Source organism: Quercus robur, chromosome 2 (assembly GCF_932294415.1).
Source record: "Quercus robur chromosome 2, dhQueRobu3.1, whole genome shotgun sequence".
NCBI classification, from domain to species: Eukaryota; Viridiplantae; Streptophyta; class Magnoliopsida; order Fagales; family Fagaceae; genus Quercus; species Quercus robur.
In genome coordinates this window covers 29,909,159-29,981,247 of record NC_065535.1, presented here as the reverse complement: position 1 = coordinate 29,981,247, position 72,089 = coordinate 29,909,159, and the positions used below count along the sequence as shown (strand labels likewise).

The window sequence follows — 72,089 nt, the reverse complement described above, 5'->3', positions numbered from 1 at the left end:
GCAAGTTTGCAAACAAAAAGACTTGATAAAAAACAACACGAGCCTAGACTCGTTCATGCCTGGTAATAAACTTGACATGAGATTGAAAAATAAACTCATATCTCACAAATAATTTAATTAATTGGGACTTGGGACCATTTGTTCAAACCAAATGAGTTTAATAACATGCTTATTAGGAGCTTGATAATGTATTTGTGTTGGATCTCGAGATTAAGAGCTTGATGTTGAACTCGAGCTTGACTTAATTCACTACTCAAGTCGAGCTAAGTTGAGCTAAAGCTTTTTGATTTTTTGATGAGTTCAAACATTATTTTAGGCTTTGAACATTTTATTTTTGATGTCAAACCGAGCTCGAGCATTTAGTACTTGACAAAATTTGGGAACCAATTAACCTTAAATTCCTAACAATTTCGTTAGTTGTCACGTTTCAAAACTATTTGGGAAACTAGCATCTCGAGTTTTTAGAACTCAAGATCAATGCAGAACTCAAGATACTAATACTCGACTTCGGGATTTTTTCGAAAATGACGTGGACAAATTTTCCACGTGGATGGAGCCTCTTTACCACGTAGAAATCGAGTTTATAATACTCGCTTTTAAACTCGAGTTATAGAAACTCGTTTTTTGACCGATTAAAATCAAGCTTTCAAACCTCACTCGTCACTCTTAAACTTTCAAAAACAAACTCACTCTCAGACACCCAAATCATTCACTCTCACACTCACTCTCAGACACCCAAATCAAACACTTTCATTGTCAAACACTCTCCTCCTTCAGACACCGAAACCCACCCAAATCACTCACTCTCACACTCAAACATTGAAATATTCTCACCCTCAAACACTCTCCTCCTTCAAACACTCTCCTCCTTCAGACACCGGCAGGCACATATTTAGACACCCAAACACTAGCGACGCTCACTCACTCTACCGGAGACGCTCCTCTCATCGACAGCCCAAAGATCCTCAGTCAAAATCCTCCTTTCAACATCCCACCAACGAAAGTTCAGATTTTTTTTCCATAGAGTTTAAGGTATGTTTTTTCATTTCTTTGTTAATGTTGGACCCAATTTCTTTGTTCTTCTGATGGATTTTATTTGGTTTGTACCCATTTTTGTTTAGCTGTTGTTAATTGGTGCGTTTGATTGATGAAAAAAATGCTGGAAAGAAATGATTTAGAGTTGGGTATTAGAGTTTCTGAGGGTATGGTATTGAGTTAGCTTTTTAATTTTCATATTCTTTATACTTTTTAATAAAGGTTTTAGTTGATGAAATATTGTAGGAAACAAAAAGAAAATTATTTAGATATTAGGTTCTTAGGGAGTAGACGTGATTATGTGTTAAGTGCTAAGTATTCAAATAGATTGGAATCATCTTTGAGCAAGACTACAAAGCTCTACTCTGCTAAAAAGGAAAGCTGGGATTTTTGAAGTGGGCTATGCTGAGGCAATGGGGTGCATGAACAGGGGTTTATGTGTGGTGGTCTGTATTGGGTTGGTGTTGATTTCACTGCCACATTTTGTGTTGGGCTCACTGACCCAACTGATGGTAAAGAGCAAAATCACATTTTTCTATTTATGTTTGTTCATAGTCCTTTTTTAGTTTGTTTGGTTCTCGGGAATGTGAAAAGGAAAGTTACTTGCAAAAAGTTATCTGCAAGTAAGCATAGAAGTAGTTTACCACGTGGGGATCGAGAGAACCTTAAGAAATCATTGTGGGAATTGCAAAACTGACTCGAGGATAGTAGTTAAGATGTGAAGGAACATAAAAAAAATCTATTCAAAGTTGAGTTTTATGTTCCTTGTAGAGAATTCTCTTCTCTGTGTTTGAATCTTGAATGTATAGAAGTAGTTTGTTGCCTGATAAGGCAGGTCTGCAGCTAGTGCTACTTGTTTTTGAATATTTGTTGCTTCATTGTGTTGTATGAATAAAATTTTTTAATATAAAAAAATGTTTGCATTGATTTGCTAAAATGCCTTTATGGTCCCTAATATAGTAAACATTACTATGAATTTCATGAGTTACAACTGCCCAACTGCCAAGCAGAATAAATTAGATGCTTGCAACACAAATCTTATTGTTTTGCATGGAAGAATCCGAGTAACTTGACTGAAAATAGAATTCAAAACAACTATCATAAAATGTAAGTCATACCTTATTCAATATATCAGACACAACTCAAGTAACTTGTAATCAAGGCACACAAGATTTCTCCTTACATAAAAGTTTAGTATTTAGCATGTTGAGTTCCCACATTAAGCTTAACCATTTTTCCTCTACATAAGAGTACATCTCTTCAAATTGATGTAATTAGCATCGATCATAAATGTTACTATATGTTTATATGATCTCACACTAGCACTCTTTGCAGTATGGATCCTTGGATTGGTGAGGAACTAGAGATCGTGCGCCTTAGTTCCATTGATGCCTTAGTGTTGACGCAACAACGAGATCATTGATCAACTGATATTTGGAATGATGAGGTCAAATATCTAGTTCTAACAGTCACTTTAATTTTTATGTTCTCTTTGACTTTTAGCAAGTTCTTTCAAAGTTGGATATCTAGTTCTAACAACCGCTTTAATTTTTATTGATTTTGCAGGACCCAAGGCCACTTGATTGTCGTGGTTACTCTAAGGAGATGGCAAAAATATTGATGCTGGACAATCGGGTGATAGATATATTATAAAGTTGGTGGGGCTAGAAGGATTGTATAGGGCCCTGTTCAGAGAAATAGATCATGGCCTAATATTGGCCCTAGTTGAGTGATGTCAATCACCTTACTGGATGTAAAGGTTATTTTAGGACTTCCTATAGACGGTGAGGTCTTGGTTGGGCCGACTGGTGGAGGGGGGGGGGTGGAGGATTATGTGTGAGGAGCTTGGTTTTCAAGTTTCGCAGAATGACAACAAAATTTTGGTGGGGCAAAGAATTCTCATCAGTTGGCTTCTTGAGCGCATTGCAGAGCTATTGCCTGACAATGCAACGGAAATTCAGATACATCAGTAAGCACGGTGCTATATTTTAGCACTACTAGGGGATACTATTTTCATGGACAAGTTGGGAGATATGGTGCATAAGATGTTCTTGGATTTCTTGCTGAACCTTTGTGATCCGCCACACTATAGTTGAGGTAGTGCTTGCCTGGCATGGTTGTACAGAGAGTTATGTCGGGCAAGCCATAAAAAGGCAAGACAGATTGGTGGGGCGATGCAATTGGTCCAGTATTGGGCATGGGCGAGGTTCCCATTCTTGTGCCCGAAGATAGAGCCCCCATTTGGATTTGATTATGGCCTAGCACCAAAAGCTCCACTTGTTAGATTATTGAATTACAATATAATTTTGTCAAGGTGAATAGATTGCATCATGCTAATCAATAATTTAATAGATGAAGATAATGGCATGAAAAATTGACAATAGCACAATATCTTTATTCAATTTGCAAAATTTTTTTAGGGGCTACTAGTTTTAGATTGAATTTTTTTTGGCTGGTGGGCTTTACAATGGATTCGATAATTTAATATATCTTCATCTCCCAATTTCTTATACTGAGCAACATCCCTCTAAGACCAGAGGTGATAGAACTATTAACATATCAATTTCCTAATATAAAACTAAAATAATTCTAGTTTAAGGAAAAAGAAAATTTTATTGTAGCTAAAAAACAAGTTATGTATATTTCTATGTTGTAAAGCAATTCACGCATCACATATTTATTTTCAACAAAATAAATATTGTTTAAAAATGCAAACAAATATCTTTTTTAAAAAAACTCCTGTAATGAGTCTTGCCAAAACAAAACAAAATAACATAATCCATTCCAAAACTAAGGTTGGCCAGAAAATCCCACATTTTTTTTTTTTTAAATTTTTAGGCCTAGACATCAGTGTTAATAAGACACATTTGCGCTCATGATCTGCGCAACCAAAGAACATCTCCTTATATGTTGGATTTTCTATTAAAAATATGTAGGCCTCAGTCTTTGATATTGGATCTAAGTCCAATATGCACAAAGCCGCGTGAACTTTTGCTCCATATGACTTTGAAAAGCACTTTATCATAACCTTAGTCGCCCTATCAATTGCCATTGATACATTATCAAATGATTGAGAAATTACATTCCCGAGTTCATCATCTTTTGCCAGTCATCTTTTCTTGCTTTTAGAAGACAATTGCATCTTGCGATGACACTCGAGAACGTACAACATTAATTTTTGGTGACCTCTGATCATCTTCGACTTCAAAGTTCTCCAAAGAAACTTCATTTTGGGATATCAAATTATCAATTCATCAATAGTGGTTGATGCAGTATACCTAGCACGTTTCTCCTTTGCAGTTTCAGCATGATCACCTTTTGCTCTATTTTTAGCCCAAAGTTATGCCATCTTAGAGTAGTTGGGCATAGGTGTTGTCATCCACTTCTTGGTTACAGGTTTAGATTGTTACAAACAAAGGAAAATGTTAATACAACAAATATATAATTATGTAATATAAAATTAAACTAACAAAAAATGGAAATTTATCGCTATGAGTGGCTCCCAAACTTTCGGTTCAGTTGTCCATATATTTAAAGAATCATTCCATCCAAAACCACTCAATTCATCTTTAAATATGTCATAGCATTCATGAAAATTCTTTTTCAGTGTCTTTTGTCGATTTTTTTACCTTATCCTTGTTAATCTCCATATGAAATTTTTCGACCAACTCTTTCACTATGTCATCATATGCCTTAGAGGTAAAAGTTCTATTAACTCTACCACCCATGATCACTTGGTGTAAACAAGCATCCACTAAAGCATCATCCATAACACTATTCCATTGTACTTCTTTGCTTGAGTCTCTACCATTCTTCGCTTGAGTCTCCACCATTCTTCTTTGATATCTTGCCCATGCTATAATTAATAGGACAAAAAATACATATAAAATAATGTGTAGATATTGATATTAATGATCAAGAGATAGAGAGCAATATCAAACTGAAAAGAGAAATTAACATAACATTTAGGTCTAAGTGATTTAAATATAACAGTCTTAAACAACATTATAACATTAAATCCAAAAGCTATCACATTTGGACATAATTTTGCCACATGGTTGATACTATAGAATCTCATAAAATATCTCATTGCCTAGCATCCTCATCATCTTCTCTTGGAGTGGGGGCCACAAGTCCACGATGAGAATGTAAAATCTCTTCAGCAATAAGACTTTCATCAGGACCAACATCCATTAAATAATTATTAAGTATATAACATGATAAAATGATTTCATTTTGTGTGTCAACACAATAAGTAGGCTTTGTAGTACTTTCTATGATAGAAAATCTCTTTTTCAGTACACCAAATGCTCTTTCAATGGCATTGCGTAGTGATGCATGTTGCAAATTAAACAATTTTTTAGCATTTTCAGGGGAACAAATAGAGTATTCTTTTAAATGGTAACGCACTCCCCTATAAGGTGCAATAAGACGATTTCTATTCATGTATCCCGCATCAATAAGATAATATTTACCTAATAAACAATAACAACCATTAATTATATACTACAAATTTTTTAATTATAAAGAATACACTCTAATACGTATTTGAATTAAATTTACCTTGTGAGATTTTCAAGTTATAGTTTCTAGTTAAAGCATTCTTTATTATTCTTGAATCTGAAGCAGCTCCTTCCTAACCTAGTAATACGTATGTGAATTTTAAATCAAATGAGCATGCCGCCAACACATTTTGTGTTGTGTAACCCTTCCTACCCCGATATCTTGGTGCATCCTCATTAGACACTTTGACACAAACATGTGTTCCATCAAGTACCCCAATACAATCCTAAGATTAACATTATCTCTAAAAAACATTTACCTTAAAATATATTTGTACTAAATTACTATCAAATATAAATTATATGCATGATATATTTACCTTAAAATATGGGTTGTGAAAGTTCAAAAACGTGTATAAACACCCTTGAACGTTTAGACCCCCAAATTATAACTTAACCAATTCAAGCATTATGTCAAACAACTAGTGTGCGGAAACTTAACATAAGCTATAATATGGAATTGGTAAAAACTATCTAAGCCAAATTAAAACACAATCCACAGCAGATAATAAAAAGGCAAAGATAGAGAGAAAGGAAGATGCAAACACAAAGACAACACGCGATGTGTTATCGAAGAGGAAACCGAAACCCTCGGCGTAAAACACTAAAACCTCTCCGCCGCCCTCCAAGCGGTAAACAATTCACTAGAAAATACAGTTGGGATACATGGACAGCAATAGACCCTCCAAGCCTAATCTACCCAGTGCACCTAAGCCCTCCAAGCTTCTTGCTCCAATGAGGTTGCGTCGAACCTTTTTCTTTTCTAGCTTCCCGGATTCCGCTACTAGACCGTAGCATCAACCAATGAAGATTGGTTCCTTCCTAACTGCTTCCCAGAAATCCAAATAGCTCTCTCATAATAATGATAATGATGAGAACCAGGTTTGGTATAATGCCTCTCAAGGATTTGACAATGGAGAGGAAGAGAGTTGAGGAATTTGAAGAGACTCTAATGTATAGATTGTGGGTGAATCAATCTTGTTTTTCTTTAGGGTTTCTCTCTCAAAATTCTCTCTGAAAGCTCTCTTACAATCGTGGGTAAAAAGGGTATTTATACTAGAGTGTGAGAGGAATGTGAAACGTCAGGTTTTACAAAACAGGGGTGGCTCGTAGCTTGACTTCGCGGCTTGACTAAGTCGCGAGATCTAGTCGCGAGATAACTGTATGGCCAGTTGTCCTGTTTTGTCCTGTAGTGCTCCAGCTTGCATGACTGTTCACATTCCAGCATGCTTGGCACGTGTGCTGCGTCTGGCGGCTTGTAGCCGCGAGTCACCCGCGAGGCCAAGCCGCGAGTCTCTGTTTTCTTGCACACTCTTGAGCAAACTTCACTCTATCTCACTCACTACCCTTACATCAAACATACCTAAATACAAGGTTACTAAATGCTGAATTACAAGCAAATTTGGCACGGAATAAAGCCAATTAGATGGTTGAATAAATTCAACCTTACAGGTTGAACCTACTACTTTGTAGTATTTCAAATGGCACTTGGGTTCTATCAGGTTGTCGAAGGAATTGATCCTCTAACATAATTATTGATCTTAACATGTTATGAAAATGGCGACTAATGGTCTCACCGGAACGACAAAAAAAGGACATTGTACAAGTCGTTACATTATGTGCTAGCATGTGAAGAAACTTGCCGATTTGCTCTTCAATCGTGGCAAGCTATGTGTCTTAAAGATCACCATCTCTCCGCAAAATGTCACACAAATTTTGAAAAGCTTGTGGACCCATGCGTACTACATCATAACATTTTTCACTATTCTTAAGTCGAGACATTATTTCATCACGAACTTTTTGTCTTTCTATGGTTGATTGTGTAGGAATGTGGGGAACACATCTTCTTTTTAGTCGTTGCCTTTGATGGATAATGTAACACAAATAACAGCATGCAGCATGAACCAAGGCTAGTTTCCACATAAAGTTTGAAAAAATTATGGTTTTAAGTACCTCATCATTCAAATCCATCTAAGTAAAAAAATAGTTATGTTATTAGTCCAACTTAGAAAATTATGGGCACATGTTCTAAAAAAATAGTTACATTATTAGTCTAACTAATTATGAATGTGTTACAACTGATCTAAAAATAAAACTGTTAAACTATAAACATTAATTTTGTTTGGGATTCAAAGTGTTAAATGATAACATTATCTCTCAAAGTACACGTACATTAATGTCTTTAAGAGATAAACTGTAACACTATCCCTTAAAGTACATTATCTGTTATAATACACGTACACTAGCAATTAGAAAAGTTAAACTATAACATTATCTCTCAAAGACTAATAACACATTCATAATTTTGTTGCACAGTAGACCCATAACTTAAACACATTTTATTAAAATATTTGGACTTAATTTTAAATTCAAAAACTAATAGTCTAATGATTTAATTTGTTGCACAATAAACCAATATGTTTGAGGTAAGCAGGTAGTTGGGTACACTAGCATTCATTAACACAAAAGACAATGATAAGAATTTTTTGATAATCTACAATGATAGGAATTAAAGCACACGTAATGGACTTAATTTAGTTTAGCATTATCATCTACCCAACTCTATCGTCTACCTATTTGATTGAAACTAATGAACTTAATTTAACCATGAACAAGTAATATTGATAAGGATCCTGCATGTTCTAGCATGTTCTCTATTGTCTACCCAAAGCTTTTATTGATATAAGCATGTTCCAGCATACCAAAATTAAATTAAAGCACATGTATTACACAAAATTATGAACCATGTTCCAGCATATCGAATACAAGGGAATGAAAGGAAAAAAACAAAAACACTACGTGTATCATTTAAAGGAAACAAATTGCACTATGTTGACCCGATGCTACTTGTGCATCAATGATAGGAATTAAGAACACATGCACAAGCAGAATACATATAGTTGAGTACGGTTAGTTAAGAAAAAAATCAATGAAAACAATTTAATTGAAACAATTGAAAAACTTTTTAATAGTAAATAAATCAATGAAATCAAAAAAATTGAAAAACTCACAATTGAGTATGTCTGGTTGAGATTAGCAACATCGTCAGAAAGAAGGAGCAGCAAACTGCACTATGCTGATCCAACGCTACTTGTGCATCAATGATAGGAATCAAGAACACATGCACAAGCAGAATACATATAGTTGAGTACAACTTGTTGAGAAAAAAATCAATGAAAGCAAAATAATTGAAATTTTTTTTAATAGTAAATAAATCAATGAAATCAAAACAATTGAAAAACTTATAGTTGGGTATGGCTGGTTGTGATTAGCAGCAGCGTGAGAAAGGAGCGGCAAAGAGAGAGCAAAAATATTGGCACGGCTGGTTGATAATAAAGAGGGCTAAGATTCATGGGGTAATTTAGGAATTTTCCCTCCTATTCCTCCCAATTTGGGGGAACAAAAATTTGAGATTTTGAGGGCTTAAGAGGGAATGAGTATTCCCTCTTAAACATTCTATTTCTTCCCACCTAAACTTGCAAACAAAGGAATTAACTTTCCATTTTCTCTATTACAAATCCCAAGCAAGAGGGGGGAAAGAATATTCTAAAAATATTATTCTCATTCTATTTAATTTAATTTCATTCCCTCGTTCCAAACGGAGCCTAGCTAGCCTGTAAATCACCTCCAAAATTTGGCTAGATTAATGCCTTCGATAGAATAACCTTGCACCTGCAAACAAACAGTCACCATTGCCTAACCCTTCACCTAAACGCCGTCGTTTCGTATTCCACTCCTTCACTCACACAGAAACAAAAAGTATAATCGGAATTCACAGAGCCAAAGCCTTTGCTTTCTTCTGGTTCTTCTAATCTCTGCAAAAACACTGCCCTATATATAAATCGGAAAGCCAATATAGGGAGGTGGTGAAGAAAATGACGGAGGTGGCGAGCTCAGTGGTGCACGAGGTCCTGGGCCAGAGGGCTCAGGACGTGGATGAACCTATCATCGACTACATCATCAATGTCCTCGCCGACGACGACTTCGACTTTGGCCTCGAAGGCGAGGGCGCTTTCGATGCCGTCGGCGAGCTTCTAGTCGCCGCCGGATGTGTCTCCGACTTCAACGAGTGTCGCTCGGTTAGTTCTCTCTCTCTTCCATTTTTGTGATGGATTTTCTCCTTTGCTATGTTTGGTTGCTCGGAAAGTTTGGGAAATGATGAGAATCTATAGGTTTATGATGATCGGATTTCGAATTATTTGCTCTTTTATGGTTGTTAGGATTTCGCACATTATAAGAAACTATTAGGTTTTATGATTTTATCGGATTTCACACATCGTTCGACTCATTTTTGCTTTTGGTCCGTTTGGTTGCTCAGAAAGTGTAGGAAAGAGCAAGGAAATTGGATATAGGGATATCGAATGTCTTTGTGTTTAATCTTTTGCTATTGGTTCGTTTGGTTGAGAAAGATAAAGAAATTATTGGTTTATGGATTTGCTCAGTAGAGTGTAATCTCTCTCTTTTGTGTCTGTTTGGTTGCTGTAGTAGAGAAGGAAGTGAAAAAAAATTGAATGGTGAAATGTTGGATAACTCATGATTTTTGCTATTAAGGGCCGTCTTTCGCTTTTGGCCAAGTTTAGTTGCTAGGAAATTGTAGGAAGATGAAATATTCTTTTGCTTGGTTTTGGGTCAGGGGTGGTGTAATTTTCTGAATACTATGTCCTTTTGCTTGGTTTCTCAGATGGAAATAGGGGGATTACTTTGATTATAATTGTATGGTTGTCCTTGCTGGGGGTCTTAACTTTACTTTTGAGCATGCTATTCAACACCTGATTCCACAGGCAATTTTGTCCCTATATTTTTTCCATGAAACTGAATTGTTGTTTTTAATTTGAATTTTTGGCTCTATATTTTTTTCGCTAAGTCAAAATTTTGTTGTTAAGTGCAGTTAAGATTATCCTTTTTTTGTTTTGTTTCTAGTATGGAATAATTGAATTTTCAGGATTCAGATTTCTAGGTTATTTTTTCATTGTTTATGATTTCTTAGCAGCTATATGAAAATAAAACTTATTGTTACAGTTGTTCTGTTGAGCCCATGAAGAAGTTTTATACTTTTCTTTGCCATTCGATATTTTGATTTAACTTTTGTGGAAGTTTTTGATAGGTTTGCAGCACACTGTGTGAAAAGTTTGGAAAGCATGGGCTGGTCAAAGATAAACCAATCATGCGAAGCCTTGCAACACCATTAAGAATGAATGATGGAATGGATGAGGAGGAAGCACCAAAGAAGAAACCTGAGCCAATAGAAGGTCCTGTTCTAACAGAACGTGACAAAGCGAAGATGGAAAGAAAAAAGAGGAAGGAAGAACGCCAAAGAGAGGTAAAAATTTAATATTAAGATACAATTATGCTGATCTAACTATTCTTGATGATCTTATTGGCAATGCCGGGTTTTGGTATTGTCTAGGCAGAGTTTTGGCCACATTGTTGTTTAGCCTTGTTGACACAAATTGGGTTATTAGTTTTGCACTTGTTCTAATTATTGTCTCCTTAATTATCCAGTCAGAATTCCAAATGCATTTAGCAGAAATGGAAGCAACCAGGGCAGGGATGCCTGTTGTTTGTGTAAATCATGATGGTGGTGGTGGACCGGCTGTCAAGGACATCCATATGGAGAACTTCAATATCTCTGTGGGTGGTCGTGATCTCATTGTGGATGGTACAGTCACACTGTCATTTGGAAGACACTATGGTGAGTTCTCTTTTGCTCCCTCACAACTCTTGCTGTCATTCTTAAGAGAAAAGAAGGAAACCAAAATAGAGTTATATATACATATATGCTAGTATCTTAGTTATTGCTAACTTATTTGTAATTATGTTAGCAAAGAAAAAACAAAACTTACGTCCCCAGATCTCACAATTTAAATTGATCCAAATGGGATGTGTAGTTGAACTCAGGAAAAATGATTGCAGCAGGAACTAGAACATGGGATAATGCTGGGAATTTGGTACAGGTGACTGTGAAGGATGGAATTAAAAGATTCATATTTTCATTGAATGGTAATGACCATTTCAAACGGATTAATCTGGTGTAAACCAGTTGCAGGAAATGTGGACTTAAGAAAGAGAAGGAGATAAGAGAGGGAAGGATATCTGTGTGTGGATAAACGAGACTTAAGAGAGAGCACCTGTAATTTTGGGAAATAAAAAAGATTTATGACATGGTTGCTGCTTTCTTTTTTAACCGTCAGATCTAATTAGATCCAATGCTGTAAAAAATGTGTAACTCTTAAGAGTTACTCCAATTTGTAACTTGAACCTATCTCATATTATATATATATATTCTCTCCCAGGTCACAACTGCAAGTTGATTCTGTCGGTTCTTTATAGTGGTATGGGGTACGGTCAGCCAATTGCCAATTTATTTTTCTGTGTTGGGGGTGGGGGCTGATAAAGTTAGTTCCAGCTTACCTTTGGTTACATGACAATTTTCTTCTGTATTGTTATTGCCAGTTAGTGCATTGCTAAGATCAGTTTACAGTCACTCTTGAAGAGTTGACATTTTCCTCTGAGATTATAAGATTGTTTTCAGTTTCTAAGATCTTGTCCATGGAAGATTAACACAGTTTCTCTTTGTTTTGAAGATTTGTTTAGGCCCTGTTTGATGGAAAACATTTGGGCTATTACCTTTTAAGTTGATATCTCCATATCAATTGTTGTGATGGTGTTTTAAGCATAGTTATTAGAATTGCGACTGGATTGTAGGATAGTACAATCCTACAATCCCTCTTTATCCAAATGATCCAAATTGCATGAGGATTGGCGGAGGAGTAGAATCGGAGGTCGGAGCAGGATCAGTGGGATTGCACTGATACTATCAATCCACACCTTTATGGGCTTCTTCTTTGGCTTCGGGCTAAATAAATTTTGGACTGTGTTGACTAGGTTATACTTACTCAGGTGATTTTAGCTCAAATACAACCCATTAAACATTTCTTAAACAAAAAAGAGTCATGGATGAGATCATCTTTAGCCGATCATGGGATCTCACTTCATTTTTCATCTTTGGTCTTCTGCCTCCACAGTGCAACTCCTCCAGTTTTAGTTGATTGAATTTTAGCTATGCTTTTCTTCTTCTTACATATTTCTAATTACAGCCAAAATTTTTTTGTTAATGGGTTTGGTCAAAATTCTTTAATTCAGAGTCGATTCTTTTGCGGGTTTGGGATAATTCAATGTTTATAGTCAAATGCATGTAGAATATGAGCTTATTTACATGTGGGTTTATGAGTTTTCTACTTTTCTAAAGTTTCTTTATGGTGACTGCACAAATTTTTAAAGTTTGAACTTTTATGTATTTGGCTCAATAATTTGTGCAATATTTTTTCTGGCTCCTTTAGGTCCTCATTTCATTTAGATGAATTAATATATAGGTGCTCACAAATTGGGTTATTCTGCTATTTTCCATTGATTGTTTGGTGTTTATTTTTCCCTCATATAAATCTATTTTAGTCCAATTTTTCTTATAAATTTGGTTTGGCATGTAGTTAATTTGAAATATGTTTTCCTTTGCTTATGTATTGGTAATTTGGCACTTTGTTGGTAACTAATGACCTTTTGGCTAATTTTATTTCCTAAAAAACTGTAGATAATTTAGTTAATAGAAATGTAGTCATATAAAGTATACTTTTGGACTTATCAAAAACAAAAGTATACTTTTCGATTATTATTATTATTTTTTTTTGGTTTTAAAAAAGTATATCAATTTATATCTACATTTCTATTAACTAATTTTTATAGTTGTAAAAAAAGTTAAAATTGTTCAATGTAGTCATATAAAGTGCCTATCAAAAAATGTAGTTATATATAGGCGGAAAGTGGTTATTGTGGATTGGTGTTGTATGTGTAAGTGGAACGGGGAGACTACTTATCACCTACTAATACATTGCCCAATAGCCCAAGAGTTATGGAATATGGTGTGCTCACTTTTTGGGGTATGTTGGGTCATGCCACGTGGTGTTGTGGATCTCTTAGCAAGTGGGTTAGTCAAGTTTCACAGACACAGAACTAAGGTGCTTTGGAGTATGATCCGTCATTGTCTTATGTGGGTCATTTGGAGGGTAAGGAATTTACACACCTTGAAGGGAGTGAAAAGTTGATTCATGAGTTGAAGCTTCTCTTCTTCCAAACTTTGTTTTACTGGGCAAATGCTTCGGGTGTTTTTACTTTTAACTCTCTGCCTGATATGCCTGATTTTTGTAATTTTTTTGTTATTTAATTTTTTCTGTTTTGCCTCTTAGCATACTGCCTGTGTGCTTTGTTTTTCCTTGTAATTTCTTTTAACAATTTTCAATGAAGTTTATTACTAATCAAAAAATAAAAAGTAGTTATATAAAGTATAAAAATACTCTATATTGAATTTGAAAATTTTTTATGGATAATTTAATGATTATTTAACATACATAATTAATACCAATTTTCTTTTACCTTTTTCTTTAATGAAAAATCGGGTCTTACGATCCTTGATCCGATCTGTAAAGCCACTCCACCAATTCTACATAGGATCCTGATTCTAACAACCTTAGTTTTAAGTTTTTTTCATTAACTTTTCTTCCTAATGTTGTTTTTGACACAATCATGCAAAGCACCTGCACCGATGCAAGCCATATCTATAATATCTGATTTATGGGTTGGACTCTAGTTTGCCTTATTCATGACCTTCTACCTTTAGTGAAGTTCACCAACAATTTTAGGATTAGAGTATTAAACCCAAATCATGTAAATTAGTGTTCCATTAGTGTGGTTTATGTTTATGATTTCTTTCCCATCTAATTTATCTTAACATTACAACCCTAATTCTGAAACTTATCATGATATGGATGCTTTAAAAGGATGAAAATATCATGATTCATGAGGCGGACATCTCGGAACATGTCCGAGGCATGTACCTTTATCAGAATCCATTTCAATATTTTGAGACAAATTTTACAAGAAAAAAAGAAAGGAAAAAGAAATTTAAGAGAAATTCAAAATTGTTCAGATTCAGTTATTGAAATAAGTAAAGAGAAATATACTTGTAAATAAATATTTGATGTGCTTACAACCTTTGGAAACTGTATTTGAAGTAATATATAGCTGTTGGATTGCAACTAGTTTCTTAACTCTGAGTTTGTCTGACATTTTTTTCTAGGTGTAATAATTATTAAGCTTTTAACACTTCAATTTGGATGCAGGCCTTGTTGGAAGAAATGGCACTGGGAAAACAACTTTCCTTAGATACATGGCTATGCACGCCATTGATGGTATCCCTGACAATTGTCAGATATTGCATGTTGAGCAAGAGGTGGCTGGTGATAATACAACTGCATTGCAGTGTGTTCTTAACACTGATATTGAGAGAACCCAGCTTTTGGAAGAAGAAGCTCAATTAATCGCCCAGCAGGTTGAATACATACTGTTTCAATTTCGAGACCAGCATTAGTTCTGATTTTTAGCTTTATAACTGCTGTTTCTTTGTTGCTCTGTTTGCATTGAGGTTTTTGTTCTCCTGTAGTGTACCTACTGACAATATTGTGGTTGTCTTGAAGAGAGAATTGGAGGTAGAGGATGCAACCAGAAAGAGCAATGGGGAACCGAATGGGGTTATGGACAAAGATGTTACGGCACAAAGGCTTGAGGAGATATACAAAAGGCTTGACGCAATTGATGCTTATTCTGCAGAGTCACGTGCAGCCACCATTCTTGCGGTCAGTTCACAAATCTTTTGCAATTATCATTGGCTTTATTTTTTTGGGGATGAGTGACACATTTATTGAATTAGAGGTGTATAGCCCAACTACACAGGATGTGTACAATAAGTACACCCACAATTAAACAATTAAGTTACATTGATCAATCAAATCTAATAATTAAGTTTGAAAAAAGAAAATAATCCTGTCACGTCCATGCAATTATCATTGACTTAAAAAAAAAATCCATATTGACCTAAGCTTGAACTAATAGCTGGGCATTTGGAGCTGGCTTCAGCCCTACCAGAATAGAAAAAAAAGACACAGTAGGGCATGTTTTGGACAAACAATATATATATATATATATATATATTTTTTTTTTTACTTAGCCCCTTCGCAGTGAAAGAGCAAATTAAAAAAGGATAATGATTCAACCTCAAACCCACTTAAATGTAGCAGATAACAGCAGGGCCCGAAAATTAATAATGCATATTCAAATCATAGGAGTTAGTAATTGACGATATGCAAGGTGAAAATTGAAACCAGGCGAGAACAGTAGGTTAAATATATGTATAGACAATGAAATTATGAAAAAGTAGTGGGATGTGGGGTGCATAGTTGCTGTATGTGCCTGGATGAGAGAGAGAGGAGTTGGATCAAGTCATTGTTGTTGAATTGTGGTGACCAGATGAATCACTTGAAATTCTTGACTTTCCATTAAAATCTTATGGTTGCCAGCATTTTCTGAATTAAAAAAAAGCCATGTCAGTATTTTCTAAATTAAAAAAATAAAAATAAAAATAATTTTTATTTTTCAATTTTAGTTTAATTAAAAATAAATAAAAGAACGAAAATAAAATATTATTTAGTTTTAAAGATTGAGAAAAAAATTTATAGCAACTTTCTCAAATATTGTTGAACTTTCTTGACAAACAAACACATCACAAAATATAAATATATCAATTTTTAGACACAGAGCAAATTCAGATCTCTCTCTCTTCAAAAGCAAGTTCAGATCTCTCTCTCTAACTCACCCTCGTTCTTTTCCTCTCTTGCTGGTGGTGGTGGTGGAGTCATCCCATGATGAGGAGAGGAATGAGTAGTGGCGGACGGATCGAGTTGTAGTCGACGGACTGGACCTCAGTCTGCATTGGAGGGAGCTGATTGGGTTGGAGGTTGGGGGAAGAGAGAGATCGTAGATTTGGGTTTGCTTACCCAAATGAAAATCTCAAAAGCTCTTTTTCTTAGATCAAAATCTCCCTCTCTCTTTCATCTTTCTAAACCTCTAAAGCTTTAAAGTCTCTCTCTCTCAGATCGTGGATCTGGGAAAATCTCTAAAGCTCTCTCTAGGATCAATGGTTGTGAAGTGGTGGTTGGTCCGGTGGTGGGTGGGGGTGGATCGTTGGAGGGGTTTGTTGTTGGTGTGGGTTGCAGTGGCTTTATGGACTGATCTGTGATAGTGGCGGTGACTGGTTGTCTGATCTGTTTATGTGGGTTTTAGATTGCAGGATTAGTTAGTTGGTTGGTCAGATCGGTGATCATTGGTTGGGTTTGTTGTTGGTTTGGGCTTCGAATTGCAAGGTATTTTCTGGGTTTCGGGTTGTTGTTGGGTTTATTTTAAATATCTGGGTTTATTTTATTTTATTTTATTTTTTATTATTTCATGTGGATTTGATTATTTTTCTGGGTTTAGGGGTTTGATTTGTTGGAGGTTTCGGTGGAGGATAGGGATTTTGAATGAATTTTTGCATGTTTATTTGCTAAGAAAATGTAATAAAAGAAAAGAAAATATTGATTATTTTAATTTTCTGGGCAATCTTCATGTTCTTTCCCGAAGAACATGAAGAACACGTTACTTTGTTCTTCCGAAAATAATGAAAAGAAAAAAAGAAAAAAAATTTAATTACTCTTTTTAACTAGATTGTATTTTATTTTATTTTTTGTTTGTTTTTATTTTATTTTTTTTACAATTAAAATTAAAATTTTTTTGCATTTATTTTTAATTAATTAATTTGCTGATGTGGCATTCTAAAATATTTTTTTAATGGCCACGTCAGCTCTATAATTAGCCACGTCAGCATTTAACATGCTAACAATGCACTCTGTCTGCCACGTCTGATTTTTCTGGGTTTGTTTTATTTTATTTTATTTTTTATTATTTCATGTGGATTTGATTATTTTTCTGGGTTTATGGGTTTGATTTGTTGGAGGTTTCGGTGGAGGATAGGGATTTTGAATGAATTTTTGCATGTTTATTTGCTAAGAAAATGTAATAAAAGAAAAGAAAATATTGATTATTTTAATTTTCTGGGCAATCTTCATGTTCTTTCCCGAAGAACATGAAGAACACGTTACTTTGTTCTTCCGAAAATAATGAAAAGAAAAAAAGAAAAAAAATTTAATTACTCTTTTTAATTAGATTGTATTTTATTTTATTTTTTGTTTGTTTTTATTTTATTTTTTTTACAATTAAAATTAAAATTGAGAAATTAAAATTTTTTTGCATTTATTTTTAATTAATTTATTTGCTGATGTGGCATTCTAAAATATTTTTTTAATGGCCACGTCAGCTCTATAATTAGCCACGTTAGCATTTAACATGCTAACAATGCACCTTGTCTGCCACGTCTGATTTTTCTGTTACTTGGTTGACGGTAGGGACCAAAATAGAATCGATTTTCTGAAGTCAGGGACTGACTTAAGAGCAAAATCAATTTAGGGACCAAATCAAGAATTGGCCCAAATTGTAGGGACCAAAAGTGCATTTTTGCCTTCTCCTATACAAACCTATAAAAATATATATATATATATATATATATATATATATATATATATATATTCTCCCAAACAAGCTGGTTACTCAAACTTCTGTTTCGGTATATTATCAAGACCATCAGCTCTTTTTGTCTGAGATACTATAATTTTTATATATACTATTTCAGGGCCTCAGTTTCTCTCCAGAGATGCAGCAGAAGGCTACAAAAGCTTTTTCTGGAGGATGGAGAATGCGAATTGCTCTTGCTCGTGCGCTGTTTATAGAGCCCGATTTGTTGCTACTAGATGAACCCACAGTGCGTTCTGTGTTATGTTTCTCTTTCACAATATTCATTCTGTTCTGTTGGATTTGGGGCATACTTATCAGTTAAATTTAATTATTTTTATTTCAGAACCATCTTGATCTTCATGCGGTTCTATGGCTGGAAACTTACCTTACGAAATGGCCAAAAACATTCATAGTTGTTTCTCATGCAAGAGAATTCTTGAACACGGTAGTACACCAGCACACCTTGTTTCTTCTCATATTAAGATATCTCTATAATTAGTTAATCTGTTTATTCTGTGTAACTTGTATCATACAATTGTTTGAGGTGTCTCATTTTAACATCACTATATTCCCAGGTAGTCACGGATGTTCTTCATCTACAAGCGCAAAAATTGACCGCTTACAAGGGGAATTATGATACATTTGAGAGGACACGGGAGGAACAGCTTAAGAACAAACAGAAAGCATTTGAGGCAAATGAACGCTCCAGATCTCATATGCAGGTATTTTCCTGACTGATGATATCTATATATGTATTTGTGCTTGTTAGGTTTTGTTTGTTGGTATGTATCTGTGATTGTGAAGTTTTAATGATGTCTATAATTATTATATCAAGTTCAAGTTATTCTTTTGTATCCATCTTACTATTTCCATGTGCCTCTTATTTGCTATGTGTTGATGAGAGCTAGCTTTGTACTTCTCAGGTAGTCAGTCTATGTTCATTGTTGAACAAACAGTTCTCTGTTACATTTGTGGTTTTTGTTTTATATAGCTCTCTATTCTGTTACTCTGTAAATGGACCTAATTATTAGTTCAAGGGACATTTACTTGTGTAAAAGATGCATCACCACCATATTACCATGTCATGGCCAGTTGGTTGCCAAATTACCCTTCTGACAGGCGTTCACCTTGATTTTTGGTTAAGTTGGAAAAATTTTCAGAATAAACTGCATCAAACTTTCCATTTATAGCCCATTGTTGCTCTCTCTCTCCCTCCTGCCTGTGTTTTCAAAATTAAAGTAGCCATTGTTTGACTTGAAAATTATTTTCTTTTCTGGCAGGCCTTTATTGACAAGTTCCGCTACAATGCAAAGAGGGCATCTCTTGTGCAGTCAAGAATTAAGGTACTTATTATCATTACTAGTATCCTGTCTCTCTTTAAATCAAATTCCGACTCCTTTTTTTCTTCTACTTTATTTTGTTGGGCCTGTTGCACATCACTCAAACGGTTTCAAAAGTTGTTTGTCATAATTTCCTTATGTTTCTTAGTCCATTCATCTTGGTTTTACGCTTTTGTGTCTTAAAGAATTTACATGTCTACGTTCTTTCTGTTGGATTCTTCAGGCATTGGATCGGATGGGTTATGTGGATGAAGTTGTCAATGACCCTGAGTAGGCACATCTGTCCTTTTATAGTTAATTTTCGCTGATGCATGTAGAATCAATCTTTATATGAGTTTGCTCTATATCTCTTTGTAGCTTTGTGTGCTTAAAACTTATTCAACATTTTTTGTCTGCAGCTACAAATTTGAGTTCCCAACTCCAGACGACAGACCTGGCCCTCCTATAATAAGCTTCAGGTTTGCTCAGCTCATGTCGCAAAGCATTGAATTTCTGTTTTAAGTGATAACTCTCTGGGTTGTGGATTGCCTACTATGTAATTATTGTCCACATTAAATCCTTTGATTCGATATTGTTGAAGTGTTTTTAATACAATTCCGTTATTTATAAAAAAAAAAAATCTTGTTAAAGTATTTTAAAGATTAACTTTAGATTATATAGAATGTTTATTGAATAACCTTCGGAGATTGCCACTTGGTTAGATAGAATTCTTGTCGAATTGTTTTGATGTTTCTTCAATGTTATTGCAGTGACGCATCATTTGGTTATCCTGGAGGGCCCTTACTGTTTAAGAATTTGAATTTTGGAATTGATTTAGACAGCCGCATTGCAAGTAAGCATGCTAATCCTAATGAATGCTTCTATTTCTTCTCTTGTACCTCATCTATTTATGTGTTTTATGGGTTATTTTAATGGTATTGTTATTATTATTATTTGTGGTGGAAGATGAAAATGCCATTCTGATGGTTCTCTCTCTCTCCTTTTGGTGACACCTTATCTTTTAGTACATGTAGACATTTTTGTCTGAGTGTGATATAATTATGATAAATTAGGGCCTTCAGTACAATGATAAGTGCATCATTTTTCTGCTATATTGTTAATTCACAGTCTATATTGGTTGTTTGACAAGTTACTCTCTTTGATTGGTTTTCCAATTTGTTATGCAGTGGTTGGCCCAAATGGTATTGGCAAATCAACTATACTCAAACTAATTTCAGGGGAACTACAACCAAGCATGGGGACTGTTTTCCGTTCTGCTAAGGTACCTTACGCTCTTTTTCTTTTATCACCAGTAGTAAATGCCAATCTTAAATTCTACCAACTTCAGGTTACAAATAACATATAACAGCATTACTCATCAAGTGATGGTAATAAAAAAAGGTCACAAATAGGATGTTTCCATGTATACATAATCCATGTTGCTTTATTAAAGTTTTATTTGATTTGATTTTTGTTATAAACAGTTGTGTTCTTCTCATCTTTATCACATTCTTTGTAAGGCATAGAATACCCTATATTCATTTCTGCAATTTCTTGCAAGATTGCAGTTAAGTTTATCTGCCTATATCTAATGGGGACTAATGCTTTGTTTACAGGTTCGAATTGCTGTTTTTAGTCAGCACCATGTGGATGGGCTTGACTTAACTTCAAATCCTCTTTTGTACATGATGCGCTGCTACCCAGTGAGTTCTCAGTAAGCTTTATTTTTTTTTTTGGGAGCACTTTAGTTGTTTCCCTATAGGGGGTGTCTGTGGATAATTTTTGGGTATGGGAAGATTTACATCCTGAATATTTCGTCTTATTTTATCTTATTGCATCCTTCCCTATGGGGGGTGTTTGAATTTTTGGGTATGGGATGGGTTACTTGGAAAATTGTGATATTAGATTTTAATGTCCATTGCAGGGGTCTCCAATCTAAGCAAACTATAGTAAATTGCTTTCTTGCTCTAGTCTCTATGAATTAAGCAAAAGACTTAAGGTTACAAAATGAATTGTATTATCCAAGGGCAAAATTTTCTTTTGTTAGTGTTATGCAATAGGCGTTAGGTTTAAATTTAGACTGTAGATTCTCTCCTTTTTTTTTTTGGTTTTTTTTTTTTGTGGGGGGGGGGGGAAGGGGTGGTGGGTGTACTGTAAGGTAAGTAGTTTGTGAGGTTCATTCCAGACTAAGCTCAAGATTGGGTTTGGGTGGGTCTCTGGTGGGTTTTGATCAACCCTTGATATGATTTAGAGTTCCTATAGAAATAATTTTTTTTTGTTTCTTGCTATTCAGAATATCCATGCTTGCAATCTTAAGATCAAATTTCTTATTTAAAGTTTTCTTCTTGCAGGGTGTGCCTGAACAGAAGCTCCGATCTCACTTGGGTTCTTTAGGTGTTACTGGAAATCTTGCACTTCAGCCAATGTACACGTTGTCTGGTATCTTTCCTTTTTCTATCTTTGTTTTTAAGATAGATACTATAGTAGTGATGGGACTTGATCTTCTAGATCCTAGATTTGACTTCGACCTCAAGTAGGTCTAACTACTGGTTGATTAAATTGAAGACCTGCAAAACAAGCATGTGAACTTAATGCTGATTTTGGACGTTGGTCACAGAGCTAATCTCAACAGTGTCCTTAACCATTATTCCCTAAATACTAACTTCTGTAATTGATCTGAATGAAATATTAGGTGGTCAGAAAAGCAGAGTTGCATTTGCTAAGATAACTTTTAAGAAACCACACATACTGTTGCTTGATGAGCCATCCAATCATCTGGTAAGTAAACGTCTCTTTCTTAACCTGATTTGTCTTTTCTATTCTTCAGAGAAATATGTCATTAACAAGGTATAATGAAATTGTGATGATCATACGTGTAAAACAGCATGAAAGCTTCGTTTTCCAGAAGTTGTTTTTCTTTGAGATAAGTGGAATTTTTTGGTACGTTTTTGTAAATGGGAAAGTTAATTTAGGAAGAAATCCCAAGGATTTTGCTGTAGGATAACGTTTCCTGCAAAAGGAGATTAATGCTTTAGTTAATGAAATTTGCAATTTTTCTGATCTGTTTTGTGAACTTTAGTGTTTTTTCTTCATGGTAAATAAGCTAGCTACTTATCTCTTGTTCATATATCATGCAAGTGATCAATTATTAAACATGCCCTAGGTCACATTTTAATGGTAGTATATCTCACTGAACAGCATATTATGCACATTTTCTTGACTTGAATTTCTATTGTAACAATTGAGGCCTCGTAAAGCAAATGCAGTTATTCTGGATTCCAACTTTTGAATCATACGAAAATTCCAACTGCTGACCAGGGATTTGTTTTTAAATGAACTGTAGGATTTGGATGCAGTGGAAGCACTAATTCAGGGTCTTGTTTTGTTTCAAGGAGGCATTCTCATGGTATTATACATCTGCCCTTCATGACTCCCATTTGCAACTTCTAAGTTATTTAGTAAGAAAATATGAATTTTGCATTTCTATCTTTCTTGTGGGTGTAAATTCTATGTTTGATTGCTTGCTTACAGGTTAGCCACGATGAGCACTTAATCTCTGGTAGTGTAGAGGAGCTATGGGCGGTATCGGAAGGAAAGGTGACACCATTCCATGGCACATTCCAGGATTACAAGAAGATGCTGCAGTCATAGAAGAAAAACTTGTCCAATTCAATCTTTTTTGAGATGTAGTCCTTTAATTGATTGCAGCAAATTATAGGGATGTGAACACGTTCCAAAAATTGTAGAAACGATTTTGAAGTTTGTCCCAGTCGTCTAGTTGGGAATCTATAAAGATAAATTATGCTAAAAGAATGAGAGATGTAGTTAACTGGCCAGTGTATTTTGATTGTACAATATAATTATATTGGCTTCAATTTTCAATGAATTAGCATACCCGTGTACTTGATGCATTATTTTTCATCAATAAAACTTATTATTTATCTGAAAAAATCTCATATCTGCATGGGATGAAAAATGGGCAGAAGAGCATGCTAAAATAAAACTTTTATAATTTTTGTTTGCAGTTCCAAGCATAGTTAGTATTATACGGAATGGAATATATATGGTACAAAATAAATGTATGTTTTATTCGGTTTAGGATTTGAAAAAAAAAGTATTCTTAAAATATGACATAAAAAACAGAAATAAAAAAAAAAAAAAATTTATTATGTACAAGTATAGTACAGATTTGAACAAAATAATTGACAATAAAAGAACGGTTGTATAAATCAAGTTATTTATTTTATTATATTTCAATTTAGTAGTTTATTTATTTTATTTTAATATAACTTTATGAGATGGTAGTAGCTAATTGAGCATATAATATATTTAAGATATTTTTTTTAATTAAAAAACATTTAGCTATGTTTTAAAGCAAAATACATTACAAGTGAATGAATGAGATGAGGTTTAATATAGCAAAAATAAAAATGATTTATTATCTCATTTATTATAATTTAAAATAATTTTATTGTGTTTATTTTATTTAAAATTTAATATACATACATATTGTGTATGGCAATTAGAAGCAATCATTTAAATCGTAGAAAACTCTTAATAGATAAAAAAAATCATATTATAATTAAATAATGAAAACGTTGCTGTTATATATATATATACATGGGATTAAAAAATTGATGTTGAAATTTTCATTGATGCTTATAAAGAACTCTATTGCCAATGAAAGTATTGAATTTAATTAAGTTAATTTTTTTTTTTTTTTTTTTTTTTTTTTTTTTTTTTGTATAAGTATTATAGTTAGCTCTACGCGCTTGTGTTATTCACATGAGTTTCTTATCCATTCTCATTTAAACACGGCAGGAGAGGAAGTTAAAAAAATGTCAAAAGAATAAATCTAGAATCATACTAATCACACATCCAATTTTATAACTTATTGATTTGTGCGACTAGAGTGGTGGACATTTTTTTGCCCACTATTGAATTTTGAGATCCACCACTTTTATTTCCGATCACTCATAATTATACAAATTAAGAAATTGTGAATGAGTATGGGAATGGTTATGTTTGTAATATCATCCCCCAGCCAAATTAGAACCAAAAAAAAAAAAAAAAAAAAACAATATTTAAACGGAGTGGATATAGAATATTGAGGTCGATATGTTGGTCTCTCTAAGTCAAGCTAATTTTTTTTTTTAAGAGCATATATGATGCTCTAAGTACCTAAAATATCCAGAACTCTCCCACCCTCTCACATCAAATTCAGGACTTCATGGTAAATTTACAAAGGAAACTAAACCAGGCCAAACCCAAAACCCAAAACCAAAAACTAGTACTCTTCTTTCTAGTTTCTACTTCTCCGCCTTCCTCTCTACCCAACCCGCCAAATTAACAAACTCCTCCATTCCATTCCTGATTCCACCCTCTCCCGCCTACACCATTCTCAAATCCCAATCGTCCTTTATCCAAAATCCAACGGCCGATATTCAAATTCCCCATACGATCCTCGTGCTGGTTACATCAACCAATCAGCTTACCACCTCTTGGCATTCAGTTCTCTGTAACTAACAAGTAACAACCCATCCCCAAACCGCCAAAACTAACAAACCCCTCTATCCCACACTATATAAATCCCTTCCCGTATTCTCTCTCATTTTTTCTCACTGCAGTCACAACACAAGCACAACAAATTTCCAATTCTCTCGAATTCCAAAAGCAGAGCAGAGCAATGGCTGGTGTGAATGAAAGGGTGTACACATCGTGCCTGCCTCACGAAGAAGACACTGGTCCCGTGGCCCCAGTGTGCACCTACAACTACATAGGTGAAGTCCTCCATATTTACGTAGAAGCTGCAGGTGCCACTCCTGTAAACACCACTGTTTCCCTCACCAATGTAGCGCCCTATGAACTGACTGTCAACGCCGTCGTACAACGTCCCAACAGGGGAGACCGCCACTACCGCGCCTTACTTCCGATGCCGCGCCTTTTCTACCTGCCCCGCAGATACTTTGCAAGGAGTGTTTCCGATGGCCTCATCCATATCTGGTTTCCTTTCCAACTACTCACAAACACGTTTCAAATTCCGCAATATATCTGTAATTAAAGGTATCCATCATTCTTATCATTTTCAAGATTTATCTTTAAGATTGCTTATGCTGTATGGCTTGTTCAGAGGTCATGTCTTTGAAAATTATGAGGTTTACACTCTTCAATGTTAACTAAACAAGTTCAATGTGTATGGAACTATACATGAGCAAGGTTAATAAGCACAATTGTTAATCAAAATTCAGTGTTGTTCTTGCAGAGGACAAGCATTTTTTTCCATGTAAGTTTCTGTCATTTTCTTTTTAGGTTACTGGCCGGTTTGTCTTTTGATTTATTAATCTTGCTCACGTTTTATAAACACTAGAATGTGCTCTGCCCTGTTATGCATAAGAATAACATATTAGACTCTGGTTAAAAGGAACGTCATTTTATGTATAAGATATGCACCGATGAACAGCTAGCAGCTTGACTTAATGCGATCCAGATAGTGCATCGATCATGAGGAGAATATGCAGCATCAACACTTGGTTCCAGACAGTACCAGTTTATTAGTAAAGTTTGTTATCTTTTTTTTTTTTTTTTTTTTTTTTTTTTTGTAATTGAAGGTTAGAGTCACGTGCTTATTATTGATTTTGTCATGTGCTTAATTGTTGATTAGTTAGAAGCCATGTGCTTACCAGTTAGTTAGTTAGACGATTAGATCAGTATAGCCAGCTGGCAGTTAGTGTTAGTCAGTTAGTTGTGTCCAAGGATTGTCAGAGGCATGCAATGAGAATTCAGTCTGTTCTTAATCCTATTCTTCTCTAATCCCTTTATGTTCTTTTCTCTCAATCCTATTCTTCTCTAGTATTAATTATTAAAAGAATGATCAGAGATTAAGTAGTTAACTGGCCAGTGTATTTGATGAATGTACAGTATAATTATATTGGCTTCAATTTTCAATGAATTAGCATACCCATGTACTTGATGCATTATTTTTCATCAATAAAACTTATTATTTATCTAAAAAAATCTTATCACTGCATAAGATGAAAAATGGGCAGAAAAGCATGCTATAATAAAAATTTTACAATTTTTTTGGCAGTTCCAAGCATGGTTAGTATTATATGGAATGGAATATATATGGTACAAAATACGTATATGTTTTATTTGGTTTAGGATTTGAAAAATATATATTTTAAAAATATGACATAAAAAACATAAATGAAAAAAAAAAAAGTTTTAATTATGTACAGTATAGTACAGATTTGAACAAAAAATTTGACAATAAAAGAACAATTATATATGTTAAGATATTTCTTTAATTATATTTCAATAAAAAAAATTAGCTATGTTTTTAAGCAAAATACATTACAAGTGAATGAATGAGATGAGGTTTAATATAGCAAAAATAAAAAGTATTTATTATCTGATATTTATTATTATTTAAAATGCTTTTATTGTGTTTTGTTTATTTGAAATTTAACATACATACATATTGTGTATGATACGATGCAATCATTTACATCGTAGAAAAATCTTAATAATAAAAAATTCATATTACAATCAAAGTATAATAATGTTAATACGCACACATATATATACATATATATATATATATATATGGAATTAAAAAAAATTAATTTTGATAATTTCATTGATGCTTATAAAAAACTCTGTTGCCAATGAAAGTATTGAATGGTTAAAATATTTTTGTACAGGAATTATAGTCAGCCCTACACACTTATGTCATTCCCATGAGTGTCTCATTCATTTTCATTTGATAATTGCAGGAGAGCAAGTATAAATTTAAAGACAACCAATTGCACACCCAATTCCATAATTTATTGATTTGTGCAAATGTGATTAGTGGACATTTTTTGCCCATTATTAACTTTTACGATCCCCCACTTTTCATTGATCACTCACAATCGTGCAAGCATGAGATTGCGGATGAGTGTGAGAATGGTTGTGTCAATAATATTGTTCAAGCCAAAATAGAAAAAAAAAAAAAAAAGATTCAAGAACAATCAAGCTTGAATGACATCTACTATATCAACACGAATTATATAAAAAAAATGTCAGTATATATTTTATACATCTAATTACAAAAAACACTCTTTTCATAATAATTTTATTTCATACAATTTTTAAAAATCTAAACCTAATTGTATATATAATTATGATTATGGTATAATAATAAGCTTATTTAATAATTTTGCCTTTTTCGCTGTCACCTAAGCTAAGCTAAGTTCACAAGATCTTAAAAATTCAATCCAAGCCAAGCTAGGTTTACAAGAGATTAAATTCAAACTGAACCTGGTGTAAAAGGTCTTGTTGTACCTCCAATAATAACATGACGATCGTGAGTCTAACTCACAATTTCAAAATTGAAAAAGTGAGTTAAATTCGTGATTTTAGTGTTATTTAATACTTGTGTTAGTTGTGTGTACACACACTAGTGTGCAATAAGTTTTACCCTAACATAACATATTAGAATTAACCACCAGCGGGTGTGGTACAACTGGTAGGTGATTGCTAAGACTTCACCACATCCAAAGTTCGAGTTTTTGTGGAGACTGTAATCGCAATTTTTGGTAAGTCCTAGAAATCAATAGAGCCTGCAGTGTGTGTGAGTTCGGGGTCTTTGAGCTCTAGTTCAAGTTGGTGGTACCTATAGGCTTACCCAAATGTGTATTATGAGGCGTGAGACAATGATTGCCACACATGAGCCCCTTTTTTGTTTCTCAAAAAAAAAAAAAAAAAAAAAGAATTTCACACATAGAAAAATAGAGTATGATATACAATCACATCTTCATAAATTCATATGTGTGCATTTGGGATTAAATTATAAGTCAGCTTATAGTTTTTTCTGCCTTACAGTTTGCAAGTCTCACAAAAAAAGTTTTTTTTTTTTTTTTTGGGTAGATTATTTTTTGCGGAGGTGAAAAATTTAATACAATTAACTTAATGCGGGTTACATGCTATGTTTTTTCTGAAAACGCCAATCACTTTTTACTTATTGCAGATCCCATTTTATTTTATTTTATTTTTTGGTACCGTATGTTCAACCAAAAAAAAAAAAAAACTAGATAAATTGTTCTGAAATGAACACATAATATAATACAAATGAAAAAAATTTGAGTACAATACTATGTGTATTCCTTAGATTCCCCCCACTTGAATTTTTAGCCATGTGGACGGTTAAATCAGCACAATGCATAAAATGCCCAACGACTCGCCCTCGCCCACCCTCACTCTTAAAACTAAGCCGAGAGCCTCATGGTAAATTCACAAAGAAACCATACCCACCACCTGAGATTCTGAGAGAAGCCAAAAGCCCAAAACCCGTACTCTTCTTTCCACCTCTTCGCCTTCCAACTTCCAACGCCCAAACTAACAAACTCCTCCATTCCATTCCACTCCACCCTCTCCCGCCTAAACCAATCTCAAGTCTTAACGGTCCTTAATTCAAAATCCAACGCCCCATAAAAACAAATATGGAATTAAAAAAAAAAAAATATTTTGATAATTTCATTGACGCTTATAAAAAAATCTATTGCCAATGAAAGTATTGAATTTAATTAAGTTAAAATATTTTTGTAAAGTATTATAGTCATCCCGATGCCATCATGTCATCGTTACTACGAGTCTCTTATCCATTCTCATTTGATCATTGTAGGAGAGCAAATCAAAAGAAAAAATTAATTTAAAGACACATTCAATCACACACCCAATTTTACAGCTTATTGATTTGTGCAATTATGAGTAATGAAATTTTTTTGCCCATTATAAACTTTTGTTATCCACCACTTCTTGTCGGTCACTCACAATCATACGGTACCAGTCTGGAAATTGTGAATAAGTGTGGGAACAGTTGTTTTTGTAATATCGTTCTCCAGCCAAATTAGAAAAAAGAAAAAAAGATTCCAAATGGATATAGAGTATTGAAGTTGATGTAGTGGTCTCTCTAAACTAAAGTATACAAGACTAATTCTAGTATCACTCAAAATGTCACAATTTTTGCTAAATTATCATACGTGGCAAATTATAATCACCGCTCATAGTTTGCCGCATAGATAATTGTGACAAAATGATTTTTTCCACGATCGATTCACCAGGAAAGTAAACTTGTAAAACCACCAGAAACGCCAAAGGCCAAAGCCAGAACCCTTACTCTTCTACCTCTTCACCTTCCGCTTTACACAACCCAACCAGCCAAACTAATAAACTCTTCCACTCCATTCCACCGTCTCCCGCCAAAACCAATATCTCAAATCTCAACCGTCATCAATCCAAAACCCAACACCCCATATTCAAATTCCTCAAACGATCCGCGTGCATGTTACATAAACCAATCAAGCTCACCTCTTCGTTATGTCAACCAATCCATCTCTCTCACCACTCAGATAATTCATTTCCCTTTCCCAATTCTCTCATTCTCTCACTCATTCATTCACACAAACACAAAAATTGATCAATCTCTCAATCCCTTTCTTCGATTCCAATTCCAAGAGCAATGGATGTGAATGATTATGTCCACACGGTGTGCCTGCCTCACGAAGAAGACACTGGTCCCGTGACCCCAGTGTGCACCCACAACTACGTAGGTGAAGTTTTCCATGTTAACATTGATGCTCCGGGGGCCACTCCTCAAAACACCACTGTCACCATCAGCAATATACAGCCGTTTGAAGTGACTGTCGACGCCGTCGCACAACGTACAAACAGGGGAGACCGGAGCTATCACGCCCTACTTCTGATGCCGCGCCATTTTTACGTGACCAGAAACATTGGCAGGAGTGTTTCCAATGGGATCATCCATCTCTGGTTTCCTTTCACAACAAGAATCACAACCACTTCGGCTACGAGTACGATTCAAATTCCGCGGGTTATCCAGTAAAGGTATCATCATTGTTATCAATTTCAAAGTAGCAAATACAATGGTAAAAGTAATAAAACCAATATCCACACTTGCAAATGTATGCCATGTATTGCCTACTGATATACATGCTTTGAAATTGGCTAGATGAATGAATATAAATATTGCGATGTCAAATTTCCCTCCTCTCAATTCAACACTTAATTCTCGTGCAATTTAGTGTTACTCCCACGTATTTTTTTCAGTAAGTTTACCAAACAACTATTAGACTGCATGCACACGCACACAAAGAAAACTGTGAGCCTTAAGCAATTAACCACATCTCCATTAATAACAATGCAAGCACGTACATCTGCCAAAAACAAGGTACCGTACCGCATCAGGTAGTGGGTTTACAAAAGAAGCAAACCAAAAATAAGCATCAAACAGATAGAAGATGAGTAACTGAATGAATGTACAAATTACGATTTACCATGGTAATTAAAGTAAAGAGGCAAACCAAAATCACATCCTTGGTGATTGCTGTGTATATATATATATATATATATATAATCCCCTCCGCAAGTATGTGTAGCATGAATTTCAGACGAACATCAAGCTTCCTTAGTTGATGGTGAGGAGGGAACATGACTATAAATTAAAGCTCTTCACAAACAAGGGGAAAGAGTAATTCTATGACTACAAATTATTTTATAATATTTTTACAAACAGTTGATGTGTCCAACTTCTTATTGGTTTTTATCTAGATCCATTGCTAACATCATTTTTTTATTTACCAATAATCACTCACCACATTAGCACTAAGCAATTTATAAAATTTTTTGTAAAAAAGTTTGTATTTATAACATTTCTTGAAAAAAATATATGCTTTCCATGACCAAGGCACTTTTTTTTTATTTTTTTATTTTATAATTTTTATGGCCATATGCAGGTAACCAAAATATTAAGGTGCTCAGAATTTCAACAACCCATGTAAACTGAACCAGCAAAATAAGTATGACTTCATTCATTAAATCATTTGCCTATTCCAATAACAACCTTTTGATTCTACGAGTCATTATATTGAAGATTGTTTATCGCATGAATGGCTCGTTCAGAGGTCAAATGTCTTTGGAAAAAAAGAAAAGAAAAAATTATGTATGGTTTCTTAGGTTTATATTATTCAATGTTAACTGAACAAGTTCAGTTAATAAATTTGTCAATTAAGACTCTTAATTCACATTTCTGTTGTGCTTGTATATGATAATGTTGAAATTGTGTGCCTTGCATTTCTTTAATTTTTTATATTTTATTATTTAAGCTGGTCGACTTTAAAACCTTATGTTTCTTTTAGTGTTCCAAGTATTAAAAGTTAAAACCATGGCATGCATATAAACATGAAGCTTATTGGCCAACTTACAGATGATAAACTAAATGGTTAACTGAGCAGAGGAATGGTAGCCACATGGGGCAAAAAGGGTAGGATATGGATTAATTAAGGGAGGAACCATGCATGCAAGTTGTGACGATGTTGAAAAAATATGGGTGAAAATATTATTTTGGTTCTTATATTTTGGGACCACAGTTAATTTGATATTTACATTTTGGTAGCCATTAATTTGGTCAATGTTATTTTCAACTTGTAGTCAATTTGATTCCCATCTTTAAGGTGCTAATGGAAAATGTCTATGTGGCAAACAACGTATACATGTGACACATTGAAGCTGATGTGGAGAATAAAATAATAATAAAATATTTCAATATGTTTTTAATAAAAATATATTTCAAGCAGAGTAATTCTAATGAGTAATAAGTTTTACCCTAACATGACATTTTAATATTAATTTTATGAGAAATATAAAAAGCGGTCTAAAAAGTTAATTATTATTTTTTTTTTTTTCTTTTTTGCATAAAAAAGTTTCTAAAATTGGTCTATTAACAAATGGAGGAGAAACTGAGAAAGAAAGAAATGGGATTTGGAATTGGAAGAGACGACTGACGAGAGGAGTTGTCAGTTTGCAAAGAAAAGGACAGTTTGCAAAGAAAAGGAACGTCTGGACGTGTGTTTAAGCTAAGCACACCATTCATGACTTTATTCTATAATCAATTCCCAAATCACACTGCTATCAAGGTGTATACCTCGATCCACAAAGGATACCGATTCCCCAATCAGAACTATCAATCCTTACCTTATATCTTCAAGTGTGAATGGAAGGGTCGGGAGAAAGATGCCCATATACTCGGTCAAAAGAGGAAGGATGCCATTCCGTTTACATTAGAAATAGGTACCATCCTTCTTAAGAAACCGCACTTTTTGTCAGGAAATTGTGAACGAGTGTGGAAATGGTCATGTTTGTAATATTGTTCCCAAGCCAAATTAGGGAAAAAAAAAAAGATTCAAGAGGAAAAGTAATATTTAAATGGAATGGATATAGAGTATTAAGACTGATTTGGCTAAGTTCACAAGGCTAATTCTAGTACCACATAAAAAGTTGTAACTTTTGCCACAATTATCCTATATAACAGATCGTAAAGTTTGTCAATTTCAAATGGATCCACCACTCATAATATACCACGTGGACAGTTATGATATAAATTGTGGTTTTTTATGTGATCCTATAATTTTTGAGTTCACAATCCTCCAATTTAAGGATTTTTTCTTGGCAAATATTTAGTTTTTGCAAAAAATATTACTAAAAAGCCTATGCCCAAAGTTATTTAATAATGCAGCCTCTTTTGAGACTTGATTTTGCTAAATTTGAGTTTTTAGTAAAAATCGAGTGTATTGAAGTCAAGTTATAATCAAATGAGTGCTCATGTAGATCTTTTGATGTGGCATTTTAAAATTAAATATCTCACATGGAACTTGAGTTTTGTAAGCTCGAGTTCCTTCAAACACTAAAAAGTTAAAATCGAGAAAGACAAGACACAAGTATTTTATGTTTGATGGAACTTGAGTTCTGCGTGAAAATTTCTCATTTACAATGTCATATTAGATGGTCCATATTAGTGTCCATTTGCAACTAAACTCAAGTTTCAAAATAGTCTAAAGTTAGGTTCTTTTAGATATATACTACTGTAAGTTTCTTTAAAATCTTTTCCCTCTTTTTCATGGGTTAAAAATATTTAATATTCTAAAAAAAGAAATAGTCTAGATAACTAAATAATTCCGAAGTTTTCACTTTTCACTGATATTTGTTTGCAAAAACTGAATATTTAAGAGCATATATTATGCAATAGGTAATACCTAAAATATCCACGAACTCTCTCCCACCCTCTCGCATCAAAATCAAGACTTCATGGTAAATTCACTAGGAAACTAAACCGGTAAAACCACCTGAAAGGCCAAAGCCAAAGCCAGAACCCGTACTCTTCTAGTTCGACCTCTTCGCCTTCCTCTATACCCAACCCAACCCGCCAAACTAACAAATTCCTCCATTCCATTCCACCCTCTCCAGCCTAAAACATTCGCAAATCTCAACCGTCCTAAATCCAAAATCTAACGGCAGATATTCAAATTTGCCCAAACGATCCGCGTGCTGGTTGCACCAACCAATCAGAGCTCAGCTCTTCGCATCTCTCTCTGTAACTAACTATTCATTCCCAAACCGCGCGCCAAAACTAACAAACCCCTCTATCCCACACTATAACCCGCCAAAACTATTCTGAAATCTCACCGTCCTTAATGTAAAATCCAACGCTCCAAAAATATCCCCAAACGATCCGCGTGCTTGTTACATCAACCAATCAGAGCTCACCTCTTGGATAATTCAATTCCCTCTCTCACTCACTCTCCTATATAAATCTCTTCCCATATTCTCTCACTCACAGGCCACAGCACAACACAAAATCAAATATCTCATATATATATATATATATATATATTTCTTGAACTATTCGAAATTCCAAAAGCAATGAATGTGAATAATTTTACTCCGTGCCTACCTGCTTCTGCTGAGGATGGCAGTGTTCCCGTGAAGCCAGTGTGCATATACACCTGCATTGGGTCCGTCCTCCATTATTTTGTGGAAGCTGCAGGGGCCACTCAACAAAACGTCACCATCAAAGTCAATCGAGAGCAGATGGAATTCATCATTGAGGCCGTGGTACAGCGTGAGCACAGGGCAGACCGCCGTTACTACGCGCGAATACAATTATTGCATACCAATTTCTACAAATATTCATATCAAAACATGGGCTGGGATGTTTCTAACGGGGAGATTCATGTCTGGTTTCCTTTCAAATCCATTGACCAATCTTTCGGATTCCCCTTGATTCTCGGCACAATGAACAACAACAATCAACCACAGCAGCAGCAACCAAATCCAAATGTTCGCTACCAACGTACAAAAGGAGCTCAGAAGATATGGATCAACACTGCTGGAACCAACCTTCGAGATGTGAGGGGCCACATGGATTTTTCCACCGGCCTATGCAATGTGAACGGAGTGGCAGATGGTGGTGGCGATCAATTTCCAATGGCCATTCCTGTTCCTTCTGGATTTTACGACCGAGAAAAGTTCAAATTTGGTGTTAGAGGTTCTCTCATTCTACTCAACTTACCATTTAGTTCAGAAGAACCCGTGAAACTTCGACGCCTAGAGTTTTAATTATAGCTATATGTAGGGTTATCACATATCATACTATGTACTTGGTTATATAAATTTCAGTTTATATTTTAATGTGTGTGATGAATTTGGCTATGCTATTTTGTTGTTTGTTTTGAATTTGGAATAATGTTGTCTCTTTGATGTCTTTGACTGCTTAATAAGAAGATACAATAATATTGTCTCTAAACCAATAGAATTTAGTTGATTCAAATGCCGGCTTAAGACACTGACAATGAGTAAAAATATATTCCTCTGTTCGAAATAGCTGGGATAGGTCATAGATCATTGAACCTGGAACAATATTATTGTCTCTTTGCTGGCTTTGCATTTAGCAACATACCAACATAATCAAAGGTAGTTTATAATGTTTAGGGATCATCGTGGCTGGTATATATTTCGTCGGTAAATTATATGAGCATCCTGTCTAGTTCTTTGGAATTATTAAATCTCATTTATGTTAAGCACAATATAAATTTTCAATTTGATTTTAAGGATTTGTATCAATTAAAATGAATAGCAGCTAGTTATGGCTTTAGTTCTCTTATTAGAACGGAAATTTGATTTTATTTCCTTTTAAATTTAGTAGTCCATTGGCATTTCAAAACGAACATTACTTTGACAAGAAAGGAAAGGCATTGGAATTCTTAATCTGCCATTGGTATCTTTTGATATGGTTAATTGTTCATGTAATTTTGGTATTGCTCACATCCCCTGCATAAAAATTGATGACCAAGTCTAGATGAGATTCCTCCATTTGATAATTAGGCACTAGTTCCACATGTCTACTCCATTATATAAGCCAAGTTTCAGTTTTAATTTTACGGCTAGGAGGTAATCATCCCTTGCTGTTTGGTTTGCAATGCTGAAAACTCCACTTGTTTTCTATACTATTCGCTGACTTGCCACCTCTTTGGAATCAAGTAATCCTGTAAAAACCCTCTAGTTTAGCCATCATAATGCTGGGATTCAACTTTCATACTTCCACTTATTGAGGTAGGCTTGTCTGATGGCTATGGTTAATTTTGTAGCTTAAAGATGCAGTGCAACTCTGTAAAGAAATTGCCTTCCAGTAGAAAAATGTAATACTCATAAACATTAGTTCACGTCGTTTATTTTGAACTTAAATTTCGTTTACTTGTGGTCATGATGCATTTAGGAGAATATATTTTCTTTTTATCTGTATTTGCTACATATTCAACCGTTTGCATTTCTTAAGAATACTAGTTCGAGGATTCATTGTTTTTGTTTCTGAGTTGTAAGGCGCTTAAACACACCTTACTAAGCTGATAGGTCTGATCAAGTGTTTGCATTCCACAATGACTTGATTTTTTAATTATAATTTCAAGGCTTCTCAGAATACTGTGCTTCCCACCCCGCCTCCTTTCTTTTCACATTCTGTCCATTTGTGAAGACCTAAACTAAGATGATCCAGTTACTATCAGTGACAACTGCCCCCTATTTGAATATTCTTGCAGCTTTATTACCATTGGGGAATCTAAGATTACAGTCTTGTTCGTTGTTTAGGAGTTTCCCTGGGCATGCCCATCCGAAATTCCAAATCCATGAGAACCCATTAGAATAGAGGAAAAAAGTACATCATATTTTTCTTTAAATGATTATTAAAAACCCTTAATCCATAGAAAACTATTGAAAAAGAAAGGAGTAACAATATTTAAACAGAGAAAATAATCTGTATTAAAGTGTAGGGTTTTTCAATTGAGAGGTTTCCTTTGGTTGATGCATGCCAGATAGTTCATGTTTCTTATTTGCAGTTTGCTCTTTTATCCTGCTTTAGTCTGTTTTCTAACTATTTATGCGAATTAATAATAATGATAATAGAAACAAGATATGTTACCTTTTTTCTTTTTCTATTTTTTTTTTTAAAAATCTTTATGGATTATTCAAATGCTAGAGATTAATCTCTTTTATGTCAGATATGTTTTTTTCCACAAACTAGAATTAGTGTAATAAAATCCAGGAAATTGTTACTTTTTGGAGTGGATTAAAATTGGTAACATCTTACATTCAGTGGTCAGAGATACCTGTACTCAAAGTTCAATGCATGAGTACTTTATTTTTTCTTATCATTGTTGGTAATGTGTCTTGCCTCCATCAGAGTGAGTACCAAGGAGGAGTTAGCTCCTGGAACTTTGATATCGAGGATTTAAAAGCACAAGAATCACTGAAGCAACATTCTTTTTAATATTTATCAATTATCAAGTTAATTCATATTGACTGCCGGGAATGAAGTCATTCAATATGCATCAAAGATTTTCATCATTATCGTCATTGCTGCTGCTGCTAATAATAGACTGCAGCTTTACAGAATTTGTCGCATTGATTGTTTTTTCTCCCCCTAATAGGGTTTAAAGAAAATTTAGATGACAAATTGAAGGCTAATCTGGTGCAAATTAAAGGATGATTTTCAGTAACATCAGAACTTGCACTTTTGATTCCTTTTATTGAAGTACCTGAAAAGGGTTCAAGGGATTGGTTCATTGTTTATTAACTGAATATATGTAACATTATGCTGCAGTAACATTTTACTGGTTTATTCATCCAAAAGAAAAAAAAAATTTCATTTTACTGGTTAAATTTTGAAGTAAGCTGTGTACAGAATAGTGACACAGTGCCTTGTTATTAGTGGAAATTATTCAGGTGACAGACTTTATGCCCAACCTCAGGGCTGCGGGGTTTTGGGTTTGCTCTACATGAATTTTTTAGGTCAGTGCCCCCAGATCCCCATGTATGGTTAACGCTGGGGAGTCAAAGAAGGTGATTCCAATTTGACACCCAGAAGTACATGCTCACATTACCCCCATAGATACGTGATAAAATGATGCTAGCAGATAAGGGAAAACGCTTTCCTAAAAAAAGTGGATGTTGGAACCGTGAGGTAGTGGGAGTTGATGGAATGACACTGTCAAAGAATGTTTTCGAACAATGTAATCAGAATTAAATTTACTCATTTAGTTTATAAATCCTGAAGTTATTTTGATTTTAGACCCCCAAAACATTCCATTTCCAAACATTGGAAGTGGATTCCAGCCTAGGTTCACTTGTTTTAAGTCAAAAAGATTTCCGAGGTTTTTGCTTCAATAAAAATGGACGGTTCATGATTGTGGAAATGACTTATTATTTGACCTTAATACACTGCTAGAATTTGGGCAACATCAATCCGGGACATACTATTTGCTTCATTTCAAGTAACCTATGTATGCCATTGGCTTGTTATGAAGTTCAGCTTGGTTTGGTATTCACTGTAGATGGTAGCTTCTGAGTTGGTTGAAGTCACTCACTGTTCGGTCCTCCTTTGCCTGATGCATCAAAGCACATACTCCACAAGGCATTCTTTACTATCTACATTTTCTTTTTTAGCTATTGATCCTAGGGGAGGGAAAACCGGAAAAGGGAGGAACACCTTTTGGCTGCATCTAACAAAAGTTTCGATCTACCAATAAACCGTAATTATAGATCATTGTATCAATTAGGATACAACTTGTAAGATATTTGGTTGAAATGGAGAAAACAGAACTCATCAACAATCAAAGCACAACTAGAACGAATTCTGAATGGGTGCCACATTTTATAAGACATGAATTTCGCATATATTACACACAGTAGCTTTTAAGTTTGATATGGCAATTGTATAACCATCTTCAAAATATGGTACTAGCAATGCAATGGTAGCATAAATGGACATTACCTTGAAATTGATTTTTTGATAGGAAAAGGACTAAGTAGCTTCATCTTAAAACAATAATCTAGACTAACAGCAGCAAAAACAAAAAGGAAAAGATACTCAGACACATATACAGCTCCATCAAAAGCATGTATTTAGTTCCAAAGGTGGTCCGCTGCCCAGCATGGCAAGACCTGCATTGTGAATTCATTTTTTAAATCGGAACCTGAACTACACATTGTCTAAACTCTAGAGTACCAAGTTTTAAAAAATCATACAAGTTCCTTGTACATAAAAGTATATCCATACCTTTAACAAATCCAAATGCTGCAGATGTCCCTGTCTTAAGCTGGATATTGTCCAAGTCCCTTCTTATTGTGTACCGAAAGGTTACTCCAAAAACAATGCGCAGCTGATAAAGTTAATTGTAAGAGGAAGTATGAGTTGAGTACTGCTTTTTTCCTGGGTGAAGGAGATAGGCAACCCTGCAAGGGTGCCAACAAGGGCAGAAATAAAAGCTGCTTTTATGGACTCCACTCTCTCCTCGTTTCTGTCAATTTCTTCGCTTTCTTTCTCCAAAAAAGCATCTCCATCTTTAATTCCATCCACATCTAGCCCTAGAGAGTGCTTTGCTTCTTCAACCATTTCTCCTGCTAATAATATTTGCCTTTGACATTCTGCAATCTTAGCGTGCACAGCATTCAACATTGTTAACAACAAAAAATTGCAGAATAAAAGGAATCAACTCTTTTATGTCACAACAATTAACTACATATGTGGATATATATATATATATATATATATATATTTTTTCCGTGCTTTCCATTTTCTCTCTGCAAGAAAGCTGAATAAATGAATGAGTGTTGGTTATTGAATACAGCGGTTGCTTGCATATGTGTATTTAGTTTCAAAATTAATCAAATATGGCACTCAGATTGATTTAAACTGTTGAGTTTGAAAGGGCGGCCATTCTTGCTACTATATACTTTGTACCTAAAGGCTAAAGCTACGTTGTATGAATTTGGATAGCATGCCCGGTGCCAATGTCTATTATCTTAGATACCGTATTAGGGAATTGGAGAGTGAGTCTTGTACCTATTTGAAGATCCCTGTTGAGTGTTGTTGAATACATTATAGGGTTTTGAAATTTCAATGCAATCTGCTATATCGCCTTTGAGCCTTGAGGCTAAAACCGGTTCAAAGAAACAATTTATTGTCTATGCAATCTGCTATATGGCTTTTGCAGTCTACTGTACCCCGTAGAAGAATATGTATGATAATGTGTTCATGAATAAACTCGTGAACATGAGGCTTGATTTAACTATGTATAATGTTATACTTTAGGGCATACTTGTCTAAAAATTTACTTGTATAGACTTTATATTGGATTTTATTATTTTGTATAGGTTAGTATAATATTAAATTATTCTTTTACAGTTTATTGATGATTTAAAAATCTATTTGTAAATAAAATTCATAGATTTATGAAGAGGTAGAAAATTTAGTCATGATTTTATTACTATATATGGGAAATGAATAAGTTAATCAACTAGCTCATGAACAAGTTCAAGCTTGTTTGACAAGAAAATGAATCAAACTTAAACATATAATCTTATTTAGCAATAAACTCAAGCTCACAAAATTACAGTCATGCCAATTCTATGAGTCTCATATCCATTCTCATTTGAACATGACAAGAGAGGAAGTCAAAATAGACAAAACTCAAAGTAGGTTTAGGGATAATCTGGCTCAAATAGATGACGTCTACCATGTCAAGGTGATGCTCTATCTTTAAGTCATATTGAAAAATGTTATATATATATATATATATAATTTATATTTTTAATTACAGAAAACATTTAGTTTTCATACGATAAACATAGGGTTTTTTCAATAAAAAATATAGATAGCTGTAAATATGGTATATTCAGTAAAAAGAAAAAAAAAGTGTACATATGGTATATTCAACAAAAAAAGAAAAAAAAAAAAAGAAGTGTACATATTGTATAATAAGCATAGTTTCTTAACTCTGCGTATTGTCTTTCACCAAAGCCAATCCCATCTTTTTTGGCGGGTGTTGGAAGTTCAGTCCACAATCTTCCAATGCTTAGCTCCCTTTAGGCAAAGCATATGCACAAAGTACCTAAAGTACCCATAAACTCCCCAACCTCATCTGTTCAAAGCCAGGGACCTCATGGTAAATTCACTAGGAAACTATACAACGGCCATTAACAAACTCAACCTTTTGGCATTTCTCTGTAAAACTAACAACCCATCCCCAAACCGCCAAAATCCAAAATCCAGCGCCCCAAATTCAAATATCCTCCAAACGATCCGCGTGCTTGTTACATCAACCAATCAGAGCTCACCCCTCGGATAATTCAATTCCCTCTCAGTCACTCACACACCTATATATATATAAACCCCTTCCTATTTTCTCTCATTCTCACACAGTCACAACACAAAACCAAATATGAAATATCTCATATGTCTTGAATAATTAGAAATTCCAAAAGCAATGAATGTGAATAATGGTGCGCAACAATATACTCAGTGTCTACCTACTACTGCTGATCAGGATGCCACTGTTGCTGTGACGCCAGTGTGCAGACACCTGTACATCGGTGAAGTACTCCATTACTTTGTGGAAGCTGCAGGGGTCACTAACCAAAACGTTACTGTCAACATCAATCGAGAGCCGATGGAATTGATCATTGAGGCCGTGGTACAGCGTGGGCACAGGGTAAACCGCGAATACTACGCGCGAATAAGAATGGATGACCATGACTACTTACTTGAAAATGCGGGCTGGGATGCTTCTGACGGGGAGATTCATGCCTGGTTTCCTTTTATATCATCATAGTTTCATACTATTAATTCATGGATTTGAATTCTCAGGAGCATCCATCCCTTGTAACTTCTGTAAATGCAAGATCAGGAAACAACTCTCCCTCTCTACAGTTCATATTTTTAGAAAAGAAAATGAAAAACAAAGAAATAAGAATGTAATTTTTTTTTTGGCTTAATTAGTCCAATTACTCTTTGTAAGAAAGCTGGGTAAATGAATGAATGAATAAGCGTTAGATGTTTATGATTGTGCTCTTATTAGATGATGTAAATGTACTTTGAGCAATTTATCTCATTTGAAGTTAGATTCTATAATAATCTAGCATGCGCATGATGTATGTATTGGTTAATAATCGATGAAGGTGTTGATGTTTAATCGGCAAATTTGGTGTTCCCTTAGACTTGTAGATATTAAATTATTCAAGTTGTCATTAAGATTCTTGGACTTATTTACCAACGAATTTGAAGTGTAACGGTTATTAATGGAGTGATTTACATTACGTACTGTTAAATGTACTTGACTGCTTGATGCATTATTTTTCAATAATAAAACTTATTATTTATCTAAAAAAAATTCTTTATCACTGCATATATAACATGAAAAAGGGGCAGGAGAAAGAGCACACTAAAATAAAAATTTTATCATTTTTATTGCAGTTCCAAGCACGGTAAATATTATACGTAATGGAATATATATGGTACGAAATACATACATGTTTTTATTCAGTTTAGGATTTGAAAAAAAATATATATTCTAAAAATATGGGAGAAACTAAGGCAATGAAAATGAGAAGCCATGAACCTGGATTAAGTGACTGAAGCTGGATAGGGAGTGCGTAGGACTTTGAAGCTCAATAGCTGAATCCCCTTCAAGCATATATATATATATATATATATATATATATATATATATATATATATCTAGCACGGTACATGCCAATTTCCAATGCGAATTCCAATTTATTAGCGTATTCATTTTATTTTAATATAATTTCATGAGATGTTATTAACTAATTGAGCACATAATAATATATTTAACCTATAAAAAATATATATATTTAAGATTTTATTTTAAAAAATTTAGCCATGTTTTTAAGGAAAATATATTACAGATTTGTTTAGATACCACTTATTTTGCTGAAAACTGAAAACACTTAAGCAAAATAATTTTAAAACATGAACAGTAGCAAAACACTGTAGAAAATAATTTGCTATGGGTCTTCATTTGTTGGTTAAAATTGCTACAGTGCCATGGGTCCCAGTTTTAAATCGCAAAACGCTGCAAACGTGCTAGGCAAACGCACACCACAAGTGAATGAATGAGATGAGGTTTAGTATAGTAAAAATAAAAAGTATTTATCATCTCATATTTAGTATTATTTGAAATAATTTTATTGTGTTTTTTTTTTTTAAATTTAAAATTTAATGTACATACATATTGTGTAATGTGTATGACAATAAGATGCAATCATTTAAATCGTAGAAAAATATTAATATGTAAAAAAAAATCATGTTATAATTAAAATAAGAAAACGTTGATGTTTAAAGAAAAAAAGAAACATGGAATTAAAAATTTGATTTTGAAAATTTGATTGATGCTTACAAAAAAAAAAAAAAAAAAAAAAAAATCTATTGCCAATGAAAGTATTGAATTCAATTAAGTTTAAATATTAGGATAAAAAAAAAATTAAGTTTAAATACTTTTGCACAAGTTAATAGTTAGTCATACGCCCTCATGTCATTCCCGTGCATCTCTTATATGTATACATTCTCATTTGATCTCGACATGATATCAAGTCCAAAGAATAAATTTAGAGATACATCTAATTGAACACCCAATTTTATAATTTGTTGACTTGTGCAATTCTGTTGTAGATATTTTTTGCTCATTATTGACTATTTCGATCCACCACTTTTCGTAAATCACTCACAATCATACAAGTCAGGAAATTGTGAATGAGTGTAGGAATGGTTGTGTTTGTAATATTGTTACCAAGCCAAATTAGAAAAAAAAAAAAAAAAAAAAGATTCAAGAGGAAATGTAATATTTAAATGGAATGGATATAAAGTATTGAGGCTGATGTAGTGGTCTCTCTATTCCAAGCTAAGTTCACAAGACTAATTCTAATACCACATAAAAAGTCATAATTTTTGCCACAATTATCCTACGTTGCAAATTGTGAATGATTGTTTGTCAAGTTTAATGGACCCACCACTCATAATCTACTACATGAACAGTACTTATGGTAAAAATTGTGGTTTGTTATGTGATCCTAGAATTTTTGAGTTCTCAATCCTCCATTTTATGGCATTTCTTTTGCCAAATATTTAGTTTTTGCAAAAAAAAAAAAAAAAAAAAAAAAAAAAAAAAAAAAAAAACTAAAAAGCCTATGCCTAAAGTTATTTAATTATGCAGTCTTTTTTAATCATACAGTCTCTTTTGAAACTCGATTTTGCTAAAATTGAGTTCTTAGTAAAAATCGAGTTTAGTAAACTCATATTATAATCAAATGGTTGCTCATGTAGATTGTCTAATGTGGTATTTTAAAATTAGGGGGTTGTTTGATAGTGTAACTAGAACAACAGTTTTTAGTGTTTAAACATTACATGTATTTTCACATACTTTTTCGCCCACACATATTTCTAAAAAATACAAACAACGTTACTAGAACAATATTACTAAACACTATCTAAATATCTCACATGGAACTTGAGTTTTGTAAGCTCAAGTTCCATCAAACATTTAAAATTTAAAACTAGGAGAGGCAAGACATAGGTATTTTATGTTTGATGGAACTCGAGTTCCATGCCGCAGAAAATTTTCATTTACAATGCCATATCAGACGGTCATATTAGTGTCCATTTGCTACTTAACTTGGGTTTCAAAATACCCTACATAACTAATAACTCCGGCTATAGGCTTTTGTTTGCAAAAACTGAATATTTAAGAGCATATATTAAGCAGCAAGTACCTAAAATATCCACTAACTCTCCCCCCCCCTCTCGCATCAAAATCAAGACTTCATGGTAAATTCAGTAGGAAACTAAACCTGTAAAACCACCTGAAAGGCCAAAGCCAAAGCCAAAGCCAGAACCCGTACTCTTCTAGTTCGACCTATTCCTCTGTTCCCAACCCAACCCAACCCGCCAAACTAACAAACTCCTCCATTCCATTCCACCCTCTCCCGCCTAAACCATTCTCAAATCTCAACCGTCCTTAATCCAAAATCTAACGGCAGATATTCAAATTTCCCCAAACGATCCCGTTCTGGTTGCACCAACCAATCAGAGCTCAGCTCTTGGCATTTCTCTCTGTAACTAACTATTCATTCCCAAACCGCGCGCCAAAACTAACAAACCCCTCTATCCCACACTATAACCCGCCAAAACCATTCTGAAATCTCAACCGTCCTTAATGTAAAATCCAACGCTCCAAATTCAAATATCCCCAAACTATCCGCGTGCTTGTTACATCAACCAATCAGAGCTCACCTCTTGGATAATTCAATTCACTCACTCACTCACTCACTCACACTCCTACATAAACCTCTTCCCATATTCTCTCATTCTCTCACTCACAGCAAAACTTAACACAAAATCAAATATCTCATATATATATATTTGTTGAACTATTCGAAATTCCAAAAGCAATGAATGTGAATAATTTTACTCCGTGCCTACCTGCTACTTCTGAGGATGGCAGTGTTCCCGTGAAGCCAGTGTGCAAATACACCTACATTGGCTCCGTCCTCCATTTTTTTGTGGAAGCTGCAGGGGCCACTCCACAAAACGTCACCGTCCAAGTCAATCGAGAACGGACGGAATTCATCATTGAGGCCGTGGTACAGCGTGAGCACAGGGCAGACCGCTGTTACTACGCGCGAATACGATTATGGCATACCAATTTCTACAAATATTCATACGAAAACATGGGCTGGGATGTTTCTAACGGGGAGATTCATGTCTGCTTTCCTTTCGAATTCATTGCGTCTCATCCTCAAATTCCTCTACGTAGTCTCCTTTAATTTCTTAAAGGTATCTATCATCATATATAATATATACTTCATACTTGTTAATTCATCACTCATCACACTACTATTAATTGATGATTTGAATTCTCAGGAGCATATCCATCACTTGCAAGATCAGGAAACAACTCTCTCTCTCTCTCTCTCTCTCTACAGTTTATATTTTTAGAAAAGAAAATGAAAAACAATGAAATAAGAATGTAATTCTTTTTTTCTTTTCTTTTTTTGGCTTCATCCAATTACTCTTTGTAAGAAAGCTGAATGAATGATAATGGAATTTGATGATTGTGCTCTTAGATGATGTAAATGTACTTCAAGGATTTTATCTCATGTGAAGTCACACATTATGTCATAATCTAGCATGTGCGTGATGCTAGATGTGTAAGCTACAAATGATATATGTATCGATTAATAATCGGTGAAAGTGTTGATGTTCAATCGGAAAATTTGGTGTTCCCCTAGATTTGTAGATATTAAATTTTATAGGTTGTCATTAAGATTCTTGGAGTAATTTAATTTAAAGTGTAACAACAGCTATCACTAGAGTGATTTATATTGCTGTTAAATCAGTTACTGGCATTGTTAAACGGTTATGGCCTGTTAAGCTAGTGTAATTAGTTGCACAATTAATCAAATAAAGCACTCGATTGATTTAAATTGTTGAGTTTGAAAGATTGGCCATTCTTGATACTGTTTTGTACCTAAAGCTACGTTGTATGAATTTGGATAGCAAGCCCACTGACAATTTCTATTATCTTAGATACCATATTAGGGAATGGGAGAATAAAACTTGTACCTATTTGTAGAACCCTGTTGGGTCTTGTTGAATACATTATAGGATTTTGAAAGATCAATTCAATCTGCTATATATATCGCATTTGAACCTTTCTGTTTCTCGAACCTATGTTTTATTTGCCAACTGCAATATGTTGCAGCTTTTTCATTCGCTTTAGTATCAGTTTGAATTTTAGGAACTGGTAAAAATTTCTATTCAACAAATATCGTGATTTTGTTAAATCAAATTGGCCGCTTGTGCTACTATGATGTGAGACAGTGGGGGTAATGATTAATAACTAGTAGTGTGTGTGTGCATTAGTAAGGTGAGCTTTTTTTTTTTTTTTTTTTTTTTTTGGTGTGTGGCTAAGTATTGCAAAATTTTTCAATAAGTTGATATGAGAAAGAACAACCAATAGTATTCAGAAAGTGAGAGAGTAGTGACGGAACAAATTAGGGTGCAATAAAATATGGAATTGGTGTGCTAGAACAAAATACAAGTATTATATAAGGTTGAGTTTGTTTTGATTGAAAATATTTTTTGGAAGATATTTTCTCCTTTTTTAGGTGTTTAGTTTGACTGTGAAAATATTTTTAACTTGAAAACTATTTTTAGATTGATTGATAATTAACCTCCTTAGAAGCGTAATACAGTTTATGCCTCACAACAAACCCCTCACCACAACTTAATTGACCCATTAAGATACCATGTGAGTTATTGCGACCCACCTTGGCCAATTTCCAATGGCCATTCCGGTTCCTTCTGGATGTTACGACCCAGGAAAGTTTGAATTTAGTGCTAGAGGTTCTCTCATTCTAGTCAACTTCCCATTTTTTTCAGAAGAACCGGTCAAAATTCCGCACCTAGAGTTTTAATTATAGCTATATGTAGGGTTATCACTTATCATATTATGTGGAAACCTTGATCAAATTATCAAAGTACTTGGTTATATAAATTTCAGTTTATATTTTAATGGGTGTGATGAATTTGGCTATGTTTTTTGCTGTTTGTTTTGAATTTGGAATAATGTTGTCTCTTTGATGGCTTTGCCTGCTTAATAAGAAGATACAATAATATTGTCTCTAAAACAATAGAATTTAGTTGGTTCAAATGCCGGCTTAAGACACTGACAATGAGTAAAAATATATTCCTCTGTTCGAAATGGCCGGGATAGGTCATAGCTGTCATAGATCATTGAACCTGGAACAATATTATTGTCTCTTTGCTGGCTTTGCCTTTAGCAACATTCCAACATTATCAAAGGTAGTTTATAATGTTTAGGGATCATCGTGACTGGTATATATTTTGTTGGTAAATTATATGAGCATCCTGTCTAGTTCTTTGGAATTATTAAATCTCATTTATGTTAAGCACGACATCAATTTTCAATTTGATTTTAAGGATTTGTATCAATTGAAATGAATAGAAGCTAGTTATGGCTTTAATTCTCTTAGAATGGAAATTTGATTTTATTTCCTTTTAAATTTCGTAGTTCATTGGAATGTCAAAACTAACATTACTTTGAAAGGAAAGGAAAGGCATTGAAATTCTTAATCTGCCATTGGTATCTTTTGATATGGTTAATTGTTCATGTAATTTTGGTATTGCTCACATCCCCTGCATAAAAATCGATGACTGAGTCATTATATAAGCCCAAAGTCTAGATGAGATCCACCCATTTGATAATTAGGCACTAATCCACAAGCATACACCATTATATAAGCCAAGTTTCAGTTTTGATTCTTCAGCTAGGAGGTAATCATCCCTTGCTGTTTGGTTTGCAATGCTGAAAACTTCACTTGTTTTCTATACTATTTGCTGACTTGTCACCCCTTTGGAATCATGTAATCCTGTAAAAGCCCTTTAGTTTAGCCATCATAATGCTGGGATTCAGCTTTCATACTTTCACTTGTCATGGTACGCTTCTCTGATGGCTATGGTTAATTTTGCAGCTTAAAGATGCAGTGCAACTCTGTAAAGAAATTGCCTTCCAGTAGAAAAGAGGCAATATCACATGTAATACTCATAAACATTAGTTCATTTTGAACTTAAATTTGGTTTACTTGTGGTCATGATGCATTTAGCGGAATATATTTTCTTTTTATCTGTATTTGCTACATATTCAACTGTTTGCATTTCTTAAGAATTCTATTTTGAGGACTCATTGTTTTTGTTTCTGAGTTGTAAGGTGCTTAAACACACCTTACTAAGTTGATAGGTCTGACCAAGTGTTTGCATTCCACAATGACTTGATTTTTTAACTATAATTTCAAGGCTTCTCAGAATACTGTGTTCCCCACCTCGCCTCCTTTCTTTTCTCATTCTGTCCATTTGTGAATGCCTCAACAAAGATGATCCAGTAACTATCAGTGACAACTGCCCCCTATTTGAATATTCTTGCAGCTTTATTACCATTGGGGAATCTTAGGTCTTGTTCGTTGTTTAGGAGTTTCCCTGAGCATGCCCATCCTAAATTCCAAATCCATGAGTAGCCATTAGATCAGAGGAAGAAAGTACATCATATTTTTCTTTAAATGATTATTAAAGACCCTTAATCCAAAGAAAACTGTTGAAAAAGAAAGGAGTAACAATATTTTAACAGAGAAAATTATCTTTATTAGAGTGTAGGGTTTTTCAATTGAGAGGTTTCCCTTGGTTGATGCATGCCAGATACTTCATGTTTCTTATTGGCAGTTTGCTCTTTTATCCTGCTTTAGTCTGTTTTCTAACTATTTATGGGAATTCATAACAATGATTATAGGAACAAGATATGTTACATTTTTTCTTTTCCCTTTTTTTTTTTTCTTTTTTTAAATCTTTGTGGATCATTCAAATGCTAGGGATTAATCTCTTTTATGTCAGATATGTTTTTTTTGCTCAAACTAGAATTAGTGTAATAAAATCCAGGAAATTGTTACTTTTTGGAATGGATAAAAATTGGTAACATCTTACATTCAGTGGTCAGAGATATCTGTACTCAAAATTCAATGCATGAGTACTTTACCTTTTTTTTTCTTATCATTGTTGGTAATGTCCTGTCTTGCCTCCATCAGAGAGAGTACCAAGGAGGAGTTAGCGCCTGGAACTTTGATATTGAGGATTTGAAAGCACAAGAATCACTGAAGCAACATTCTTTTTAATATTTATCAATTATGAAGTTAATTCATATTGACTGCTGGGAATGAAGTCATTCAATATTCATCAAAGATTTTCATCATTATCATCATTGCTGCCGCTGCTAATAATAGACTGCAGCTTTACAGAATTTGTTGCATTAATTGTTTTTCTCCCCCTAATAGGGTTTCGAGATTATTTAGATGACAAATTGAAGGCTAATCTGGTGCAAATTATAGGATGATTTTCAGTAACATTAGAACTTGCACTTCTGATTCTTTTTTTTGGAGGACTGAATAGGGTTCAAGGGCTTGGTTCATTGTTTATTAACTGAATTTATGTAATATTATGGTGCAGTAACATTTTACTGATTTATTCATCCAAAAAAAAAAAAAAAAAATTTACTGGTTAAATTTTGAAGTAAACTGTGTACAGAATAGTGGCATAGTGCCTTATTATTAGTGGAAATTATTCAGGTGACAGACTTTATGCCCAATCTCAGGGCTGCCGGGTTTTGGGTTTATTTTTAAGACTTGGGAGCAACTATGAGTTGGACTGAGCCCTCAGATCCCCGTGTATGGTTAAGGCTGGGGAGTCAAAGAAAGTGATTCCTATTTGACACCCAGAAATTCTTGCTCACCGCACCCTTACATATATGTGACAAAAATTATGGTAGCAGATAATGGAAAATGCTTTTCCTAAAAAAAGTGGACGTTGGAACCGTGAAGTACTGGAAGTTGATGGAATGACACTGTCAAAGAATGTTTCCAACCATGTAATCAGAATTCAATTTACCCATTTGGTTTATAAATTCTTAAGTTATTTTGATTTTTGACCCCCAAAACATTCCATTTCCAAACGCTGGAAGTGGATTCCAACTTCCAAGCCAAGAGGCTAGGTTCAATTGTCTCAAGCCAGAAAGAGTTCAGAGGATTTTGCTACAATAAAAATGGGCAGTTCATGATCGTGGAAATGACTTATTATTTTACTTTAATACATTGCTAGAATTTGGGCAACATCTATCCGGGACATACTATTTGCTACATTTCAAGTAACCTATGTATGCCATTGGCTTATGAAATTCAGCTCAGTTTGCTATTCACTGTAGATGGTAGTGAGAGTTGGTTGAAGTCACTCACTGTTCAGTCCTTTGCCTGATGCATCAAAGCACTTAAGCACGTACTCCACAAGGCATTCTTTACTATCTACATTTTCTTTTTCAGTTATTGATTTGATCCTCAATCAAAAGGGGAAGGAAAACCGGAAAAGAGAGGAACACCTTTTGGCTGCATCTAACAAAAGTTTCGATCTAGCAATAAACTGTAATTATAGATCATTGTATCACTTAGGATCCAACTTGTGAGATATTTGGTTGAATTGGAGAAAACAGAACTCATCAACAATCAAAAGCACAACTACAGCGAATTCTGAATGGGTGCCACATTTTATAAGACACGAATTTCGCATATATTACATATTATAGCTTTTAAGTTTGATATAGCAATTGTATAACCATCTTCAAAATATGGTATCTAGCATATATGGACATTACCTTGAAATTGAATTTTTGATAGGAAAAGGACTAAGTAGCTTCATCTTAAAACAATAATCTAGACCAACAGAAGCAAAAACAAAAAGGAAAAGATTCTCAGACACATATACAGCTCCATCAAAAGCATGTGATAAGAAGCTTCCAGTATTTAGTTCCAAAGGTGGTCCACTACCCAGCATGGCAAGACCTGCATTGTGAATTCATTTTTTAAATCAGAACCTGAACTACCTGGTGTCTAAACTCTTTAGTATCAAGTTTTGAAAAATCATACAAGTTCCTTTTACTCAAAACTATATACATACCTTTAACAAATCCAAAAGCTGCAGATGTCCCTGTCTTAAGCTGGCTATTGTCCAAGTCCCTTCTTATTGTGTATCGAAATGTTACTCCAAACAGTGCGCAGCTGATAAAGTTAATTGTAAGAGGAAGTATGAGTTCTGAACTGCTTGTTGCTTGGGTTAAAGAGATGGGCAGGCCCGCAAGGGTGCCAACAAGTGCAGAAATCAAAGCTGCTTTTACGGACTCCACTCTCTCCTCATTTCTGTCAATTTCTTCGCTTTCTTTCTCCAAAAAAGCATCTCCATCTTCAATTCCATCCACATTTAGCCCTAGTGAGCGCTTTGCTTCTTCAACCATTTCTCCTGCTTCTAATATTTGCCTTTGACATTCTGCAACCTTAGTGTGCACCGCATTGAAAACCATTAGCAACAAGAAGCATCTCAATAACTCAAATCAAGGAATCAAACAAAGAGCTGTCAAAGAAAGTAGGTAGTTTGTTAGATTGAAGTTTGCCACATTCCCTACACCTGCTTATGGTGCAAGAAGGGACAAATCCCCATGAAACAAAATGTATGTGTTTATGATGATAGACCAAGATCATATTGTTTCAGAACCATCTACTTACAATCGTCTTTTCAGAAGAAATTTCAAAACTGTTCCATCTTCACCTCACAACAAATTTAACTACAAAGACAAACTAAATGTCAAAAGAGCAGTCCTAATTCTTCAAAAGCATAAAATTGCAATGAAAACCTCTTCTAGACCTTATATATGCAAACAAACTCAAACAATTTCATTCACTGTCCAATGCTCTTTACATGTAGATTTTAGTTTTACTACCACAACCACAAGACACCCACAACAATGTCAAAGTTGAATTTGCACTTAGCACCATCCAGACTGGTTTTCGAATCTGTCCAATTTACAACATAAAACACAACAAATTGTCTAGAATCAAAATTGCCCACATAATGAAATCATCCAAAACGTCCAATTCTCACATCAGTAGTCATTACTTCAACTTAATGAAATAATTACATGACACATTGTCTAAATCAAAATTACCCACATAATGAAATCATCCAAAATGTCCATTTCTCACATCATTTGTCATTACTTCAACATAATGAAACAATAACAAGCCCTCCAATAATTAAAACAATGAAGCATAATAAGACTAGCAAGTAACAGACCTCAGAAGCTTGGCTCTCAAGCTGGTTAATGTAATCCCTCATCTGCTTCGCTTCAAGTTCTTGTTTTTCAATCTCTGCTAGCTCTTTCTTGGCCATCTCTACCCTCTGTGACGCCTTGTCCAACCCATCAAGCAAAACCCTGTTCTCTTCTCTGTTCAACAGCTCCCCTACTTGCTTGTCCACCATACCAGCCAGTGCATCCTTCAGATTTCCACCGCTACCTTCTCTCTGGCCCGAGTTGTTGCATTTCACTATTAGGATTCGAGGCCTTGAACTTGAACAGGCTCTGCGAGAGATTGGAGATGTGATAGGAAGCGTTACTGGGGAAAGAGTTTTGGGGTTTGGAAAAGGAACCAAAGTGAGCTTGATTGTGGTGGGCATGGCGTTCAAGTTCAACCAATGCCTTTGTTTATCCTTTACTCCTTTTAACGGTTTGGAGTGTATATTTCGGCCAGAAAGATAGTCAAACTTAAAATTTGAACCTTTTTATTTATTTATTTTTGTTTCAATATGTTTTCAAATGATAAAAGTTAGAGTTGAAAATCTGATTTCAAGTTATAATTTCAGTTGATTTTTCATATATGTGTAATAATTAATAATAGAATGTATGTAATAAAGGAACTGTTAAAAAAAAATGATATATATATATATATATATATTTATATATATATTTTGATGGGAAAGATAGATATTTTATTTGTTAGTAATTCACAATCCCCCAAACTATAAAATAGACCTATGTCCTCTCTTAAATATTGGAATTATGCAAATACCCCCTACCATCCACTTTGCTATTATAAATATCTAGAAAAATCTTTTAATTCCTTAAAATTCCACACCAAAGTTACTAAAATACAATTCTCATGATTGATACTAGTCTTGGCTTTCAAGATATCTTTCGCTACACAAAGCTCATACATCAAATCTATATATTAACAAAAAAAGCTTATATAAAATCCAATTAGATTTTAATTGGATTTTTAATTTTGTGACACGTGTCTCATTTGATTTTTAATTTTATACCAAGTGAATTATTGAGTATAAAAATTGAAAAATCCAAATCTAATTAGATTCTAAATTGGATTTCAATTTTTCGTCATATGTCCTTCTAAGATTTTAATCTTTGTGGCAAATGAATTATTGGGTGAAAAACTAAAGAATCTAAAACCAATTAAATTCTAAATTATATATATATATATAATGAGAAACCATTACATGTTTTAAAAATGTATAGTTCAAAAAAAGTGTAAACTAATACCATGTATAATTTGAACTTTTTCTAAAAAAGAATGTATAATTTGAACTATATAATTATTATTGTTTTTAATGTATCCGTGCATATGAATGGAGCTACACAGTAGTTCATATAATGTACGAAACATTTTATTTATTGTGTAATTCAATCTAAATTGACTAAAATGATTATGTCAAGGATTAGAGGATCATATCCACCAAAAACTCATGATCAATCTAGACACCTAAGATCTCCATTTTATTCAAACATAGGATCATTTTTAGACAAATATCTCGAACTGAAGTTCCCTTAATCATCTTAGCATTCAAAGGCTCACGTCTTACCTAGCAGCATGGACTTGTTCACCAAACATCTCCTTCCTTTAGACTCAACATGATGTCTAAGTCAGTACTATCCCTTAAGCATTAGCATCAGGTCTACTAACTGCTAAATTTTTAGCATTTAACACACCAAACACAAAAAATCACTTCATGAGACATGAACGTTCTAACAATAGAATCGTACGGATCTGTTGCATGCAATTTTGGTAATGACATGGGAGTTTAATGAAAAATTTGAATCGTACGGATAAATATGCTATTAATATTTTAGATTTTTTTATTCATACTTTTTTCTCTCTCTGCTGTTTGTTGACTGATAGGGCATTACTCAAATTTGCTCTCTCCTATGGACGTTGGGACTTGGGAACAAAAAGAAATAATAATAAACAGAATTAAAAAATATATATTTAAATAAAGTGGTGAAAGAATAGAAGGTATGATATAGGGTTTATTATAAAGTGATGTGTTAAAATAGATATAATAACTTGTTAATGTGTTAAAATAACATTTTTTAGAACATCTAATGCTAATGCTCTAATTCTATCATTGGGAATTGATGCCAACATATAGCACTTTGTCGTCTCTTTGGACTTTTGCTAACGATCATATCATAGTTGATCCTCTAAGGTTGCATCATGTGTAGGAAAATCTGGATAATGGTAATTTAGCACATATTTGTGTCCTTGAGCTACGAGCACTATGTTCAGATTCCTATTCCAATCAAGCTAATTTTAATTATTAATTATGTTAAAATTTAATTTGAGAGGACATATAAGGAATAAATTGACTCAATTTTGAAGGTTAAAGGACTAAATTGACACACCCAATAGTTGAAGGACTAGATTAAACTTTTTCAATAATTGAAGGATCAAATTAGTAATTTGTCCTTATTTTTATAATTAATTATAGCACATCACATTACATTGTGAAAATATTTGGTTTGGTAGACACGTGGAAGAAATAAGCAAAATATTAGGTTTTTTTTTTTTGGTTAGAGATTAAATTTTATAAGGATGTGGTATTAAACTTAAGTTTTATACTCTCTAATTCCAATTTGCCATATCATCTTATTATATGTTAAAGAATAGGCATAACTATATCCAATCAATTATAAAACTCATTTTGAAAATCCAACCCAACTAAGAGTTTATTGAGATGTTGATGTAACAATCTCTTATTGGATTGTGTAAAATATGGATTTTACACTTTATCCTTACCAAATTCAGACTCTTTTTGTTATTAGTAATTAGATAGTTGGGTAAGGAATATTTGAACACTAGACCTCTTCGTTGGAAACAATAAAAATATCATTTGTGCTACAAGATTTTTGACCTATTTGTTAGAAGGTTTAGTGGTCAAACAAAAAGTAGATGACACTACTACAACTTAAGTGTAGTTTTAAAAATTGAATCTTCCTAAGAAGGGAAAGAACAAAGGTTCAAGGGTTTAAGGTGCAATTGAGTTTAACTAAAAGTCAAATTGTGAATACAAAAAGTAAGATATTTATTTCTCCAAAAAAAAAAAAAAGTAAGAAATTTATAAAAATTAACACATTTTAGAAAAATAATACCCAAAAATCTTTGTGAATCCGACCAAGAAAAATAATTTAATAGTCAAGACTCAAGAGTCTTATAATTCAATTGACATCTCCTAATATTTTTAAGAAATACATCTAATATTCAAATCCATCCTCCTATTAAAGAAAGAAAAATACTATTATGAATCTCCACTAAGAAAAATATTTCCTGTAAATCAATTAAAAAATAAAAAACATTAAAGTTTATGTCAAATATTTGTATATTTTTTTGATTTACCATTTATTTTCAAAATTTTCGAAAAAGAAAAAAGAAAAAAAAAAAAAAAGGAATAAAAGAGCGAAGAAGAAAAAAAAATTGTCTAAGACATAACACGTTTGCTTTGTTTTTTTTTTTTTTTTTTGATAAACAACACGTTTGCTTTGTATTATCGTGGGCGAACCGTATCTAATAAGTTTAGAACTTGTACAACTTATTTAAGTTTCGGCAATGCTGCCACAAACCATTACCAGAGGCTTAAACCAGAGACTCTTCACTTTCCACACCCACTTCACTCCTCTTCTTCTTCCTCTCATGGCTACTAGGGTTTCCGCTTTCTCTTCCGCCGGTTCTCCCAACCACGCGCCCCTAAAGCGCGTTGGCACTCACAACGGTAGCTTCCACTGCGACGAGGCCCTTGGTTGTTTCATGATTCGCCTCACCGATAAGTTTTCCAACGCCGAAATCGTTCGCTCTCGCGACCCTCAGGTTCGTTTTCTTTCATCACTTTCCCTGTTTGTTTCCCGAGAAAACCAAGGAAAATAAAACCCCATTAGAAAGAAAATGAAAAAGTTTCCATTTTTATTTATTTATTTATTTGTTTAATCTGCTGTTATATGATTTTTATTGTGAATTTCATGAGCTTAACGTTTACTCAGTAGATCAATGGAGAGCATTGCTTTCTTCAAAATCAAGAGGCCAAAATGCACTGCTTTAGTCTATGAGAGGTTTTAATCCTTATTAGAGTTTAAAGTAATAACTTTTGGTCCCTAAAATACTTAAAGTGAACGCTTTTAGTTCCAAACAAACTTAAACTGATCGATTTTAGTCCCCTATGGAGTATTGTTGTGTCAATTTTTAGTTTGGCCACGGTATTTGCTCTACTAAAACTAGAAGTGATCACTTTAAACTGTAGGGACTAAAATCACTCATGGGCTTATGGGCTAAAATTTAGAGACCAAACACATATTTGAGCCAAATCAAAACTTGAATTCCATTCAAAGTTTTCTTTTGTAGTGGATGTGTTGTATGGATGGTGATGAAGTTTTGTTCAGTTGGGCTTGTTGTAGAATTACTAGTTTTTTATGAGGTTGTCTATTATAGAGGAAATGGGGGTCTTTGTAATGTATGAGTGACTGGCTCTATGTGAGGGTGATGTTTGAGTTAGTTTTGAGTTTGCAGGTATTGGAGGGCCTTGATGCTGTTCTTGATGTTGGGGGTGTGTATGATCCGAGTCGGGATCGGTATGATCATCACCAGAAGGGGTTTGATGAGGTTTTTGGGCATGGCTTCTCAACGAAGCTCAGTAGTGCCGGTCTTGTTTACAAGGTAATCCTTTGTTTTAACAATGGTTATTGTTAGTTAGTATGTGCTAATTGAAAGTGTGTTAGGTTTGGTTTAATTTTGTTGGTGCTGATGATTTGGTTGTGGTTTGTCTTTTGTTGGTTAAGAATCTAATTTGTATTTCTTTTGTTTTTGTTTTTTTTTTTTTTTTTTGGGTGGGGGGGGGGGGGGGGGGGGTGTAGCATTTTGGAAAGGAGATAATAGCTAAGGAGCTTCAAGTTGATGAGGAGCATCCAAATGTGCATCGATTATTTTTGGCCATCTACAAGAGCTTCATGGAGGTACTAAATGTTACATGTATGATAGGGTTATTCCCATTCCCAAATTTTGACTCCTTTCTCAGTTTAGGCTAATGTAGTCATTTGCTGACAAGTGAGTGAGGTTTTTTTTTTTTTTTTTTTTTTTGGTTCAATTAACATAAACTGGTGTTTAGTGATATTTCCCTAAGATTCTTATTTATGCTTGCAGGCAATTGATGCTGTTGACAATGGGATAAATCGGTATGATACAGACAAGCCTCCTAGATATGTGAATAATACACAATTGTCTTCAAGAGTTGGAAGATTAAATTTGGATTGGATAGAACCTGATCAATCGCCTGAGAAGGAGAATGAGGCTTTTCAGCGAGCAATGGCTTTGGCTGGCAGTGAGTTTTTAGATGTGAGCATTTCTTTTAGTCACTGGATATGCATGACTTTGTTCCTTTTTCATTAACTTATTTCCTTATCAGAGACCTGCAAGTAACTAACATTTAAATATACTTGTAAAAAAAAACTAACATTTAAATATATATCAATTTTTTTTTTGGTTTTTCAGAGTGTTCGGTATCATGCAAAATCCTGGTTACCAGCACGATCAATTGTATTGGAGTGTCTTACAGCGAGACAAGATATTGATCCTAGTGGAGAAATTATGGTTTTGACTACATTCTGTCCTGTAAGTTGGCAATGCTTATCTTCTTTTGGGCCTACGGAATATTGTTAGTTTAAAGTTGCTTCATACCCATGTTGAATAATATCTATCAAATGCTTTCATTTGTTTGATCTTTTCTATACCCCTTTTTTTCCTCTCCTCTCTATTATATATGTTTGAATTTATCTAATTCTTTTATGAGAAAAGTTAATGGGGCATTGGTTTAGGAAATATTTTTAGAAACTTTTTATGGCGAAAAAAAAAACTGACTTTTTTGATACCTTTTTATATTTCCTATGAAAGTGGTATAAAAAATTTCTCAAAATGATCCATTAACAGGACCCTTCTTTTATTTTGTATCCTATTTTTATCTGGTAGTTGGTACAGTGATTTAATGATTTTTGCAAATGATATGCTTTTCATTTTCCTTGAATAAAAGTATGCTGGTTTCTCAAAAAAAGAAAAGAAAAAAAGTATGCTGCTTAGGATATCAGCTATATTATGGTGATTTATAATGTCCGCATCAATGATGTACTTGATGTTATGAAGATTTTAATCTGATATATAATTTTTTTTCCCGTACAGTGGAAGCTTCACTTATTTGAGCTTGAGGAGGAGATGAAGACTGAACCCACCGTCAAATATGTTCTCTATCAGGTATTTATAATTTATCTTCTGCAATTTTTGTCCTTTTTTTTTTTTGGATCCTTCAGATGGATGTGGTTGTTTCGTTTATAAATAGATTGGGTATCATGGTAAATCTTTTATATATATATATATATATATATATATTTTTTTTTTTTTTCCTTCTCAAAGTAAAGTTTGAAGTTAAAGATCTTAAAAGAAGAAAATCTTTTCTATTTTTCCATAGGAAATAAATTGTCAATCATGAGAGGATGTGTATGTGAATAGAGTTGGGTAATTTACTTGCAATGTCAGTATTCTAGTGCTCTTCTACACATTACACTTGTTTACTTGATCTTAGCCAATTTTTTAGGGCACTCCTGTTCTTTGATCCCAGTGGTTAAGAAAGAAATGCATTTACTTCAAATGGAAGGTTGCTATGATAAGTTTTAAGCATGCCCTCTTCAGTATGGTGGTAGTTCTGTGTTGTAAGACTGGAGAGAGTGTGTATTTTTTGTCAACTAGTACTATCAGCCTTTTGTTCTTGGTCTCTATTGGGGCCTGTCCCCCCTATACTAAAATTAATCTCTGTTTATCATCAAGATAAAAAATACTGTTACTAACCAGTTTTATTTACAAGATCTCATATAAACTCATTTATATGTAAGTTTACTGGTATGTCTCCCGAATCCCGATCGCATATTTTTCATGAGGAAAGTTCTGAATATACTTGTATAATGTCCAGGATGACAGGAGCAAACATTGGAGAGTGCAGGCGGTGGCAGTATCTCCTGATAGTTTCGAGAGCAGAAAGCCTCTCCCTTCTCAATGGCGAGGTCTGAGGGATGATGAACTCTCAAGGGAAGCAGGTATCCCTGGTTGTGTTTTCGTCCATATGAGTGGGTTTATTGGTGGAAATCAAAGTTATGAGGGTGCATTGGCCATGGCAAAGGCTGCTTTGAAGCTTTAACTGAAGAAGAGCAATATGCTATGTCTATGTTATTGTTAGTTTGAACAACAAGATTTTTACAGCCATTTTAAATTTTAGCACAATCAATATCAATTGCTCATGACCGTTCTTCCATTTTGTGCCTCAGGGCATTAGTTTTGTAGCTCCTATAGTTCTTCTTAGATCTTGTTTTAGCTGGGGTTCTCCCATATAAGATTGTTTGGAAGATTATATATTGAAATACTGAGTCAAAATACACTGGAAGCGGATTGGTAGATTTCTTTTTATCCGTTTCCCGTTTAGAAAGATGTTTTTGATATACTCTTCTCAACAGAATTTTCTTCAATCACGTATTTTGTATTAGCACGAGCTGTTATTCTTCTGGAATTAACAATCTGATGCTGTCATGTTGCTGTTACATAACGTAAACATTAGGCAGTTTGTAAAGTCCCTTTCCTTTTATCTCTTGAAAGGAAAGGACTATCAAATGCCATAGCTAAGTTGCACCCACCAAAGCATTAAGACAGAACGACCTTGTTTCGTCATGCTGGAAGCTGTGCCTTCTTTTTTTTTCTTTAGCTAAGAATTGCCAAAGCTTTTGGCCATTATTTAGGTTCAAGTGCATGGCTATAAAGGTAATATTAATTTTCATTTTCAGGGAAAAACATGGATAAAAAAGGGTAAAACTTAGAAAAACATTGATTGCACGGCTTATGAAAATAAAATGGTGTTAACTTAGAAAAATGCCAATACGAGTATAGCGAGTACAACACATTCGAATTTTCTCTCTCCCAAAAAAAAAAAAAAAAAACCCGAATTTTACAGTAACCTTAAAAAACAAGATCACTTTTGTCCCAGATTTCACCCAGATCATAAGGGTCCACCATGCACGTGCACACATGACAGGTGAGGTAGATTCCCATTTCTTATAACCCTACTAAAAAAAATTTACAATTTAATTAGTTTAGTAGTTCAATTACTTTTTTTTTTTTGGGTCAAATAGTAGTCCAAATAGTATTAATTATTAACTTAAAAAAAAGAACTATTAATTATTAAGGTCCAGTTAATGTGTGCCCTTAGAGCATCCACTCAAAGTCTTACAAAATGCAAAAAATCATTTATTTTACACATTTTGACTAAAAAAACACCCACATTAGTAGGTGTAAAAATGTGCATAAATACATAATTGCTACAGTAACCGTGCATATATGTACGATTACTATAGCACCTGCATTTATTATTTTATTAAATTTCTCTCTCTCTCTCTCTCTCTCTCTCTCTCTGGTTGCTCTCCGTTTTTCTCATTTTTTCTCTCTTTTGTCTCTGCTTCTTTTTTCTTCTCTCTTCTCCTTCTGGCTTTAATCCTCACCGTCCTTATCACCAGCCTCACCGACTTCGTCCTCACCGTCCTCGTCACTGGTGCTGCTAGCTTCATCGAAACCCACGTCTCTATGGCCCTGAAGTTGTTGAGGCGACTGGGTTTGGGTTTCGACAACTTCAATGGGTCTTGAATGGGTCTATTCATTGTGGAGGAGGTGATGAACGAGTTGGTTGGGAAATTTGTCACAGTCGTTCATGGTGGTTTGTGTGGTGGTGATGGTGGAGGTGGGAGGATTTGAGAAAATTTTGTTTAATTTGTCTTAAATTTGAGTTGTTTGGTTTGTGAGAAATCTGGGAAAGTGTTTGGTTCGTGAGAAAATCTGAGAAAGTGAAAATGAAATGTTGTTAGGATGTTTTGTGGTTATTTTATTATGAAATGGAGGATTGTAATTATTATTTGGTTGATGAGAAAGTGAGAGAAAGGCGGATTAGGTCTGTGAGAGAGAGAGGTGGTAAGGGAGAGAGAGGTGATTGAATGGGTTTCGGATTGGGTTTATGAGAGAGAGAGGTGATGAGGGGGAGAATAATAAAAAATTGTAAAAGAATGGATATTTTATTAAATAAATGTGTAGAATAGATAAATTGATGTGGGTGTTTTGTAAAAATGAGTGTATAAAATAGAAAAAAGTAACTTTTTTTTGTGCAAAATAGATGGAAAATTTGCATCCACTTATGTGAATGCTTTTAGGACACACATTAATAAATCTATTTTAAAAAAAGTTTTATTAGAAAATTTCGTAAATATTTTTCAAAATTAGTTTATTGTGTGCCCTTATGCGCATGAGTAAAATCCTAAAAGCATTCTCATCAGGTGTGTCAAATGCCAAATATTTGGCATTTGACACACCAAACACCACTATTCAATCCTCATAAGCTGTTCTAAATGTTTCAAAAATTTGAAACATGCTACAGTACCATTTCAAATATGAGACAGTACGGATAGCAATGCCAAATTTTTATTTTTTTTATTTTTTTATTCACCGGGTTCTCTCTCATATATTCACTCTCTCTCTCTCTCTCTCTCTCTGCATTTGAGTTCTCTCTTGCTGATCTCGTCGAAACTGCCAATCTTGCCGCTGATCTCGCTGAAGTCGTCGATCTCGTCGGAGCCATAGTCGTCCTCCACAGCTCCCTCTTCACTCTCATTCTCTTCCTCTCTCATCCTCATGTCGCCTGAAACTGATCTCGCCTAAAGCCACCTCAAGCTGTTGAAACCAATCTCGCTGCTGATGTCTCCCGCCTGAAGCCGATCTCGTCGCCTGAGCTGTAGGTTTGTTTGATTTGGGATGGGTTTTGAGGTTTGTGAATGTGGTGGGTTGTGGATTAGTTGTGGTAGTGGTACTGTGGTTGTGGCGTCAATTTGGTGGTTGTGGTGGTGATTATTGGGTAGTTGTGGATTTTTTTTTTTTTTTTTTTTTTTTTTTTAAAGGTGGCGTTGGTGGATGTGGGTTTGTGTCGGTGGTGGCTATCGGTGTTGTTGCGGTAGTGGTTGTTGGTGGCCATTGTTGCGACAGTGGTGAAGGAGTTGTTGTTGGAAGAGTTTAATATATTATTTTAATATGGTATAAATATTATTTTAATGTATAGAGGGGAAGAATAAAACATATGATAAATGAGATATTGTAAAATAATGTGCTAAAATAATAAAGTAAGTTTTTGGTATGTCAAAATGACATTTTTTATGAGAGAATTGATGAGAATGCTTTTTTTTTTTTTTTTTTTTTTTTGAAACAATCTTATTTAATTATTTTAAAACTAGAACTTTATGTCAAAGTCATTTAAAGTTCTCTTCACGCCTAAAAAAAAAAGAATAAAAAAAAGAAAAAAAAGGAGGTTCTCCTAAAACCTCAGTCTTCAATTAAATTCAACATTCACGGGAGAATCCAAAGTCTCAACTCTCAAAGACACAAATCATGGCTTCTCTCAATCTCAGCTATTCCACCACAACCACCACCATTTCCTCTCTCTCAACTCTCAGAAATCCAAAGCCTTTGGCTTTCACTTCCAACATTTCCACCAAATTCCTCAAAACCCAAACATTCAAAACCTTAACCCCTCTCAAATCCAAACCCACCACTACTCATTCAGATCTCTCCCCCCTAGACTCCTCCACCACCACAATCACTAACCTAAACACAAACACAACCAACAACCTCAAAAACCTCAAATCTCGTCTCCACAACAACGAGACCTTGTACGGTATCTTCCTCCTCACCTTTTCCCCAACCTTAGCCGAAATCGCCGGTCTCTCCGGCTACGACTTCGTAGTCCTCGACATGGAACACGGTCCTGGTGGCATCACCGAAGCGCTCGCGTGTCTCCACGCGCTCGCCGCAACAAACACCCCAGCGATCCTACGATTGCCAGAGAGCTCCGCTGCGTGGGCCAAGAAAGCCCTCGATCTCGGCCCACAAGGCCTCATGTTTCCCATGATCGAAAGCCCAATCGAAGCCCAAGAAGCCGTCTCTTATTGCCGGTTCCCGCCACGTGGCGTCCGAGGTTCTGCCCACACCGTCGTCAGAGCTTCGAACTACGGAATCGACGAAGGGTATTTGAGTAACTACGAGGACGAGTTGCTGATCATGTGCCAGGTGGAATCCGTAGAAGGCGTGAAACACGTCGATGAAATCGCGGCCGTTGATGGGGTCGACTGCGTTCAAATGGGGCCGTTGGATCTGAGTGCTAGTATGGGGTACTTGTGGGACCCAGGGAACAAGAAAGTCAAAGATATGTTGAGAGTAGCTGAGAGAGCTGTGTTGAATAGTGAAGGTGGGAATGGTGGGGCCTACTTGGCTGGGTTCGCATTACCTTACGATGGACCTGATGATCTTAGAAAACGAGGGTACCATATGGTTTCTGGTGCAGTCGATGTGGGACTGTTTAGGAGTGCGGCTGTGGAGGATGTGAAGAAGTTTAAGAGGGGGTTGGAGATGGACGGCTCTGATGATGAGCAGGAGGATCGTCAAGATGGTGATGAGAAGTACTGGAGCGAATGAGGGCTGGGCTTGGGCCTGAACTTTAGATGTTTTTTGTTTTTTGTTTTCTTTTTGGTTGTTTGTAAATAATAATGTATGAGGTGGGTTTCTTTTTTTCTCTCTCTCATTAGTCTTGGTCTGGCCAATTGACTAGAGGGAGTGAATTAGTGATGTAATTTTCACCGGCCCTTGGGTATTTTCTTATGGAGAAATGAAGAGATTGGACTTTGGACTTTGGGAGGTCTTATGCTCTTTTTTATTTTATTTTACTTTATTTTTCAATATTTGAACTGAGCCGAGAATGTCCATATTGAAAATATTAGGACTAGCATATTGAAAAAATATTAGGAATCAATATTAGGAGTTGTTAGTCAAAGAAGCAAACTATAGCCAGCCAACATGAAGAATATTCAAGAGACAAAGGCTCCCAAAACAAGATTTGGTAGCCCATTTGGCCATTTCATGTGCGGCTTTGTTATATTCTCTACTCACCCACACTTGAAGGAGGGTTTGAAAGAGGATTGCACTTTTAACTTGATCTCATAAATATCTTTTACAACTTGAGCTATTTACCAGTTGGATCTATTCTTGGGACTGTCTACAACATACATTACAGTTAGAGCATCTCCTACTGCACTCCTAACTCCTTGAGTTTCAACCACTAAAGCAGACACAGTTGAGAACGTTCTTATCCATGCTTTCAAGCAATCATCTACATAACTGCTCACTACCACCGCAATGTGCCATTACCATTTAGCCAAGCAACATCAACATTTGCTTTCTACCAAAAATATGGTGCTCTTTCCCACTGGAGCTGTTTAGAAGTTTGTTTGCAAAGTTAGGTATCCAAAGCCATATGTATAACTTCAAGCTTCCATGTGTGCAGAGCATCACTGGATTCGTCTCAAAATTCGGGGTCATTAGCATACACATCTCGCATACTTATCAAAGCTATTTGAAATCATTTCACAACTTCAAGTGTTCTCCTCCGTATTGAAGTAGCTCAGCTTTTAACCATGCAGTGTAATCCTGTAACAATCTGATGAGAAATAATGTATCTTTACCATTCAAGCACAGCAAAAATTGTCACAAACAACCAAAATTTCAAGAATCCAGGTGAACTTTGCCACTCGGATGAGTGTTCATATAGGCAGTCATATGCTGTCATACCCCTTGAATAATTTTCTTGTTTATTGTCCCACACTGCTAAGATTACAACTACCATCTAACTTTATAAAAGGCACCACGTGCTCCCTAGAGCACCGAGCTGGGTAGCGCTGGCTTGTAACTCGAGCGAGGGTATCAGAGAGATGGAACAATGATTTGACTCACTAAGTAGGGTCAGTAGGCGCAAGTTCCTGGCTCGCCCGCTCCAAGTTGAGAGTTGAACCATGTGACTTGGGCGAAGGCCTGGGTCTTGTGGTTCCTAGCGTGGAGGGCACAGCGTGAGGCTGGTTTCACAGAGCAGCGAAAACCTCCCGCTCTCAACAGTGGAAGGATAACGGGCTGGTGTGCTTCTGAACCCAAATTGCCTAGTGAGTCGGGTTCGATTGAACCTTCTCTTTTTACTTTTTCAATCTTTTGAATTCAATGATCCTAATTTTTTTTTTCTTTTTTGAGAAACTATGGGAATTATTCAATAGGTCTGCTGCATTAATGGGGAAGCCACTCTGGTTTCTGCGAACTCTGCTGCATTAATGGGACACGCATTTGCATAAAAGAATTATTTACCAGGAAATAGGATTTAAACATGTAATTTATCTAACTTTTCTTTTTTAATCTCCATTAACTTATGAATTGCCTTTGCTGCTGCAAGCAATTTATCGATTTCTTCAAGTTTAAACGATCATTTTCAATAAAAGCTACCTCCAACTTCAATACCTAATCTATATATTAACCACATTTAATTTCTCGACTCTATTTGAAGTTATCTTTTCTTATAATAAGCATTATTGTTATAAATATTATATTTGCACTTAAAATAGTCTAAACTTAATATATGACCTTGTTTGCTATGACAACGATTTAAACTTTACATCCTTTCAATGCACATTCATGATGTACGTTATAGATTGTTAAAATTGGCAGGGCAATGTTTTTGATTATTTGTTATCCTAGTAGTTTATCTAAGAGACATGATAACTCATATGCATAATTTTGGTACCTAGAAACTCGTTAAGTCAAGGTGGAAGACCAGGTCATAATAACTGAAGTGGATCTGATTATTCATATGCATCATTTTGGTTCCTAAATTTATCCTATCACTTCCTAAAAATTAGGAAAGCTCTTTTATTGATAATTCCTGTCCCTAATATTATTAATCATATAGACCAAGCTAGTCTTCATCACTTATCCCAAAGGTGTCCTCCAGACAAGACCGGGTCATAACAGAGTCGGTATTGGTATTCACACAATATGTGAATCTTCAAGCTTCCATGTGTGCTGAACACCCAGCTGCAAAGTTTAAATTTCTGATAGTCCAAATGGATTTGATGAATCAGAATCAGACTACCTGCATTAACACAAGTAGTTATTGCTATCAAATCAGAATCAGACTACCTGCATTAACATAAGTAGTTATTGCTACAAGCTGATATTGGATGATGTATTATTGTTTAAGTTTGTAAAAAGTACTGTGAATAGCAACTGAGAAATTTTTTTTTTGAACCAAGCAACTGATAATTGATCTTCACAAATATTGGCTAATTAATTTATCATACTTGAGTGTTTTTGGCATTTGGGGACTTCAATTCTAGATACATACTTTTCTCAAAGGTTTTATTATGTTGACATGGTCTATTAACCAGAGTGGTGCCGGTGATAAACTGTGGTTGAGAGTAAAATCTTGAAAATGATGTACTAATTACAACAATTGTGAAAAAAAGAAAAAGAAAGAAAGAAGAAGAAGAAGTAAAAAAAATGACATTTTTCGCATTACTCAAAGAAAAATATTGTGTAAGAGCAAAACTAGATATTTATACACACACAAACCCACCACTCATTGAGGTTCATATATCCCAATGCAACATATAAAAATGTTGTTCGGATAATGTTTATTACATACTGCTTATTACACATTGTATTACACGTATTTAGTTTTTGAACATCAATCAAGACTTCACAATTTTAGTTTTAAAAAATAAATTATGAGTACGGTTACTACGGTATGTATGTGCAATAAGGCGTGTGCATTAACAATTACCAATGTTTTTATCCTGAGTATCCCAGACGGCAAAATATAAGTGGTCCTATTATTAGACATAAAAAATGTATTCATTCTCAAGTAGGGGTGGCAAATGGGTGGGTTGGGTCATAAATGGGTTGGGTATGTAATTATTCATTTATCCATTTATGACCCGTTTATATATAAATTAATTATTCATTACCCGTCCAACCCATTTAATTAGTAACCCACCCATTTAACTCAATATGGCCTCTCTAAAACTAGTTGCACTTAACCAAGCGATGTCTCTCTCTCTCTCTCAAACAAACAGTGCCAATCACTCAGATCAAAATTATAAGAGTGCCTTTGGATTATGCAATTTCTGGTAACTTCTTTATATAATATTTATAATATATATATATATATATATAATTTTTGATAAATTTTATGTTAAATGTGTAATGAGCAGTTAAAAACTAACTCATTTTTTAATAAGTTAAGATTTATATTATTTGAAAAATAAATAAATAAATAAATTGAAAAAAAAAAAAGCAAAAGGCAAATCAACTTCTTCCAAAGGCACACTTAAATCAAAATTTATCCAAAATATAATTTAATCTTCTTTTTTTTTTTCTTCATAAAATTAAACAAACATGAACCCCAAAACTTTCAAAAAGCCTAATAGTCCACATTTAGAGCTAGAACTCAGCCCATGAAACGTAGTTTAATCGAAGATGTTTCCGTCATCAACGTCACAAGCTCCGCCGTGAAACCAATTTTCCTAACTAGAGCGGAACGATCTTAGCACAACAACAACGATCTCAACAAGAAGCAGCCTTAGCCCTAAAACGCCGTAAAAAAGAAACCAATGAAATCAACAAAAGCCGTCAAAGCCTCCTCTTCTCTGCTTCCAACAACCACAGCCACAACCATAACCACCACAACAGTAACGATCTCAACAAACCCTTCGATTCCAATCGCCACCGCAATTGCGACCGAGACTGCGACTGTGATCGTGATCGTGACTGTGACAGGCGTGATTGTGACCGTGACAGAGACCAGGAACGAGATCGAGATCGACGCGATAGAGACGGTGAGCGCAATGAGGATGCCAAGTCTCGTCAGCTGGTGCGGTTGGAGAAATTGGCGGAGCGTGAGAAAGAGAAATTTAGATTCTCGTATTTGGGTGTTTTTTTTTTTTTTTTTTTTTTTTTTTGAGAATAAGTATTTGGGCTTATTTAAATTTAAATTTTAGATGGGTTTAGTGAGTATTAGTGGATATATCCATTTAGACCCATCTAATTAAATAACCAAATGACTCTTTACCCATTTAACCCAAATATTTAAATGGGTTGGGTTAAGACTTATCCAAATAAGGTGGGTCATGGGCAGGTTCATGGATATGGATAAAAATTGCCATCCCTATTCTCAAGTGATCTAGTCTTGCCTGCCTCGGTTTCTACCTCACAAACTGAAATTGTAAAACATACTAGGCCAAATTCAAATGACTGAATGAGAAATACTATAATAGGTAAAAAAAAAGGTGTATAATTTCAAAATGTAGTAAAAACTAAAAAGATTGTGTACGTAACATCACTCAATAGTTCACTATTCCTCCCATTCATTATCGGCTCACACACACAGTTCACTACAACATATATAGCACCTCACCACTGTACACCACACCACATTTCACTAAACAAAGAAAAGAGTCACAATCTGGCCTCCTCACACACACCCAAAACCCTCAAAGCTTTTCTAAACAAAGCTAATGAAGAACCCCTCTACGGTCTCTTCCTCCTTAGTTTCTCTCCCACCTTGGCTGAAATTGCAGGCCATGCAGGCTATGACTTCGTCGTCGTCGACATGGAACACGGCCATGGTGGCATCTCCGAAGCTCTTCCTTGTCTTCAAGCCTTGGCTGCCATTCAAACCCCAGCTATCCTCAGACTCCCTGAGAGTTCTGCAGAATGGGCCAAGAAAGCACTCGACTTAGGACCACAGGGCATCATGTTTCCTGTGATCGACGACCCAGAGTTAGCCAAGAAAGCCGTCTCCTATTACCAGTACCCACCAAACGAAGTACCTGGGGCGGCCCATCCTGTTTGAGACCCTCCAAGTATGGTATGGAAGATGTTAAATATATTAGTAGCAATGCGATGTGTTATACCATGTTGTATATGTTAGAGAAAACACAAAATAGGAACAATGAGAACACAAAAATTACGTAATTTAGCCTTGTCGGCCTACATCCACGGAGGAATCCTTTATGGGCTACATATTTATTTTGTAAGAGTGTAGTACAATAACTTGTGTTACAATGAACCCTAACATGAGTATATATAGGCAACTAAATCCTAGACTACTAGTACAAGTAGGAGTGAGCTTGGACCTATTACATTGAGCTAATACATCTAATATATCTCTAACAGATGAAGAGTATATAAACAAGTGTGAGAAAGAGTTGTTGATTATGTGCTAGGTGTTTTTTTTTTTTAATAAATAATTTCTATTTTTTTTACGAAATAAAAATATTCAAGTTTTTAATTTAATTTCCAGAAAAGAAGGTTATTTAAAAATATATATATTTTTAAAATTTGTAATACTGAACTCATCTCTTAAAAGACAACCAGAGAAGATAAATGTTTTGGTGAAATATTGCTCATGTTCAGTAGAATTCTTGCCTCTTTAAGAGCCTTCACATCCAGATTGCCAAATGCCAAATGTATGCTAGATTTAGAATTAAAGCCCAACCCCCCCCCCCCCCCAACACCCGGACTTGTAAACGCTTAGAATTGCAATAATTTTTGCAATACTGCTACAATACCGTCTTACTTTTATGATGGTATTGTAGACTATTGTACTGATTTTTTTAATCCTTTTTATTCTTTCTCTCTCCTCTACGTTAGTATCACTTTCTTTCTCAACTCTCTTTCCTCATCTCAGAATTTCATCTCCCTCTCTCTGTGTCTTGCTCTATCGTCTCCCACTCTCTCACTTTGTGCTGGTGGTTGGGCCTCCATGTCGGTAAGAAGCGGAGGCCGTGGGTTGCGATTTGGGTTCTTGTGGTTTGTGGGTTCTTATGGTTTATGGTCGGTGACTGACGGATTTTGTTGTGGTGTTTCTGGGTTTTGTGGGTCAAGTGGTGGTGTGGGTTTGGATCGGTTGTGGCTGGTGGGTTTGGATCGTGGAGATTGGTGGATTTTGGATTTTGGGTTAGGGATTGGCATGGGTTTGGATCAATTGTGGCCGATGGGTTTGGATTGGAGCTGGTATTTGGATTTTGGGTTTGGGATCGGTGTGGGTTTGGATCAGTTGTGGCCGGTGGGTTTGGATTGGAGCTAGGTTTGCTTGGTCTGGGTTGATCTGGGATGTGGGGTGATTTGTAATGGGGTCTGGTGGTGTGGGTGTGGGGTTTTGATTTGTGTGGGAGTGAGTTTTGGGCCATGGTGGTGCAGTGGTGGCGTGGGGCCGTGGTTTATGGCTGGGTATTGATCTTGCGTGGGGCTGTGGTTATGGAGACGACGCCTGTGGAGGCGTGGAGATCAGCTTCCAATGGGTTTTGATGGGGTTCTGAATGGATTTTTCGTTGATTTTTTGTGGGTTTCTTTGCATGTGGTGGTGTCTCTAGTTGTCAGGGCAAAGGGCAGATGTGGGTTTCTGTGCATGGTGGTGGTGGGGTGGGTTGTTGTTGTGGTGGTGTATTTGATGGGTTTTTTCATGGTGGTGGTGGTGGTGGTGGGATTCTTGTGGCAGAGTTGGTGGTGATTGGTAGTTTAGAGAGAAATAGTGAGGAAAACATAAATAGATGGGGGAGAAGGGTGAGAGTGAGATTTGATTATATTATTTTATTGGGGAGTATATATATATATATTTTTTAATGAGTTGAATAGAAAAATAAAAGTTGGGATGTTGGGTGTATTGTAAAATGGTATTGTATAATTGATAAATTAGGTTTTTGAGATGGTAAAATAGAATAGGATTGGCATTCCGAATGCAAATGCTCTAAGGGAAACATTATGCAATATTCCAAGGTATAATAATTTTATACTAACTTTTCTCACACGAATACTTGAATAGTGATTCCGTTGAATTTAATTAGTGAGAATTATTGTATATTATTATGTACAATGGGAAAGTGCTAGATATTATACTCTTAAAATATTAGTTTATAATAGAGTAATAAAAAAAATTTCCCTCTAACTTATTGAATGTCCAAGAGTCACATAACTTATTAAATGGACCACATATTAATTAGAGGTATTATATCTCAAAATTGAATTGAAGATAATTTTTGTCTAAATTTACTCTACTCTACACTTTCTCATTCTCCCTCAATCTAAATGGATTATTATTCTTGTATAATTATTTCTTCATGAGAATACTTCTAGATGGGAAAGGTATATCCCCCAAATATTTTTTAAATCAATTGTAATTACCAAAACAATTTTTAAAAATAAAGTTATTAAGCAACAACTGTACTAGCCTGCTGCAGGTTGAATCCATGGAAGCTGTGAAGAACATTAAGGAGATCGCGACCGTTGAAGGGTTTGATTGTGTTATGATGGGACCGTTCGATTTGAGTGTCGGCATGGGGTGGATGAGGGACCCAGCGAATGAGAAAGGGAAGGAGGTGATGAGGGTTGCTGAGAAGGCTGTGTTGGATTCTGATAGTGAGACCTACTTGGCTGGGTGTGCAATGCCAAATGATGGACCTGATAAATTACGAGACGTGGATATCGTATGGTGTGTGGTGGTGCTGATGTGGGATTCTTTAGGAGTGCCGCTGTTGATGATGTGAAAAGGTTTAAGATGAATTGATCACAGACTACATGATGATCAGGGCCCCCAGTTCTTTGTTTTCTAGTTTATTTTTTTTGCTATTGTGTTTTTGTGTGTGTAATTTCTTGGATAAAAAGGTTCAGAAATCCTAGATTTCCAAGTTTCGGACTTTCTGCCATGGGCCATGGTAAGTTTAATTTGTCACCAAAACTAACATGAGAAACAAAGAATTATGTTAGAATATTTGATTGAAATGATGTG

At 34.7% G+C, this 72,089-nt stretch overlaps 4 protein-coding genes and 2 pseudogenes across 4 annotated transcripts; 4 read left to right on the top strand and 2 right to left on the bottom strand.

Annotated features, from left to right (window-relative positions):
• Positions 1 to 9,316: 9,316 nt before the first annotated feature.
• LOC126713260 (ABC transporter F family member 3) lies at positions 9,317 to 23,294 on the top strand. Its single transcript, XM_050412965.1, has 18 exons — positions 9,317 to 9,676; positions 10,702 to 10,917; positions 11,100 to 11,289; positions 14,771 to 14,979; positions 15,125 to 15,283; positions 18,208 to 18,336; positions 18,433 to 18,534; positions 18,665 to 18,811; positions 19,370 to 19,432; positions 19,653 to 19,699; positions 19,828 to 19,887; positions 20,179 to 20,261; positions 20,596 to 20,690; positions 21,025 to 21,111; positions 21,760 to 21,847; positions 22,101 to 22,186; positions 22,752 to 22,814; positions 22,940 to 23,294. Exons 1-18 carry the CDS (start codon positions 9,473 to 9,475, stop codon positions 23,057 to 23,059), a joined length of 2,148 nt encoding a protein of 715 aa, XP_050268922.1. The 5' UTR covers positions 9,317 to 9,472; the 3' UTR covers positions 23,060 to 23,294.
• Positions 23,295 to 38,556: 15,262 nt separating this feature from the next.
• LOC126697343 (uncharacterized) lies at positions 38,557 to 39,251 on the bottom strand (annotated as a pseudogene).
• Positions 39,252 to 50,730: 11,479 nt separating this feature from the next.
• LOC126713259 (uncharacterized) lies at positions 50,731 to 52,790 on the bottom strand. Its single transcript, XM_050412964.1, has 3 exons — positions 52,332 to 52,790; positions 51,162 to 51,534; positions 50,731 to 51,046 (listed from the first exon to the last, which is right to left on the bottom strand). Exons 1-3 carry the CDS (start codon positions 52,710 to 52,712, stop codon positions 50,856 to 50,858), a joined length of 945 nt encoding a protein of 314 aa, XP_050268921.1. The 5' UTR covers positions 52,713 to 52,790; the 3' UTR covers positions 50,731 to 50,855.
• A 3,106-nt stretch (positions 52,791 to 55,896) lies between these two features.
• LOC126713258 (uncharacterized) lies at positions 55,897 to 59,847 on the top strand. Its single transcript, XM_050412963.1, has 7 exons — positions 55,897 to 56,188; positions 56,882 to 57,028; positions 57,226 to 57,324; positions 57,512 to 57,703; positions 57,860 to 57,979; positions 58,541 to 58,612; positions 59,325 to 59,847. Exons 1-7 carry the CDS (start codon positions 55,931 to 55,933, stop codon positions 59,547 to 59,549), a joined length of 1,113 nt encoding a protein of 370 aa, XP_050268920.1. The 5' UTR covers positions 55,897 to 55,930; the 3' UTR covers positions 59,550 to 59,847.
• A 2,865-nt stretch (positions 59,848 to 62,712) lies between these two features.
• Positions 62,713 to 64,118, top strand: LOC126713256 (uncharacterized). The gene has a single exon (XM_050412962.1). It carries the CDS (start codon positions 62,822 to 62,824, stop codon positions 63,902 to 63,904), a length of 1,083 nt encoding a protein of 360 aa, XP_050268919.1. The 5' UTR covers positions 62,713 to 62,821; the 3' UTR covers positions 63,905 to 64,118.
• Positions 64,119 to 67,914: 3,796 nt separating this feature from the next.
• On the top strand, positions 67,915 to 71,867 carry LOC126697334 (uncharacterized; annotated as a pseudogene).
• Positions 71,868 to 72,089: the final 222 nt, after the last annotated feature.

Bases quoted from the DNA above. Each gene is read 5' to 3' on its own strand.
- LOC126713259 (XM_050412964.1), bottom strand. From the start codon at position 52,712: ATGCCCACCACAATCAAGCTCACTTTGGTTCCTTTTCCAAACCCCAAA. The intron at 51,535-52,331 runs GTCTGTTACTTG...GTGCACACTAAG, and splicing joins TTGAGAGCCAAGCTTCTGAG to GTTGCAGAATGTCAAAGGCA. The intron at 51,047-51,161 runs GTATGTATATAG...TTCACAATGCAG, and splicing joins AGCTTTTGGATTTGTTAAAG to GTCTTGCCATGCTGGGTAGT.
- LOC126713258 (XM_050412963.1), top strand. From the start codon at position 55,931: ATGCTGCCACAAACCATTACCAGAGGCTTAAACCAGAGACTCTTCACT. The intron at 57,029-57,225 runs GTAATCCTTTGT...GGGGGGGTGTAG, and splicing joins GTGCCGGTCTTGTTTACAAG to CATTTTGGAAAGGAGATAAT. The intron at 57,980-58,540 runs GTAAGTTGGCAA...TTTCCCGTACAG, and splicing joins TTTTGACTACATTCTGTCCT to TGGAAGCTTCACTTATTTGA.
- LOC126713256 (XM_050412962.1), top strand. From the start codon at position 62,822: ATGGCTTCTCTCAATCTCAGCTATTCCACCACAACCACCACCATTTCC.
- LOC126713260 (XM_050412965.1), top strand. From the start codon at position 9,473: ATGACGGAGGTGGCGAGCTCAGTGGTGCACGAGGTCCTGGGCCAGAGG. The intron at 10,918-11,099 runs GTAAAAATTTAA...TTAATTATCCAG, and splicing joins AGGAAGAACGCCAAAGAGAG to TCAGAATTCCAAATGCATTT. The intron at 22,815-22,939 runs GTATTATACATC...GCTTGCTTACAG, and splicing joins TTCAAGGAGGCATTCTCATG to GTTAGCCACGATGAGCACTT.